Raw genomic sequence first — 72,089 nt, 5'->3', positions numbered from 1 at the left:
CAAAATTAAGAAAATAGATCATATTAACCGCAAGAAAGATGGTATCATATACAAGAAATCCTATGATTCTCAGATACTGCAGCTGTTCAACTCACATAGAACCAGAAGATATCACTTTAAGACATGAAGAACGACTATTAAGGGGAAATATATGTGTTGGCTCCATCATCATTGGCACAAACCAAAGAAACAAGTTAGAAATAAAGCTTACTGTTCGTAAGGAACATCTGCAAGCCCCACAATAAGTCCAACGAACCACTGTACCGGTTCCTCTTTTGATCAGTGAACAACAGGGGAGCAAACATGAGCGTCCACGCGATGACAAAATTGAACAATCCCTCAGACATCTAATGAGAAAGAAAATTCTATCATGACAATGGTGGCATTGAGTGAAGAAAAATGAAGTACTGAGGTCAACAATTTGAAAATAATTCTTACAGGGTGAAGAACAGGAGCATCGATCAGACGAATGCCCACTGTCCTGCCAGAAAGTTTATTGCCAAAAATCACAAAGGAATCAAAATTGTAAAGTGCATTCCCAAGTAAGAACTATATTGAGGCCAAAGGGAGCCTAATTAAGCAGTAATCAACATGCACTCCTTTCCTTAAGATTGGAGGTTCAATCCCCCATCTCCACAATTATTGTACTTAAAAAGAACTATATTAAGGCAAGTATTCTATCAGTGTAAATAGGTTTTGCCAACTTGAGATTTGAGTATAATTAGACAAAAGAAACAGGAGTTTTAAAAGGGGTGTTTGGCCCACTAACTACATAAGTTGGTGTTAAACAAGTTAAACTATTGAAGTTTGCACATTTATCGAGGAACTCTATTCTTTCCTTTTTCTCTATTTTGCATATTTATCGAAAAACTCCATCTTATAACTCGACACCCTAAACACAAATTTCCTAACTCTAACATATTAACTCCAGACCTCAAAATTCAATTCAATGCCCCCAAACACAATCTAAGAATTTAAGATATCGAACTATTAAGTGGGTTCAAACTTGGTATCTTTGAAGATATACCAAATGAACCCATAGCAACCCCCTAGAACCTCTGTACCTTATCTCCTCACCACAGCTCTATCCATTGCTAGAGGAGGGATTCCCTTCCTTCATTTTAGTTTTCAAAAAAAGAAAAGGAATATTTGAGGAGAGACAGTTCCAAATACCAAGACAAGTAACTGTACAAAACATAAGACATACATTTTTTAATCGATTAACAGCGAAGTAATAACAAAAAGAAGTAGTTATAAAGTGAAGGAAACAACAAATCAAGCGTACCAGAGTTCATAGCAGGCAATATAAGGAAGAAATTCAGAGAAAGACCCAGAAGAGAATTCACAGTTTCTGAACTTATTGCCCATACAGGATCTCCCTGTAATTATGAAAAACCAAGAGAAATGAACTTTTTAATCGACGGAAACTGTAATCTACTAGAACAATCTTAATCTACTAGAACAATCTGAGTGTTCGTTTGTCAACAAGAGCTTAACAAAGTAAAACCTCAATACCCAACACAGAATTAAACTTAATTATACATGAAATAGCGATTAAAACAAACCGGGGCATAAGGAAGGATAAACAGCCACAAAATGTAAACGGCCTCAGTAGCCCAGAGCAGAATTCGAAGCAACCGTCGGACATCGGAATCACCCTCGTCGGATAAGCCCGCAGAATCCATCAATGTGGGTTTCCGGCGAGCGGCGGGGCGACTGAGAGAACAAAATCGGCGATTGGGTGAGGGTGAGAAGGGAGTGGGGGTGGAGATTGAAGGAGAGAGCAATGGTTGTTGTGGTCTGCAGAATCGGAAAGGAGAGACGGAGGATGTTAGAGTATAGGGTTTAATCACTGGAAAAGAGTGGTTGCAGAGTAATGCTTGTGATGCAATCATGGCCGTCGCCATTTTCTCTCCGAAGAGCGGTGCGTGGCAAAGTTATGGCTGCTAACTTGGATTTCGAATCTTGAGGCTTTCTTTTTGTAGGGAGGAATATATATATAGATATTATTTGAAAAAAAAATGAAATTTAATCGCCCTTTTCAAAATAGAACTATCTAATTTCTTGCTAGTTGCTACTGAGGTCTCATACTGACATTAAAGGGTTCTTTGGTGCACTTAGATGATATAAAATGTAGGGAGTTTTGATGTCTGAAGAGTTCTGATCGAGTATGTTCAAACACTGAGATGATATACGATACACAGAAAGAAAATGACGTTGACATATGAAAGACATTTCGAAAATGGGTCCATAAACCATTAAAATCGATGAGATAGGATAATGGCTTCCAAACATTAAGATGATATAGAATGTGGGGATATATCATCTCATGTTGGGTCCCCAAACAACCTAAAGAAACAACTCTACTCGTTGTCGTTGCTAAATATGAAATATAGAGAAGAGATCTAGAGGAAGAAGACAAGGTGTTTTAGAGAACGAAATAGAACAAGAGTTGGCAAAACAAACATAACTCAACTGACATATAAAATATGTTAGTGACCAAGAATTTTGTCGTGCAATCCCTCTTCCTCTAATTACCTAGATTCCTAATTGAGTATGAACTTAATGGGTAGAAACTTAGAACCTAGTATATATATAGAGATATTAGGGTTATGGTCACTAATATACCAAAATAATACACACTCAGTCTTTCTCGAATCCTGTCTAGTGAGAGATCGGGCATTTAGAAGACAATAGTCATCTTAAAACTATCCTAATCTCGAAGCCATTACCAATCTCTCAAACAGAATCCGATATGTTATTCATTATTGGCAATTTGACATGAATGATGCTAAGATTAATCTATTCTATATAAATTTAAAGTAATTATGCTAAATTATTTGAAAAGGTTATTTTTCAAATTGATGTTTAAAGAATTTATTAAAAAAAAATTAGTTTTTCTTTTTCAGTTTGCATGCTTCTTCTTCATGCTGCGAAGGTCTCTGCTGGTCGACAAAGGTCGCGGCGAGCCGTTTTAGATGCGTTGGATCTGAGCAGTCGAACGGTTCTTGCGCCGTCCATATAGTCGGTCCATTTCTGGTGTTGTCGGCGGAAGATGGGTGTGATACAGTTGCTGAAGATGAATACAAAACAAATTTTTGGTTCTTTTGTTTTATCATTTTTTTTTTTGATAATTTGATAAAACCAATCTAAATTCAAATTCAAATTTGATTGATAATATGGTAAATTTAAATTTAAGTTTGATTGATATTTTGGTAAATTTAAATTTAAATTCGATTGATGATTTTTTTGGTGATATTAGATTAATCATATTGTGAATTTAGGTTTAAATATGATTAATCATTTGTAGATTAAGTTTAAATTTGATTAATCATGTTGTGGATTAAACTTGAATTTGATTGATAGTTTTTGGTGATATACAAATGTTTATGTTACTTTAATTGTATTCTATGTACTCAATTATTGATTGAATTTTGGTAAAGACTATTTGGTGGTATTCTCCCATTATTTATGTATAATAATATATTCAAGAGTATTATATTATTGTGTCTTATATTTTGAATTGAATTATATTGGTCAAAATAATATGTTACTAAAGTAGCCTATGTTATCTGGATTAATTTAATTCTAAAATATAATATGTGCATATTCATGGGTTTATGCGGATAATTATCAGCCAAAAGAAAGATAGTTATTTGGCCAAATTGTGGTTATGCACGTGCTAATGAGTATGTGACAATTATAAGGATTGCTCATATGAAAAATACTTTGATTATTACGTTGAAAAGTATCATTTACAGTTGCTATTTTTGCCCAAAGGCTAGACGTCAATGTTGTACTAGGTATCACTACAAAAATTTTCACCTTTTCCTGTGCAAAAAAAAAATCAAGGCAAAGTACTTAAAACGTTGGGATAGATTATGTCAACACATTTTTTTTTGCCTCGGCATAATCATCATTGTATCCATGTCGAGAGAAGTGCCTCCCAACAAAACTATTTTTGTCGGCATAAATACAACTTTTGACAACACAATTGTTTCCATCGACAATCGACATATGTATTTTCCTAACAAAATACAATTTGCGTCAGTAAAAGCATATTTTTAAACAACAAAAATTTTCAGTTCAATAGACTGATTTCTGTCATCGTTATTTACATCGACATAAGTTGTTTATAATTTTATATATTTTTTTTGTAACAAACAAATTACCAAATTTTTATTTCCCGAATACTTAATTATGCACAAACAAAAATTAATCTTCAAACAAATCAATTGGGGACAAATATAACAAAAGTAAGCTTATATATTTAAAAATAAGATTAATATTCAATACACAAGTTATAAAATTCTACAAAAAAAAAAAAAAATTGTGTATGTAATTAAATTTGAACTTTTCTAGTTTCTTACAAATCACCTACAAAAAAAAAAATTTAATCTTTCCTAAGCAAAAATACAAACCCAAATAAGTGAGATACTAAACCAAACTAAGTAATCATCCCAAAATCTTCTCACAATTTCCAAAAAATTATCTTTGAGAATTTACATGAACGACCTGAAATAGGAAAAACAAATATTATGAAAGATTTTTTTAAAATCAACAAAGAAAAATACACAAAAAGATCTTAACAATCACACAAAGACTTAAACAAAATGTTTAAAATGGTTATGAGGAATGGATCCTCTCTCAAACTACAAATATGTCGTGAATATAGCAAAAGAATAAAAAAGATTTCTACAAAACTACAAACTTGCCTTAAACACACCTAAAACGTAGAGAATGTTGGAATAAAAGTATCTATTCCATAGCTGCAGGATAGCCACATAACAATGTAACAAGTTCCTAAATCTACTAAAACACACATATTTAACATAAATTTACACATGTATAATATAATACAACATATATATGTATCTTTGGCGGCTTTGCTTACCCACCCATATTTCTTTGAGAAGTGACTTTCGTGAAACAATTCCACGAAGCCGACATCTTTATCATTTTTTGATGTCTATAGTTCAATAAAAAAAATTATTAGTTTGATATAATAAGATAATGAATAAAACAATAATGAATTTGCATCATATTAGTTCATTTTGCACTTATAGAAAGGATTTTGATCCACAACAATGATTGAAGTTGAGACATTTTCTACTCTTCTTTTTCGTCTCCTTTTTTTGGTACACAAATTTAAAATTTATTATTACCTAAGTGAAACTTTGACTCTAAAAAAAACTCAAAAGTTTCTAAAAGTCACTTTAACTCTCAAAGCCAACTAAAAAAGCTTCTAAGGAGTGTCTAAAAAGCATTTTCACTCTTAAAATAATCCAAAAATGGTTAAGTGCCACCTTGATTCTCAAACACAAACTAAAAAGTTCCCAAGTGTCACTTTCACTCTCCAACTAAAACTAAAGGGCTCCTAAAATTTGTCTAAGTGATACTTTGACTCTAAAGAAAAAACATCAAAAGTTCCTTTAAGTCACCTTGACTCTCAAAACTAACTTAAAAGCTCATACATAGTATCTAAGTGGCACTTTCACTCTCAAAACCAAACTAAAAAACTCTTAAAAAGTAGTCAAATGACACTTTGACTCTTAAAGCAACCTAAAAAGTTCCTAAAAAGTATGAATAACAAACATATTACCCAAAGAAACTAGATAACAATTGAAATCTATCTTGTAACTCCATGTCCACAAGAATAGTTTTTGACATACTTTTTATATACGATATTTTTTTACAAGCTTTTTGAACTTACAAATACTCGTGGAGTCCCTCTAGCCACAATCTAAAAACAAATTAAGTTCCAAAACATACACTTTTACATTTAGTTAAATAAGTAATTTAGTTTCTATCTCTAACTTTATAAATCTTACTTTTTATTTTTTCCATCAACATAAATCACATAATAATGGAATGTCAAAATTCTAATCATCATCCATGTAGTTCAAATCTTTTCACTCCATTTTTTTCCAACTATTTGTAGAAAAACAATAATTACAAGACAAGTGTTTAAAATTGATGCTACAAATATAAGTAAGATAGAGAAAAAAGAGTATATTCAACTACAAGTTACAACCTTTAGTTAAAACTCATTAATGTACTGTAAAAAAGTGTGTTCTCTTTTTCATTTCATTTCTAATGCATTCATTTTAATCATTTGAAAATAACATTTGAAAAAGCGGAGAAAAAAGTTGTTGGAAATGATCTAATGTACCATTTAGAAGTTTCAATTAGATCTTTATTTTAGTCAATGACACTTTAATACCTACCATTTAACTTTTTTTTAACAAGAAAAATAAATGTTAATAAAAAAAAAAGCATCGTGTTAACACAATAGGTAACTTACAATGTGCAACTGTCGGAGTTGGAGTAGCGTGTGACGCCAGTGTCGGAGGAGTGTGTGGCTGCCGACACTAGAAGAGCAGCCATCGGACCTCTAAGCTTGTAAGGAAAAAAGTGAATGGGGGAGGTGGAGAAAAAACGTGGGGGGAGGGGAGGAGTGGAAGGAAAAAATGAGGGGAAAGGAAAATGGAGGGAAAAGGAAAAATAATTTTTTTAAAAACTTTGGCCGAATCATTGTGCGTGGGATAAGTGTCTAGTTATGTTGACATAAATATGTTAAAAAAATATAGGTCTTGCTTCATTTTGGCCGACAATTAAAATTATGTCGGGAGAAACCAGTCTATGTCGAAGAAAATTGATGCATCGGGAAAAAAAAGATCGAAATAGGTAAAAATTCTAGTAGTGTATCTTGTTAAAGGGGGCCCATCATATATGTGAAATTATTTTGTCATAATTTAATTTATGACATATTGTATTAATTGTAAGTCTATGCTTTATTGTTTATTGTTTCAATGGTCTTACTCAAATATCTGGAAATCTTAGTTCAATTCCTAAGTTGAATGGATCGAACTTCAAGATTTGGAAGGAAAGCCTGGAGATATTTTTCGGATGTATGGATTTGGACCTTGCATTAAGGATCAATGAACTTACTTCTACTGAGGACTGAGGAACAACCGAATATGGCTAATATTGAGAAGTGGGAATGATCAAATCGCATATATCTGATAATCATTAGACACTCCATTCCGGAGTCTTTTTGGATTCTATCATGGAAAGTGAAAATGCCAATAAGTTTGATCTTGCATTATCAACTGTCAAAGTCATTACCCTTTCAATGCCCCAATCCTTCAAATTCTTTTCAATGGTTTTACCAATAGTATCACCTTTATGATTCTCAGTTGGACAAAAACTAAGTATCATTTTATGTAATCTCCAATCAATTGGCATTTAGTACCATGTAATTTATATTTTGTCACGATGTCAAACAATCCATAGTGAGAGAAACTCTATACTTCTTGTTTGCAAACATGTCTTTCAAATATTTTTTTTCTCATTAACATACAACTTAAGTACATCTCTAGCCATAGTAAACCGAGACAGAACAACAAATCTAGGTTGACTTGCACATGTTAATCTATCGAAAAATTTCAACAATTACCATTTCAACCAACGCTTCCCGAAAACTCTCTAAACTATATGACTCACATATAAGTTGTGAAGTATTATCCCCAACATTGTCTTTGTCTTTAGTTTTGAAAACTAATATTATTTGGGTTGGATCTCTCTTTTTCTGGTAAGGGTACTTTTTACAATTTTCCAAATGATTCTTCATAGTCCTAGTAGAATTATGTTTAGAAACATGCATAGACAACTCCACATTATTTACATTGAGCATGAGGGTCTTTAGGATCACCTTTTAGTCTCTCAAAATGATCCCAAAACATGGATTTTTTTCACAACCTTCCTTCTTTTCGGTGGATCTGGAATATCTGATGTCTCATTTGATGAATCAACCTCAACGATATTTGTATTGGCATTCGTTTCTACATCTTGTTCATTTTTTGAAGTATCAGTTACAGTTCCATCAAACTCCATATTTGTTGAATCCATGTAAGTCAACAGAATAAAAACTTATTTGAAAGTTTATTGTTATCAACTGATAGGAAAGCAACTGCATTAACTAAAGGCAACTTCTCCCCAGAAAGAGTATTAGCTTAAAAGTTTGAAGCTGAACCACACCATGTCAGTATCACACAATAATTTTCTTCTCAAGTTAATAAAAGCTATGTTAAATATTGATTCTTTTTCATATACAGAGTATTGTTGAAACCAATGAGGCAAAACTAGACCCAACAAGATCTTCATAATTGGTTCCCTTCAAATTTTTGGATCATCTTCTTCTAAAAACATTTGAATGATGGAAGTAATAATACATGTAATTCGTAAATGTAATCTCTAAGATACCTATTTTTCTAGAAATCAATAATCCAGAACATAAAATCTTCCATAATAGAAATTTTCTTGCTTAATTAGTATTTCAGTCAACCTTGATTCCAATCTTACAGAAAATTGATTACGTAAACCCAAAATAAGAAGAGATTATCAAAAGACCGAACAAGGGATTGCCTAGAAAAATCCATAATATATAATCCATGAACGAATGATTTGATTGTATCAGCTCAGAATTAAAAATAGAAAAAAACCCAAACAAATTCCTATTGCTCTAATAATATTCATTTTTGCAACCATAACAACTCTTTTAATTAAAAAATAGCATGAATAAGTTCCCCCAACTACTAATAAAACCAATCCGTTGACTATCACAGAGAGGAAAAAAACTCAAAGTAATAAAACGAGGGAGAAAAAAAATTATCAAGTTCTTCAAGTTCAATGGACGGATCAATGGAGGGGAGGCCGACAGTGACCGAGGGTAGGCTGATGGTGAACAGATGGTGAACGAGGGGAGATGACGGTGAACAGGCTGAAGATGAACGAGGGTAGGTGGACAGATCATTAGGGCTGGGCTGCAACGATGGACGCTGGACGGATCGATGGATGGAGTCACTGTGGCTGAAGACCCTACACGGACAGATCGATGGTCTTCACGGCTCATGTTGTCGCTGGCTGAAGAGTCGAAGACGAAGAGTCTAAGAAGTAAGAAAAAACCTTACGCACGTGTGAACTCCAATTCAAAAATCCTACGCGTGAAGAATTTCATTTTAAAAATTATATCAGTTGGGTCGGTTGAGACCCAACTGACCATCTTCACCAACCTACGTGAAGGTTGGTTCAAAAAACTCTAAACCGCCTCCGATAAAAGTTTATTAATTATCGATTGTTCGACTTAATTTCGGCTGGTTTGGGTCAGCTGGATCGGTTTTTCGGTTTACCATGCTCACCCCTAATCTTAGCAGAATAAGAGCAAGAAACATGTTACTGAAAATCTTTGTTTTTTCTGCAAAAAGGAAGGCCACTTCAAGAAAGATTGTCCCAAGTACGCCAAGTGGCATGAAAAGAAGGGTAAACTTCTTGCTTTGTTTTGTTCTGAAATTAATTTAGTTTTATACCTATAGATACTTGGTGGATAAATTATGGTGCTACTACTCACATAAGTATATATATCTATGTAGGGTTGCATGTGGAGCCGAACGCTAAATGGTACTGAAAGATTCATCTATATGGGCAATAACAAAGCAGTTCATGTTGAAGCTATTGAGAATTTTAGATTACTTTTAAAATCTGGTTGTTATTTGGATTTGAAAGATACTTTTGTTGTACCGTCTTTAGACGAAATTTAGTTTCTATTTCTAGTTTGGACAAATTTGGTTTTTCTTATTCTTTTGGAAATAATAAAGTTAGTCTCTTTCTAAATTCCAAGCTTATCGGCATTGGTTCTTTAATTGATAATCCATGTATGCTTGATTCCTTTGCTTCATCTAATAAGATCCTATTATTTAGTTCATGTAGTACAAAGCATAAATTAAATGAGAATTTTGCTATTTTATGCCACAAGTGTTTAGGTTACATTTCTAACTAGAGAATTCAGATACTTGTGTCAAATGGAATTCTTTATTCCCTTGATTTAGGTAACTTTGAAGTTTGCGTGGAATATATTAAGGAAAAACAAACAAACATAAGAAAATCAGGTGTCAGATGCTCATACGTATTAGAACTGATATATATAGACATTTGTGGTCCATTCCCTATAGCTTCTTGGAATAGACAACAATATTTTATTACGTTTATAGATGATTATTCAAGATATGAATACACTGAGAATACATTATCGTCATGGAAATCGCCACAAAAGACAATTTAGCTGATTCGTTTACAAAGACCCTCATGGCTAAAGTGTTGGAGGGTTACTTAGTTAGGCTAGCACTATGAGACTTATAAATCTAGGGCAAGTGGGAGAATTTATGGGTATCTGATGCCCTAGTTTATTGTATTTATATTTTATTCTCTCAAACTCAACACTGTATATATATGTAAACTCATTGGAGTTTTAGTCCAAGTGGGAGTTTGGTGGGTTGTATGTCCTAAAACTTGTAGTTGGTAAACATTAAATATATTTTATTTGCAATAAAGATGTTATTAAGGTTTGTTCGGTAAAATTATTATTGAATATGTAAATTGCACATGTTAAAGCCTAAATCCAATAAACTAATGAACCCCTAGCTACAACATGAATACTTGAACTTTTTGTGGAGACATAAAAGTTGATCAAATTTAAGTATATAGCCAAAACAGTCTATAAGTATAAGGATAGGGTTTGGTACTTTATCCTAGGGATACTATGGATGCGTCACGCTTTGTATTTGATACAAATGATGTGATCCTGAAATTGTTCATGTAGAGACATGCGAGTGGGGACATCTTATGCAAAAGATGTTTGCATAAAACCGGACCACGAAATAGTCACTTTTCTTTATAATACCGTTTACTGTTAAAACTGACTGTTTCACTTCGATGACCTAAGGTAACTCGATCTTAATCTTGAGCTAATTATGAACTCCTGTTTATTTAGGATTATCCTTTAATCTGCATGGGTGAAAGTGGCTCAACAATGCCGACTCAATAAGCCTCACATTTTAGTGGTAAGACCGGGTAGATAGCTAGGGACATAGTCATGCAAGATGGAATTCACTCCTACATGATTTCAAGGTTAGTAGATAGGTTGTACTCTTAAGTATTAACTCTTAGTCTTGAGCAAGGGGCCCTGCCCTCTCTATGATTGAGAGGGACTCAGTTTAGTGGCAGGACAAATATAACTAATGGTCATGACAAATATATGTTTTTGCTAAATTGATTGGATTATTAAGTAATAGTTTAATTAGGGTTCTATGGTTACATTTGTTTTTGCTAAATTGATTGGATTATTAGGTTATGACAAATTTTTCTCATTCAAGATTATGCCAATTTGTCGGTTACCCTAAGGAAACGAGAGGTGGTCTGTTCTATGACCCTTAAGAATATAAGGTGTTTGTATCGATAAATGCTATATTTTTGGAGGAAGACCACATAAGAGATCATAACCATGAAGCAAAATAGTATTAAGTGAAGCTACTGAAGAATCAATAAGAGTTGTTGATGTAGCTGGTTCTTCATCAAGAATTAATGAAGATGCCAACATTTTAGGTTAGTATCATTCTTCTCAATTGTTAAGATGCCTTGACGCAGTGGGAGGGTTGTGATACAACCTGACCGTTACTTAGGTTTAACTGAAACTCAGGTTGCCAAACTAGATGAAGGTGTTGAGGATCCATTGTCCTAGAAACAGGCAATAAATGACGTAGACAAGAACCAATAGGTCAAAGACATGGACCTGAAAATGGAGTCTATATATTTTAGTTCAGTATGGGATCTTGTAGATCCACCTGCAGGGATAAAACCCATAGGGTGCAAATAGATCTATAAAAGAAAGAGAGATAAAGGTACAAACTTTTAAAAATAGACTTGTAGCAAAGGGTTATACTCAGAGGGAAGGGGTTGACTATGAGGAAACTTTTTCCCTTGTTGCTATGCTTAAGTCTATAAGAATTTTCTTGTCCAGCCATATATTATAACTATGAGATATGGTAGATGGATGTCAAAACTGCTTTTCTAAATGACAATCTTGAAAAGAACATCTTTATATCTCAGCCCGAGGGGTTCATAACCCGAGGTTAAGAGAAAAATTTTTGTAAGTTGAATCGATCCATTTATGGGTTAAAATAGGCATCCAAATCTTAGAACATTAAATTTGATACAATGATCAAATCTTTTGGTTTTTATTAAAACGTTGATGAATCTTGTATCTACAAGAAAATCATCAACAATAAAGTAGCTTTTCTAGTAATTTATGTGGATGATATTCTACTTATTGGGAATGATGTAGAGTACCTTACTGACATTATAGTTAGTAGGTACCGATCGAATCTAAGGTTAGACTACTGGACTACGGTTAAGAACATCCTCAAATATCTTAAGAGAACAAGGGACTATAAGCTGGTTTATAGACCAAAGGATTTGATCCTTACAGGATATACTGACTCTGATTTCTAAATAAAATGGATTCTAGGAAATCCACGTCAGGATCAGTGTTTTCTCTAACAGGGGAGCTGTAGTGTGGAATAGCATCAAACAAGGATGTATTGCAGATTTCACTATGGAAGTTGAGTGGAGGAACTCTTATCCAAGAGAACCCATGAGCGGAAGCAAGATCTTTCCAAGTCCATTGTGAAAGAATTAAATGCATTCACAATCATACAGAATAGTTATGCATCTTTGAACAAATTACAACATGATTTAATAATTAAATACATAAGGAATGAGAGACATACCTTTGAAGAACTCTTCTTCTGTGAATCTCTTGCTCTATTGAAGAACTGGACAACAATCTCTCGCTCTCGCTCAGATCGCCTAGCTAATCGCCTAGCAATCACGAATAATCTTCTCCTTGAACAAGCACCCTTCGACACTACCACTTGGCAACCTTGGTATTATTGGAGTGAGAATCCAAGAGGTGTGGATAAGTTGAATCCATTGAGCTACCAAGAGGACCTTATGGACCTGTAGTTTGAAGCTCCAACGGTACGTGAATAACTGATTAAACTCTTTAATCACGAAATCCACCATCCATTAACTGTCGGGCACTCCATGAAAGACCGACAACTGCACTCTTCTAACTACATATATATTTCTGTGTCCATTGGATATAACCAATCAATAGTATGATAACCCTTCACAGATCGTTCGTAAGTACAGTTGGACCAATTTACCGTTTTTCCCTTGTAGTTACATCTAACTTCTTAAGTACCACTGATTCCTCTAATGAACAATACATCATAGTTCTACTATGAGTGAACACCTCTCAAGCCATGAGAAAGTGTGTGGCTCCACATCGTTCAAGTCCCGGAATCAGCCTTTAAAGGAGCAATCTATCTACTTATCCCTGCTTCAAGGAAAGAGTGAATTCCATCTTGTGTAGCTGAGTTCCCAGCTCCCTAATCAGGCAAATCCCTAAAGTGGTACATTTAAGTCGGCAATCTGACCACTTGCACCCATGCAAATCAAAGGACTACCTTAATAGGCAAGAGTTCCCAACTCACTCAGGATTAAGGTCATGTTACATATGGTCATCTTAGTGAAATGAAAGTCTCTGTCATGAACGACATTATATAATGAGACTAAATATTTTGTGGTCCGATCTTATACAAACTTCTTTGTATAGGACACCCCGCTTGCATGTCTCCACAAGAATGATCAGGATCAGACCAGTTGTAGTACTTTATAACACTTGTAACATCTATAGAGCGGGTCGTATCCGTATGTCACTAGGAGAAGGTTTCCCTCCTTTATCCATATACTACAGGCCATTTAGGTTATCATTTAAGGCATGATCCACTTGTATGTCTCCATATACGTGCTTAAGTTACAATGATAACCAGGGATCTTAGTTTATTGGTTTGTGGTTAATACAAATAAAATATCTCATATTTTATAGACAACAATGAAGAAAATATCTCATGTTATTACATCACAATCGTTTTTTCATACAGGTGTTTAAAAGCTATAGGACCCTACGAGATTTAGGGCATCAACCCAAACATTGAGTATGTAGCTATTTGTAAATCAACAAAGGAAGCAGTTTGGCTCAGGAAGTTCCTAAGTGATTTGGAAGTGGTTCCAAATCTGGACTTGCCCGTCACCCTATATTGTAACAATAATGGGGCAGTAGTCATTGCTGATCTATTTACGAAGGGTCTCTCTCGGCTAGAGTGTTTGAGAGTCATCTAGAGAGTCCAGGTCTCATTGTATAATTTAAGGGCAAGTGGGAGATATGTAATGGGTATATGGATTGCCTAGTTTATTGTATTTTAGCATTATTTCGCCTTTTGGATTATGATATTATGTACAACCCACTGACAAGAGTTTTAGTCGAGTGAAATTTTTTTGGGTTTTATGTCCTAAAACTTGTAGATAGTAAATGCTATTAATTGACCATCATCAATAAAGAGTTATAGATGTTAATTCAATAAATGTTATTGTTTATGTTGTTTGTCTATTTTTGTCTTAATAACCCTAAATTCAATAAACTAACATCCAAGGATGCGTTATGAGTTTTGAACTGTATGTGGAGACATACATGGATCAATGTTCAAGATACAGCCTGAACGGTTTATAGTATATGGATAAGGCTGGGTATCATATCCTGGTAAAACTATGGATACAACTCACTTTGTATTTGATACAAACACAATGATCCAATGTGTTCGTGTAGTTGACATGCGAGTGGAGGTATTCTATGCAATGAGTTTGCATAAGACTGGACTGCGAAATACTAATCACTAGATGTAACATCGTTAACTAGTTAGGTTCCTATGTCAATAGGATGACCTAAGCAACTTAGTCCTAATCCTGAGTATTATAAACTCCTGTTGACGAGGGATTGTCCTTTGATTTGTATGAGTGAGAGTGGCCAGTTCACCGACCCAATATATCTACCATTTTGGGGACAAGACTGAGTGAGGAGTTGGGAACATAATAGTACAAGATGGCTTGAGAGGATAATAGTATAAGGGTAAGTAGATGAGTGTTCTCTTAAGTAGTGTCTCCAGGACTTGAACAAAAGGCTCTACCCTCTTATTGGCTTGAGAGGATTTCTATTTATTGGTTGGACCATAAACATGTTGTTCATTAGAGAAGCACCAATAGTTTAGGAACCAGAGGTAACCCAAGAGTAAAACGGTAATTTGAACCAATAGAGTTACGAACACTCGTGAAGGACTAACTTGCTGTTATTGGTTTATATCTATGGACACAAAAATATATCTATAGTGGGAAGAGTATAGTTGTGGGTCTTTAGTGGAGTGTACCCATAATTAAATATTGATTAACTTAGTTAATGAGTTTAGCCAATTAATCTCATATCGTTGAAACTTCTTATCTACAGGTCCACAAGGTCCCCTTGTTAGCTCACTAGAAGATAATTAAGAGGGATGATTTGAATTGTTCAAATTTATTTGAGGAAACCATATATTAATATGATTAATATATAATTGATTATAGATATAATCTATAATTCAAATTAAATTGAAAAAGTAATATTTGAATAAGATTCAATTAATTAATTCAAGTGAATTAGATTTACAAGAAATTAATTAATAGAGAGGTATTGCACATATACATACGATGTTTATGATAATTATATATACACACATTAAATTGGATTTAATATATAAATAGTTATTTAATTAATGTGCAAATTAAATTAAATAAATATTATTTAATTGTGCTAATTAATTAAATAAGTGTTATTTAATTAGTTGGGCTAATTAATTAAATAAATGTTATTTAATTAATTAACTGTGGAAAAAGGAATTAGGAAAAATATTAGGAAATGGGCTTGGCCCTTCTCTATATAAAGACCTCCTTATGGTCCCTTTGGGAGACACTGATACGACACTGACAATACACAACATACAAGTGTTATTGTGTAAAATTTTCCCTAAGCCACAAAGAGAATTCTTTCTACTCTCCAAAACTCTTTTCTCTTCTCCCTTTCCCAATAGTTTGATACCACCTATCCCGCTATGGGAATCCTAAAGAATGACGAGGTTACTCTTGTGATAATGTTCGAGATTGTTCAAGAAATCGTTCGTGATCAAGATTGTTGGAGGTCCCATTCGTTGAAACTTCGAGAGGATTATTCGTAAAGCTTGGGAATCTATAAAGGTAAGAATAGTTCTAATCTTTTCCTAAAGCATGCTAATTTACATGTTTATATTCTGTTTTAGTATAATGAATTTGTTTATGTAAAAATCGAATTGCGGGATGCAAGGCATTCAAACAAAACGCTTCCAATGTAGGATTTGATCCCTTCAATGTACTAAGTTGGATATTTGCTTTGCAGTGGGAATAGTCAGTAGATATCAATCCAATCCAAGATTTTATCACTAGACGATAGTTAAAACTATTCTCAAGTATCTTAGGAGAACGAGAAACTATATGCTTATGTATGGTGCTAAGGATTTTATCCTTACAGGATATATTGGCTCTGATTTTCAGATTGCTAAAGAATCCAAGAAGTCCACATCAGGTTCATTGTTCACTCTTAAGGGAAGGGCTATAGTATGATGTAGCATCAAGCAAGACTGTATTGTTGACTCTATCATGGAGGCAAAGTATGTAGCTGCTACAGAAGCTGTTTGGTATAGGAAGTTTTTGACAGATTTGGAAGTTGTTCCAAATATTTCAATGCCCATCACCCTATATTATGATAATAGTGGTGATATGGCAAACTCCAAGGAGCCTCAAAGCCACAAACGAAGAAAGTACATCGAGTGCAAGTATCATCTCATTAGAGAGATTGTGCAACAGGGAGATGTGATCATACAAAGATCGCTTCGGAGTATAACATTGCTAATCCTTTTACAAAGACTCTCATGGGTAAGGTTTTGAGGGTCACCTAGAGAGTCTAGGTCTACGGGATATGCGTCATCTTGTCTAGAGCAAGTAGAAGATTTTAGGGTATAGAGGATGCCCTAGTTTATTATATTGTACTTTACATTGTATCTTGTATTATACTCCTCACTCGCTTCAGCACAAGTGGGAGATTGTTGGATTTAGTGTCTTAAATCTCATTCATCTTGTTGTTTTTACTTTTGTAAATATAAATTATTTATTTTATTAAATAAGAAGTATTTTTTGAATTTTAGATAACATTAACTCAATCCAATAAACTAAGATCGAAGGTAGTTTTATGAAACTTGAGTTGTATGTGGTAGACATACGAGTGGATCGTGTTCAAGTAATGACCTACAAGATCTCTAGTATATGGTTTAGGTTGGGTGTTTTATCCTGGTGACATTGTGGATACAACCCAAATTATTTATGGGAATTTAAGTAATTAGTTATATTAATATGATTACTATAATGTATAATGTATATTGATGCATTATAATATACAGTTAATTATAAATATGATTTATATTTAAAACTATATGAAATGTGCGAGAAATATTTGAATAAGATTCAAATATTTTAAATAGATTCATAATTAAAACTATAGGTTAAAAGAGGAGATTGCATTTTAATATGATTATAAATGCATATAAGATAGTTATTAATGATTATTTAACCATATTGTAAAAATTATATTAATATTATTTATTATAGTTAATATAATATTAACATATAAGTAAATAACTCCCAATTAGGGGAGTTATTTCCGTAAAAACGTGGGCAGTGGGGAGTTAAAGTAACTCTCTCCTATTCCCTTTCTTATTCCTTCTCTATGTAAAACACAGTACATAAGATAAAAAAGAACATCTCTCTATAATTGGTTCTCTCTCAGACTCTCACATTCTTGCTCTAAAATTCCAGATAAGAAAAATTCCCTCTCTTAAAATCTGTTTGAAGCCCACACTTCAATTCCTTGTGTCCTGAGAATAACAAGGACTCTAATGTGGTGTTTTTATTGATGAAAGATTTCTTGGGATTTCACAGTAACTTCGTTCGTTACCTTGGAGGAATTTCTTAAAGCTTTTGGTTCTACAAAGATATATTTTTTTAATTCTCTGATTTTTCTAGATTGAAAAATCTCTATGCTTAGCCTAATTTATGTTTTGTAAAAATCATTTTTGATCTTCCCAATTGATGTGAATTCAACCATTGAACCACTGCATGTACCTAAAGGACCAATTACAAGAAGCAAGGAAAAGAAGCTTCAAGAACCATTCACATTACATTTTAAAAAACTAGCAAATTCACTAGAACCGACAAATAATTTTGAGACCAAAGTTTTATATAACGTTAGTTCAATGAGTCAAGAAGAGAATGGTATAAAGATGACACGGGAAAAGTCCTATAGTTTGAAGATGACACGACAGGAAAAAAAAATGTGTAGATTTTGTGAAGAAAAGGCTATCAAGTGTGCACTGCAGGGAAAATGTAATGTTAAACTTTGTCAAACGTGTACATCTACTTTGTCGCCTTCTAGAGGAGATATTTAAGGAAATTTGAAGACTTTCTACATTTCTAGTTTTGCATTTTGACTTATAATTTAGTATGCAATTAAGTTTCAAGTTTCTAGGTGTTATTTTCTACAATTTGCAATTAATTGTATTTGAATGACTTTTGAGTTTCTTGGTCTATCCACGACCATTTGGCCTATAAAATGGCTTATAATGATCTTCAAAACTTAGATTATCCATAGTAAAACAACTTGTGCTAAACTCTTTGGTGTTGTTTTTTTCTTTCAAATCTTGCTTTAGATTTGATAATTAAATCAATTCATTGGATTAGTCTTGATCAAGCTAATTCTGGAGTGAGTTGTCATAGGATCTAAAAGTGACCATCATAGATTCTAAGGTGTGAGTGTTTGCAAGGATCGTGGAAGGACCTCTAGCTTTCCATCAAACAAACATCATGGGCGCTTATCACCAATCCCAATTTAAAGATAGAACGATCAATTGCTTCTGCATTGGGATTCAGTCTCTGCAGATATTAGTGTGATGGAGGATGATCCGATCAATTTTCAACAAGCTTTACAAAATTATAACTCTCAAAAGTGGATAAATGCTGTGGAAGAAGAAATAAAATTCATGAAAGACAATGACGTTTAGGAACTTGTCAAATTACCATAAGGAGTGAAACTTATAGGTTGTAAATGGATATATAAATAAAAAAGGGATTTACATGACAATACTAAAAAGATATAAGGCTCGTCTTGTTGCAAAGAGTTTTACTCAAAAGGAAGGCATTGATTACGAAGAGACTCTCTCTCCCGTTTCATCAAAAGACTCTTCTAGGGTAATCAAGGCATTGGTAGCTCATTTTGATTTAGAGCTACACCAGATGGATATAAAAACTGATTTTCTCAATAGGAACATTAATGAGACGATTTATATGGTGTAACTAGAAAACTTTGTGTCTGGTAATTCAAAGTCTATAGTGTTGAAATAAAAGAAATCCATCTACGGTCTCAAGTAAGCCTAATTGTATCACAAATTCTATGAAGTAATAACCTCATTTGATTTTGAGGTGAATATAATGGAAGATTGTGTATGTCACAAGTTCAATGGGAGTAAATCAATCTTTCTGGTGTTATATGTCGATGACATACTCATAGCAAGTAATGATGTAGGTTTATTGCATGACACTAAGAGGTATCTTAAAAATAATTTTTAGATGAACGATCTTGGTTACGAATTGAAATATTGCAAAAATGTTCTCAAGGTATTTTGGGATTATAAAAAAAAAAACTACATTGAAAATATTTTGAATAGATTGGGCATGAAAGATTGTGCACCAGGGATGCTCCTATTTCTAGAGGTGATAAATTTCATTTATGTCAATGCCCAAAAACCATACACGAGACTAAGAAAATGCAAAAGGTTCCCTATGTATCGGCTGTTGGAAGTAATGTACACTCAAGTATGTACGCATCCAGATATTGCTTTCATAGTTGAAGTGTTAGGCAAATATTTGAGCAATCCGGGGATGAATCATTGAAAAGTAGCCAAATGGGTTATGAAGTATTTACAGAGAATAAAAGATTATATGCTTACTTATCGGAGATAAGAAATTTTAGCGATCATTGGGTATTCTGATTCCGATTATGCTGGATGCCAAGGCACTTTACGATTCACTTTAGGCTATAAGAAATGTTGGTTATTGAAGTTGTATCCTGGAAAAGTGTTAAACAAAACTTATGATTTCTTCTACCATGGTTGTAGAATTTATAACATGTTATGAGGCATCCAATAATGAAACATGGTTGCGAACTTTTGTCACAGGGCTGCGGATAGTAGTTGGCATAGAAAGACCATTAAAATTATTTTATGACAATAAGTCGACAGTGATGTATTCCAACAATAGCAGAAGTAATATGAAGGCAAAACATGTAGACTTGAAGTTTCTAGTTGTGGAAGAAAGAGTTTAAAATGGTCAAATTTTGATAAAACATATAGAAATAAACTCTATGGTGGCAAACCCATTGACTAAAGGATTACTATCTAAAGTATTTCATGAGCATGATGCTCACATAGGTGTTAGTCACTTTTTTGATTCCATGGTTTAGTGGGAGTTTTTTATTGAGGATATTCTTTAACTTTAATTTGTTTATTTTCTATATAGAATAAAGTTAACGGTTTATGTTTATTATCTGAACTTGTTTATCATGCATGTGGTTTAGCAGAAAGTTTATTTATTTTTTCTTTTTTCCTTTTAATGAGCGATCTCACTAAAGAATTTGGATAAGTTGGAAATAGACATAATCTAGATCACTTTGCATGTAGTTTTCATGTTATCCATCCGTACTTGATCTACGTTATTGAATGTGTTGGAATTGGTGATCAAGGAAGCTTTAGTTATAAGGATAGTGACAAAAGCCGCTTTGATTCCATGTTGATACAGGAGATTAACCAAATTAAATTAAAGGGGAATTTTATTATTGAAATATCCTGATTATGCGCGCTTAAGACTTATGTGATTTAGTTACATCAGGCATACATACATAACTAAAATGGGAGATTATTAGACGTATTTTAAATAATAATATGTATAATTAATATGTGGGCTATGTTTGTAAATTAATATTTTATCACATTGGGTTATTTTATTAGATTGAGCCCTATGTGATCTAATTAATTAATACCCTAGATTCCTAATTGAGTTTGAACTTAATGGATAGAAGCTCATTCCTAGTTAATTAGGGTTTAGTGAAGACCTTAAGACTATGATCTCCAATATACCAAAACTATATACACTGTCTTTCTTGAATCTCATTTAGAGAGAGATCCCACTAAGAGCATTTAAGATTTTGGTTGAGGAAGACAATAGCTATCTTAAAACTATCATCAATCTCTCAATGGAATATCATATGTTATTTATTCTTGACAATTTGACATGAATGATCCTAGGGCTAATCTATTCTATATAGATTTAAAGTAATTATGCTAACATTATACACTACAATTGAGTTCATTTGCCCTCTCTAGTTTCTCTCTTCTACTTTTCTCTTTAGTTGTTTTTTTTTTTGTTTGCGTATTGTCTTTATTATTCTTGTGTTATAACAAGAAAAATATTTTTGGATACATTTGATCTTTGTTTAATTTACTAATTTAAAAATGTCATTAAAAGTTAATTATAAATATTATTAATTAATGAATAATTAAATATTAATAATAAATGTATATGATTTTCTGAAAGGTAAGTTTTCTTACATTTTTCTTTCGATTTAATTTTAGAAATTATAGAACTCAAAAGATTTTGTAACTTTTATATTATTATACTATTTAAAATGAGCAATTTATCACCATTTTCTTCACCAATATTTGGAGTTTCATCTTTTATTTATCTTTTATCTTTTTGTGTTTTCTTCTCTCTTAAAGTTTTTCAATCTTCAAAACATCTCAAAATGTTGGTACTATATTAAAAATTCAAGAGTTACACGTATTTTAATAGTATATTAAAATTACATGAGATGCATGTGTAAAATCTATAACCTGAATATTAGACTTATGACACTACAATAGTCTACTTTTAAATATGAAGTTGATCAATAATGAGATTTTTCTATAAATATTTCTTAAGTAAGCATATCTATTTTGGATTTTTATTTTGTTATTGTTCGTTTATAATTAGCACATTTTTTTTGTATTTTTGAAAACAATAAAAAATTATTGATCCATTACAAGCTTAAACTTGTGTTTTCTTTGTTGAGTAAAATAAATCATATCCAATTTAATACCTCATAAATTTTCAATTAATTATAGATATTAAATTAATTGATTAATGACATATATCAATAATAGATTATAAATAAATTATAAATTGTAAATTAAAAAAAAATTAATTATCAACAATAAATTTTATGCCATCTAAAGAGTTGGAATGCAAAGAGATACGTTATTTCATTTCGGAGAAGTTAAATAATTTTCCTTTAATTATAATATGAAATCAAACCAGCTTTTAATTTCATTAAGAGACATAATGGTTAATTTAATATTTATTAAGGTTGAACATACTGTACATATAATAAAAGGTTAGGTTCAAAATATTAATTAGTTTATTAATTAATTATTAAATAGAGAAATTTTCATAGATAGAAAAAATGCTAAACTATTTATAAAAGTAAGAAAAAAATATTGACTGACACTGATACTTCTATCAACCTCTATGAATGATAGACTTGTATCAATTTCTATGACTGACAGTATTAATGATAGACTTCTATCAGTTTCTATCACTGATAAACACTGATAGACTTCTATTAACCTTTATTAATGATAGACTTCTATTAATTTTATCGCTGATAGATTTCTATCGGCGTCTATCTGTGTCTATCACAATTATAATTAAATTTTATTATTTGTGTAAATATTTTCTTTTATTTTTCTATTTTTGAAAATTCTCCTATTAAATAAACAATATTAAATTATTCACTAACAAATAAAAATCCAAGGTTATTATATGTAATGTTGAATAGTAGGTAGTTGACATACATGTGGATGAGGTTGAGTGTCTTATCTTGGTGACACTATGGATACGACTCACTTTGTAATAATTACAAATGCTTTGATCCAAATCGTTCATGTAGAGATATGCGAGTGGAGTATCCTATACAAAGAGTTTGTATAAGAACCAAACCGCAAAATAATTAATCTCTTTTTATAAATTTGTTAACTGTAGAAATTTATATTTCATAGGATGATCATGTGTGATTCAATCTTAAGCTTGAGTGAATTATGAACTCTTGTTTGTGAGAGCTTGCCCTTTGATTTGCCTAGGTTAGAGTGGCCTGAGTCGACGACTCATTACGCCTACTATTTTGGGACTTGACCAAATAGGGATCTGGAAATATAACTTCAAAGATGGACTTCACTCCTTCCTATGGAGGGTAATCTGTAGGTTCATTAAAACCCTTTGCTAATCTGTACGTCCATTAGAGCCCCTTGCTAATCCAACACGGACCAACAAGGATAAAATATGTTAAAAGAAAATTTAAAGCATTAAAATTTATGAGGAAAATTATTAGTTGTATTAGATACAATTTAAACATATTTTATTATAAAATTTATTTGAATGTGATTCAAACCACAACTATATAATATGGAAAAGTAATTTATTTGAATGAGATTAAAATAATTAAATTATTTAATTTGTGTTACAAAAAGACTCAAAATCAAGAAGAACATCATTGCAGGTAGTTGAACCATTGTCGACATCTTTCTGTTATGTGTTATAACCACCAGAGCTTCATCGTTGACCATTGCGCTTGTAATAAAGAAAAACAAATATAAGAATCATATAGAGGGAAATCAAGAGAGGGCAAGACATTCGTTCTGTAATACTTTGAAGAAGAAGTAATAAAAGAGACCCTCCTGATTTGCACAGTGGACGTAGGCCTTCGGTCGAACTACTTAAACTCCTGTGTTCTTTCTTTCTAACTCTACAATCGTTTAACATTTACTAAAGTATCGTTTACACGATCGTGTAGTTCCTATCGCATCGTGTACTCGATCATTTAGCTCTGCATCCAATCGTTTATACAATTGTTTAGCTCTTCAGCTATCGTCTACACGATCACCTAGCTCCAGTCAACTATCATCTACACGATCATCTAGCACAACAACCTATCGTTTACATAATTGAACTATCGTTTAGTTCTTGGAGCTTCGTCTACATGATTGAGCTGTCATTTGGTAAACGACGGAAGAATTTCAAGCCTTAGCATACTACCTCCCTGACTCTTGAGTTGTATTTGACCGTTAAATCTAAGTAATTTGTGATTGTGAACATGAAGATCATAGTTATCTGGGACAACAAGTGGTATCAGAGTTCAGTGAACAGTTCAAGACAGATCCAAGATTTGAATTCTTGCATACTTCGAATCAGATTATTCAATCTTGAAGAAGAAGAATGGCAACTACCAGATGTGAAATTGAGAAGTTCGATGGTAAGACAAGCTTCAAACTATGGAAAGTGAAGATTAAAGCAGTCTTGGGATAGCAGAAGACTTTATTGGCCATTACGGACCCTGCAAAGTACCCTAAAACACCCACTGAGGCAAAGAAAGATACAATTGAGGTAAACGCGTATGGAACCATTGTCTTAAATGTCACAGACAGTGTTTTAAAGCAGATTGTAGACCAGCCTACTGCCTATGTCCTATGGAATAAACTAAATGAGATATATCTCAACAAAGACCTGCCTAACAAAGCTTTCTTGAGGGAAAGATTCTTCACCTACAAGATAGATGCAACAAAGTTCCTCACGGATAATTTGAACGAGTTCAAGAGATTGTCTTCTGAATTCAGATCAATAGGAGACAATATTGGGGAAGAGAATGAGGCGTTCATATTACTAAACTCTCTACTAGAATCTTTTAAAGATGTCAAGACAGCCATGAAGTACGGTAGAGAAAGAATAACCACATAAGTAATTATATCAGCTGTGAGAGTCAGAGAACTTGAGTTACAAATGAGTAAGAAGGATCAACAAGGAGGTGAGGGCTTATTTTCAAAGGGGAAAAACAAGAACACGGGAAGGGAAAACATAATGGAGTAGATAAGTCCAAGATTAAGTGCCATTTTTGTCACAAAATAGAGCACATGAAAAAGGACTGCTATGCCTTGAAAAGGAAATTAAACCAATAGAACAAGGGTAGAAAACAGATTGAGGTTGCTGTAGGGGAAAATTCTCTTGTCTATTCAGATGCATTGGCTGCTACTGAAGAAGGCGGAGACCAGAATACTATGAAGACTCAGGATTGAATGTTAGATTTTGGTTGTTCAGTCCATATGACACCATCCAAGGGATGGTTTTGCACCTACAAGAAGTGGGATGGTGGACTGATCTATATGGAAAACAATAACACCTACAGAGCTGTTGGAATAGGGTCTGTGTCCTTGAAAATGCAAGATGGTTTAGTGAATTGATTAGGAATGTGAGACATGTTCCTACTTTGAAGAGAAATCTCCTATTTTTTGGGATGTTCGATACTATTGGCTGTGAGTATAGGGGTGTGGGGGCACCTTTGAAATAATTAAAGACTCTAAGCTAGTATTGGTGGCAACCAAGGTGAATGGATTATATGTCATCAAAGATGTGCAAATAGCACACTCGGCCTTAATGGCAATTGATGAAGAACCTACAGAAGATGAGTTATGGCACAAAAGGCTTTCTCATATTAGTGTGAGGGGGTTGCAAGTACTCTCTAAATAGGGGATTCTTCCAAGGGGTGTTAGAGACAGCTTAAAATTCTGTGAACACTGCATATTAGGCAAAGCAACAAGACAAGGGTTCCCCAAAGGACAACACACTTTAAAAGAAATCTTAGAATATGTGCATTCAGACTTGTAGGGGCTATCTCACTCTCCATCTCTAAGTGGAGCAAGGTTCTTTCTTTCCTTTCTAGATGATTACTCAAGAAAGAGTTGGGTTTAGTTTTTAAAATCCAAAGATGAAATGTTTAGTAGATTCAAAGAATGGAAGACCTTGATTGAAAAGCATACCTCTAAGTAAATTAAACATTTGAGAACTGATAATAGTTTAGAGTTTTGTGGAGAAGAGTTCAACTTGTTTTGCAGGGAGCATGGCATAGTAAGGCATAGAATAGTGAGGTATACACCTCAACAAAATGGAGTAGCTGAAAGATTGAATAGAACATGTTAGAAAGAGTTAGATGTCAGCTGTCCAATGCCTTATTGTCTGAAAAATATTGGGTTGAAGCTGTTTCCTACACAATATATACTCTCAATAGGTGCCCACATCAATCCATAGAGCTGAAAACTCTTGAAGAGAGGTGGATAGGGCAGCCACCTAAGTTGGAACACTTGAAAGTGTTTGGATGTGTAGGCTATGCGCATTAAAGCCAAGGGAAGTTGAAACCTAGGGCTGTAAAATGCATGTTCTTAGGCTTTACACTGGGAGTGAAGGATTATAGTTTGTGGCATCCTGTTGAAAAGAGATGTGTGAATAGTAGAGATGTGATTTTTATAGAGAATGAGATGTTTATGATGTTTGAACAACCAACTACTTCAATGACAAAGACAAGTAGCACAAGATTTAAGGTGGAGCCTCAAAATGATCATAAAGCTTCTACTTCTTCTCAAAATCTAGAGTTAGAAGGTGATGAGACTATTGAAACCAGTGAACATGTGTCAAGTGAACAAGTTGAGACATATGGAGACTTACACAATTATTCATTAGTAAGAGACAGACCTAGAAGAACTATTGTGCCACTGGGTAGATACCAAGAGCCTGATTTTGCTAGTGTAGCATTAAGTGCTGCCATTTCGCTGAGTAACAATGAACCTACCAGCTTTGAAGAAGCAACAAATAGCCCGGATGTTAGACAATGGATTGAGTCAATGAATGATGAAATGAAGTCCTTCAACCAAAATGACACTTGGAGACTAGTACCTTTGCTTAAAGGGTACAAGTCTATCTCATGTAAGTGGATTTACAAATTTAAAGAACAGATTCCAGGTGTGCAAAAGTTTAGGTTCAAGGCAAGGTTATATTTGCTAAGGGTTTCACTAAAAAAGAAGGTATTGACTACACTGAGGTATTTTCTCCAGTAGTGAAGCATACATCCATTAGGCTACTCATTTTCTTAGTTGTGCAAAAGGACTTGGAGCTAGACCAATTGGATGTAAAGACAACCTTTCTACATGGGCTGTTGAATGAGACCATTTACATGAGGCAACCTCAAGGTTATGTGAAAAAGAGAGAAGAAGAATTAGTATGTTTGCTAAATAGGTCTATATATGGCCTCAAACAGTCATCGACATGTTGGTATGAGAGGTTTGATGAAGTGATCTCCAAGATGGGGTTCAAGAGAAGCTCATATGATTGGTGTGTCTACACAAACTCTAGTAACTTCAAGGAACCAATCTATCTACTTCTCTATGTAGATAACATGCTGTTGGTCGGGAGTTCCAAAGAAGAATTAAGGCAAGTTAAAATTCTTCTTAAGAGAGAGTTTGATATGAAAGACCTATGTGAGTCAAGAAGAATCTTAGGCATTGAGATTGAAAGAGACAGAAAACAGGGCAGATTGCAAGTTAGTCAGTTTGAATACTGTTCCAAGATATTGCAGAGATTCAAAATGGAGAGTGCTAAACTAGTTGGCACTCCTCTTGCACCTCACTTCTGAAGGAATGATATATCATGCAACGGAAGACTTCAAAATCAATAAGCACTTAAACTATATTTAATTTGAGTTTTAAGCATGTTGTTCATATGATATTCATAAGAGGGTTTGAAACACATATTACCTTTGAAGATTTCCTTCACGAATTTAGTTGAAATCCACCAAGATAGAGTTTGAATCTTCAAGAGGACTACCACCGAGATCTTCTCCACTATGCTCAAGCTGGAACGTGTGGTGGAAACACTTAAATCAAGTTGAATTGATGAAGAACAAGTGAGGGATGTGTAAGGTTTTCAGGTTTTCACTTCAGCAAGTAAAACTCAGATTTCTTAATGATTTTCATGCATGAAGCTTATATATATAGGTAGAATTCATGCAAATATACAGGGTTGCATGGTTGGTAGCTCCAGCTTGAAGATCATTACAATATAAAATTGAAATTTGGTGATAATTCATCAACTATGTTAGTGGGTTTTTCCCAAAATGGAAAAACCCATTAACTTAAAATGATTTAAAAAATCATTTTATTTTTTGTAATTTAAATTAGTTTTATAAAATTAATTCAAATATAATTATTTTAAATAAAATCTAATTTTAATTAATTAATTTTTTAGTTAAACTTTTTAATTAAAATAATATTAATTTAATATCTAAATATTAAATTAATAAAGTATCAATATAAAAAATAAATAAATTTTATATTTAAATCATAATTTAAATATTAATTGATTTTTCAATTTCATTTAATTTCGATTAAACGTTTTTAATTGTATCCCATATAATCAATCGAAAACCCTAAAATTGAATTTGAACATTTCAAATTCATAACCCTAATTTCATACATCAATACTCGATTTGTTATTCCAATTTAATGAGCTAGTAGAGGGACCTATGGACCTATAGATCATGAGCTCCAACGATATGTAGTTAATTCGTTAAACTCTTTAATCGAATTAATTATATTCGTTAAATATCAAGACACAACTATAGCTCGATAATTGCACTCTTCTCACTGTAGACATATTTCTGTCCATATAAGCAATAATCAGTAAGTCGATCCTTCACAAATCGTTCATAATTACAGCTAGGTCAAAATTACCGTTTTATCTCTGTAAATACATTTTGTTCCTTAAGTTCCCACTGACCCTCCAATGAATAATTTGATTCATAATACTACCTATGAATCATGTTCTTCTCTATCTTGAGAAGGCGGGGCCACGATTGTTTAAGACCTAGAATCAGCACTTAAGAGAACAACCTATCTGCTAACCCTAAAATGGGTAAGAGTGAATTCCATCTTGCAAGGCTATGTCCCCAGCTATCCATCCGGTCTTATCGCTAAAATGGAAGGCTTATTGAGCAGTGCTATTGGACTACTTTCACCCGTGCAGATTAAAGGATAATCTCGAATAAACAGGAGTTCATAAGTAGCTTGGCATTAAAATCGAGTTATCCTAGGTTACTATAATATGAAAGAGTCAGTTTTAAAAATAAACGTTATAAAGAAAAGTGATTATTTCATTGTCTAGTCTATATGCAAACTCATTGCATAGGATGCCCCCACTCACATGTCTCTACATGAATGATCCATGGATCACATCATTTTTTTTACCTATACAAAATGGGCCACATCTAATTGTGTTAACAGGATGAGATATCCAATTTCATCTATATACTTATAGACCATTTAGGCTATATACTATTAATTTGATCTTGTTTATGTCACCACATAAAGTTAAAGTATTCATACTATAGTCATGGATATGTTTATTGGATTTTCATGATAGAGTGAAAAATCAACAACTTTATTGAATAATGTACTCAACAATATTTTATTGATAAATAGAATGTTTAACACAAAATTTACGAACTGCGAGTTCTTGGACATTCCCAACAACTCCAAGCTTTCAACTACAAATAGTCCACAAAGTATAGATGAAGAGCATTTAAACCATATAAAGGTTGTTCCCTATTCCCAAGCAGTGGGTTCTCTGATGTATTTTATGACTTCTACCAAACCAGACCCGTTCCCTATTCTCAAGTAGGTACATGGCAAACCCTGGTAAAAGACATTGGGAGGCGGTCAAGTGGATAATGAGGTATCTATGTTCATTCAAGGATGCAAGAGTCTTATATAGACAAAATGAGCCATCTAATGGTGAAGTATATGGTTATGTAGATGTAGATTATGCAGGGGACTTGGAAAAAAGACGTTCTCTATCAGGCAATATTTTCCTATGGGGGAACAATTTGATAAGCTGGAAAGCAAGTTTGTAGCTTGTTGTGGCCCTTTCCACAACAGAGGTTGAGTTCATCGCACTGTCTGAGGCTGTGAAGGAAAGTTTGTAGCTGAAAGGTTTACTAAACGATTTCGGCATAACACAAACAAAGGTCAGAATCTATTGTGATAACCAGAGCATAATTTACCAATTTAAAAACCAACAACTTCACAACAGAACCAAGCACATTGACATTAAATATCATTTCATCAGACAGGAGATTGAGAAAGAGGAAGTCGAGGTAGTGAAGATTCATACCTCAGACAATGCAGCTGATATGCTAACCAAATCTGTTCCATTAAACAAGCTTGGTCGATGCTTGGACCTTCTCGGGTTTGAGTTACCTGAAAAAAGTTAGCTCAAGTCAGCTTAATAAGCAAAGAGGGAAAGGTAATTTGGATGCTTACAAAGGTGGAGATTGTTACAGAAAGACTCGAAATCAAGAAGAACATCGTTGTAGGCAGTTGAACCATTGTTGACATCTTTCTATTATGTGTTGTAACCACCAGAGCTTCATTGTTGACCATTGTGCCTGTGTATATAAAGAAACATGAATGTAAGAATAATATAGAGTGAAATCAAGAGAGAGCAAGGCATTTGTTTTGTAATACTTTGAAGAAGAAGTAATAAAAGAGACCCTCCCGATTTGCATAGTGGACGTAGGCCTTTAGCTGAACCATTTAAACTTCTGTGTTCTTTCTTTCTAACTGTAGATCATTTAGCATTTATTAAAGTATCGTTTACACAATCATGTAGTTCCTCGCATCGTGTACTCGATCGTTTAGCTCTGTGTCCAATTGTTTATACGATCATTTAACTCTTCCCCTGTTGTCTACACAATCGTCTAGCTCCAGTCAATTGTCGTCTACATGATTGTCTAGTGCTTCATCCTATCGTTTACATAATTGAACTATCGTTTAGTTTTTGGAGCTTTGTGTACACGATTGAGCTGCCATTTGGTAAACGACAGAAGAATTTCAAACCTCAGCATATTACCTCTCCTGACTCTTGAGTTGTACTTGACTGTTAAATCTGAGTAATTTGTGATTGTGAACGTGAAAATCATAGTCATCTAGGACAACAATTTGAGTGAGATTGAAATCAAATGGATAATGAGAGAACTAATGCGTATTGGAATATGATTCAAATATTTAAATCATTTTAATATGAGATATTAAAATGGATAATTATGATTATATTTTTAATATGGGATATTAAAATGAGATAATTATAATTAAATAGGCTATTCTAATAGGATTAGGATTAACCTATTAGAGTCATATATCAAGGCCCATAGGGAGTCCTCATAGGAGAAACTACAAACATAATATCTACAATTATTCTGTAGAGATTTTCTCTAGAAAACCTTATCCCAAACTTAAAGAAAGGTTCTCTAACATTCTCATTCCCTATTCCCTTCGTATCTTTCAAGAGAGCTTCCCATAAATTGGATCCTCACTAGAGTCATAGCAAGGAAGAGCTAATGGAAAAGAAAGATCTCAAAGAGGAGAACGACGATTCAAGAGAAGTTTTGCTCCAGTTACGTATCGAAAAAGGTATGGTGCTTAACCTCTTTTATATTTATTTTATTTTTAATTCTTTTAAGAAATCAAACAACGCGATTCTATCGCTTCCCCTATGGGATGAACACTAGGATTATCATTCGTCACACACTCAATGTTACAACAAGACCAATAATAAGTAATAAAACAAACAGTAAAAATAATTAATAAAAAGAGTTACAAGGTTTGGTGACCCAGTTCAATGTAATATCATCTACATCTGGATAGTGGTGTGCTCAAGGAAAGATAATTTCACTAATACATAGTTACGAAATTGTATTATTGTACTTATAAGTTCATTTACAGTGACAAAAGAACAACCTATTTTAGAAATTTTAGGCTCTCCTTAAATGCAAGACTCCATCTCAATTGTAATTTTGATCTTTTCTTATTTCATACGAAGTATTCTTCACTTGAGAAATTAACACTCCTTTAGTATGAATCCAAAGTAACAAATAAGGACTAAAACAACCCAACACCTATAGAAGGAAAGAATCCATAAAAATAAGATTCACAGACAAAACTTTACAAAAGAAAAAGTATTTCTAGACATAAATGGCATCGAGAGAGACAACTTATGTAACATCATAGAGGACAATCTGAAAGATATGGTCACCAACGTTCAAGCTAGTAGAAACAAAACATATGGCCAACGCCAAAACACTAATAAGTATTAATATAAAATACATTGTATTAACAATTCAATTTATAAATAACGCAACACTAAGTAACACATTAGTATTGATTGAGCCCCTTGAGAAATTCATAGAGCGTTAAACCTCAAAATAGATAGACTATTAATATTACAAAAATATAGTAATTCCATAAATATATCAACGTCTGTGTTTGCGACTTGAGCTGCGGGTTTGATAGGAGTTTGTGGCCAAAGTCTCACTTCGGTTTTGTTGCCTGCTTCGCTTTCTAGTTTGAATCGAACTACATAGTGCATCCTGTTTCAAGAAAAAAAGATGGAAAAGAATGATTTAAGTAATACTGATAGATGTTTATCAGAATCTATCACTGTCTATCAATGATAAACAATTATATTTTACTATATTTGAAAATTTTTCAACAGTTTTATCAGATTTTGAAGAACAATGATTAGGTACAATCTAAATTGTAGATTGTACCTACTATATGTTCCTTTTCTATTTACCATACACAAAAAAAAAAAATAATAAATAAAAAAAGTGATTAAAAAATATATATATTATCACATGGCAATATTTCATTGGATGCAGCTTGAACTACACACAAGATAAGTATAGCACAACACCTAAGTTTTTTTCCTATTTAAAATTAAAAACGAATATCGAGGAGCTTTAGAATTTATTGGCTCAATTTCTAGATAAGAATATTTGTTCTTTAATTATCCTTAAAAAGTGGTTTACCTCTTCGTTGAGTTGCAAAGTAATACCATTATCAGAAGCAATGACTTTAAGAAGATTCATTTTACTATCCATATTTGGCTTCCTTGTAGATAACTTTTGCATTATCTATCCAATAAAAATTGAATATATTAGTACAACAAACTAGAAAGAAGACATTTTTTTTACGGATAATTAAAAACGAAATTATTACTAAACAGAATTAAACTATTGTCAAACGAGTCTTACCGAATCATTTACACTATTGTTGTTGCGTAATTCAACAGCACGACCAGTAAATTCTTTGCCAAATTGAGACGTCAATATTGATTTAATGTCTTCAAGTTCGGAAAAATCCTTCCATCTTGAAGATGCAAATACTACACTTGACACTGCCTCCTTCAATTCATCTGGACATTCTCTTTATAAAATAAAAATAGAAACCTTTGTCAAACGCTATGGAAGTTCAAATTTCTGACTTTTATGATTGAAAACTTTAATTCAATTTTGTTTCAAAAATAGTTTTTATTTTCTAATTTGGTTTTAATCGATATAATTGATTTGGGGAACTTAGTATTATCTCGAAAATTGAAATCATTATTAACAAAATATGTGATAAAAGGTGAAAAACAATTTTTTGTTTTTTTACCACATAATGTTGAAATTGTATTTTGAAAAAGAGAAATTTGATTATGAAAATTGTCGTGGGTGAATTTTAGCCTGACATAATAAAACAAATAATCAAGATAAGATAGAATCAAAATTAAGATAAAATAAGATAGGACAAGATTTGATCCTAGCTTATCTAGGATTAGAAAATTCATATCTAAATCCTAGTAGGGCTAAGATAAACCCTAGAACAAATCTCCTCTAAATACATCCTTATAGCTCCATAGAGGTATTTAAGAACTTATGACTTCCATTTTCTTTGTTTTGTAGACCCTCTTTTTCCTAAATTACAAATTTACTGTTGTTGTCACATGTAAGTCAAGTGCGTTTTTTCTTAGCTAAAATTTGACATCTACAGTTGGCACCATTGTAGGAATGATCAATAGTTGGTACCTTTTGTGGGGATGAGAGTGATCTACCTTTACAAAATTTGAAATCTTTGCAAAATTAAGAAAATCAAGGCCACAATGACTCACAATGACTCTGTTCTCGTGATCTTAGGAAGAAGTTTTAGTAGTAGAAGTCATAGGCAAATTGGATTCCTGTGACAAAAATAGTAAGGAAGCCATGGGCACATTAGATCCCCACGTCTCTAGTCCAAGTAAAAGAGTGCAAATTATGACAAAGGAATAAGATTCTATGAAGAATGGGGGCTTTATCATTAAGGAAAAAAATAGGAAAAAGAACAAAAGATGAAAACCCTAAATTTCATCTTCATCTTCTTCCCCATGTTACAGCCGCTAAAAGGAAAAAAAATTCTCTTTTTAGGTTTGGCTTCTTCATGCGATCTCCCTCTCATCATTCTACAACTCTCATGCCGACAGTCATCCACACTAGTAGCCACGTGTCAGCCTCAACCCAGAAGCCACCATGATCGCCGCAGTTCATACCATCCAGTCGTGGATTTGTTCCTTTTGTTCGTGCAACTCTCTTTATCTAAGCATTCTCTCTCCATTTGTGGATCCAGCGCTGTCATCCACCTTCGACGGGTCATCTGAGCGTGTCACCGGTGAGTTGTTCTTTTTTTTTTTTTTGGTCTCTCTTATAAATCTTATCTTTAGATCTGTTTGCTGGCACCCATCAGTCCACTGTTCAACAACCATCCCATTGCTAGAATCTGTTGCAACTGTCGAAATAGTTGCCACCAACATGATCCATCCAATTGTGATCAGTGCAGGTTTACGATATTTCAGATATGCGTAGTGGATTTTAGATCTGGTCCATTTTCCGCTCAAGTTCTAGATCTGTGTTTGTTTATGCTTTCGCCGTTGATAGTTAGATCCGCTATCGTTCATCAGCCACCATCTCTACCCGCACATCCAATTCTTGCAGCAGGTCCACCATCGTCTTGCCACTTATCTGCTGTTGGCCGCTACGATCGCTCACCACTATCGCTGTTAGAAGCCGCTAGAAATACCACTCGTCCACTGTTGTCTAGATTCGTCGTTGCTTTCTTAGATCAGAGTTCAGTCCCATATGCTTCAGATTAGATCTGCTCGTTCATCCAGATCATCCATACAAATTCGTTCTTGATTGCTCTTCATCACTGTCCATATCCGTCGTGATGCCTAGATCTATCGTTGTTGCTTAGATCCGCCTCCATTGGTGATGGCTTCTCGTTACCTTTCACTCAGATCCATTCGTAATTGTTCACGAGGGATCTTTTCTTTGATGTTCTTGTTGAATAGGGGTCTATGAATTCATGGGTTCACCGTTTGTACAGATCTTTTCTTACCACTTCAAGATAGTTACTACAATTGAAAAAAAACGGCAGCAAATTTCAACGATTTTCATCTAAACTTGTAGTTGGAAAGCTCACACAAACTCATGCAAGATCTTAAGTGAAAGACTCATCCAACGATGAAAATGTGTGGCATGACTACTACTGCACGTGGATAACAACAACTATCACGAGTGGCAAATTCTTCTTCAGACTCAATTTATGGGCACAAATGCCAGAAAGTTCATCTTCCCCTTTATACTTATTGTTGTATCAATGAGTGATTAGGAATGGGATATGATGAATGTGTTAAGTGTACGTCAACCTAAAATATATTGATGCACTCACTGACCCACACCATAAAAATGGGGGGTGGGGGGAAATAGTTCACCTTCTCCTTTGTGCTTATTGTTATATTAAAGAGTGATTGGGAGTGGAATATGATGAGGATGCTAAGTGTGTGTCAACATAGTTAAGATATACTGGTGCACCTGTTGACCCAAACCATACAAAAAAAGAGGCAAAGAGTTTGTTAGAAGGATGAGGTTCTCTAGTCCTCAACCTATTAATTTCTACCCTAAATGGTTTAACATAATCACAATGTGGATTAAGGGTCTTACCCATGAGCATCAACAAAGTCTGTTTTGACTTGGAGGTTCTTAATGTAGCATGGAGATTATCCTAAAATTGTCCTCGAGGAAAAATAAATTGAAAGGGAAAATCAGTACCTCAGAACTCTTCCTTGATAAAGCTTGAGGCCATAACAAGTATGACACAAGATTCAAATATAGGAGAGAATGAAAACTCCTTTAGAGCTCCTAACCACAATTAAAATCTAAGACGATTGGATCGCAAAGAATTTAGAGTCTAGATGAAGCACCAACTATGATGTGAAGATAAAGTTTGTCATCATGTAAAAAAAGCTACATAGAATTAGAGCAAATTTAAAATCTCAACCTATAAAGATACAAAATACAATATAAGTTTTACATTGATGCCACTTTACAAATATCTTAAGTTATTATTTGAAGTGTCACAAAAAATTTGCAAATGAATATTTGTGAAGAATTTTGGAAGCAATGCAACTATTTATAATTATTTGGATGTATAATTTTATGAAACTAGTTAAAGAACCTCAATAGAAGATTTAAGAACTCACAAAATAAGAAAATTTTCATGAGAAACCTAATTGGGACTCAAATAATTTTCTGAGTATAGTTATTTGGTGAAAAATGGGGCTGGCCACCCCACAGTCAACTAACTAAATTCAAAGTCCAAAATCTGAGGACCTCGGACGGACTAAAGTTTATCACAAAAGATAGACAAATTAACCTCACTTAAGCAAAGATAAGCAAATAAGCGACGGGACGGATAATTAAGCTACATGATTATTGAAGATAAGCAAAGAAGCTACGAAACTGATGATCAAGCTACAGGATTATTGAAGATAAGTAAAAGTGACAACCCATAAGGGGAAATGATGGGTGAAGTAACCATAACTTCACCCACAGGGCAGAGAAGGATATCAAGAAGCTGGTCGAGCTTAATAGGTTTGGTAAAGTAATATTCCAGATCAGCTCATGATCCAAGGCCTACCTTAGATTAGGAGAGCAATGTTTTGTTGCCTTAGCCTATCCTTGGGGTGAGTCTAACATAATTTGGCGCATTAACTTCGCTCTGAGATGAAGAAGCACGTTGAAAAATCGATTGAACCTCAAAAGGTTTGGCTTGATAAGCTCAATACCCCCAATGTTGGAGATAAGTCTCGTGATGGGACATACGATAATAGAAGGAAGATTGTACTCCCAAGTTGATTTCTCAAAAGATTGACCCCATAGAAACACAGTCAACCACGAACCCCAACTTAGGGAGTGGAGGCTAATTTTGTGGCTGAATTTTAGCGCAATAGAACAAACCCAAAAATCAAGATAAGATAGAATCAAGATTAAGATAAAATAGGATAGGATAAGATTCGATCCTAGCTTATCTGAGATTAAGAATCCCTAGATCGAATCTCCTATAAATACATCCTTATGGCTCCATATGAGGTATCTAAGAACTTTTGATTTCTTATTTATTATTTAATTCTCTTACTAATTTAGACATCAAAGCCTTTTTTCTTTATTTCGTAGGTACTCTCTTCTCTAAATTACAAATTTACTATTTTTATCACGTGAAGGTCAAATGCATTTTCTCTTTGCCAAAATTTGATATCAACAAAAATGGGTATAAACTAATAATGCAAAGAATCAAAACCTTCCACGTCCAAGGAGGTAGATGCTTTCCATCAAGAGATTGAGATATCCTTCAATCATACCATAAGCATCCAAAAGATTTTGATGTTCAATCATTTCCTCGCACTGCAAACATCATAAAAAAGTGAAAAAAATTCCTCCTGAAAACAAAACTTGGAATTTCTAAAAATTCAAATTGTGAAAATTTCAACCTTCTGAAAGTTGACATGTGTGTAAATATTAGTGGTGATCTTTGAAACAGTATAAAATATCATAGTTATGACTTATTTCTGTAAAAAATTATTTTTTTATTTAAAAATTTAAAATAAATAATTGGATGCATTTATTTATTTATTTATTGTATATAACTAACAAAAATATAGTCCGTAGAAAATTTGTTGAATTTTTTCTCTCTATTTAACTCTAGATTTTCGATTTCATTAATTTAAACTTTAATTAAGTTTTCAAATTAATCATCATTAGAAAGAGTTTGCACACATACACAAAGTCCCATATGTTACTTTATAATGGGTACTTCTTTTATTTTATTTTTTTTTTTTGTGAAAAGAGTATTTGTTATCCAAAGAAAATAAAATTGTTGAAGAAATTTATAGTAAAACAGCTCGAGTGTGTTTTTAAATTTTAGAGTAGGGCTTTAGTTTTTTTTTTTTTTTTTTTTTCTTTCTTTTTTTTTTTCATTTCTCATCTTCCATGTTCCTTTTCTCATTTCATTAATGAAGTGCAAAGTTCCTCAATGAAGTATTTCCCTTTCCCGAATCGCTTGCGTGGGAGTATAGGTTTGTTGCTCTTTTTTATTTCTAAGTTTTGTGTTTTGTCTTCTTAGAAATCTTTATTTAGACAGAGAATGGAAAAAGGAGTGGGAAAGTAAATTTCCCGCGAGTTAGAACGGGGATGGAAAACACATTCTCCATCCTCATTCTTTGCCCCATTTAATTATTTTCACTATCATTTTTTTAAAAAAAAAATTACACAAGCACAAAGGAGTGTGGGATGAAAATTTTTCAAGAGCTAAACAAAGATGGATACGGGGAGTGCATGTGTGCACGTGCACGTACACAACTGCACACACATACACATATAATATGAACTGAATAGAGAATTTTGCTCTGATCTCCCAAATACACCCAAAAACACTCTAAATATGAGATTGAACTAAACAAAGATTATTTTTCTCGATCTTCACAAACTCAAATAGAGAATTATGTGAGGATGGATGATGAAATGGGGGTCGGGATGGGAACGGAAAAGCCCCCATCCTTACCCCCATGGACATCTTTAGTGGTAAGTGGAAGACTAAGAATCGCCATCACCTAAATCTCTATCCCCTTCCTCTCTGGCATTGATGTCACTTTCATCTTTCGTTTTTATTGTATTTTTTAATTATCATACATCAAATTTATGTAAAAAAAAAAAAAAAAAAAAAAAAAAAAAAAAGTTAGTAAACACAACACAAATTATTGATATCCGGAAGTAAACGGGAAAAAGAAAAGGGATGAGAGGCGTACACGAGAGAGAGCAAGGCCGGAAAGGCCATCTTGAAGGAGACGAACGACGTCGTCACGACCTTCGGAGTATCTCCGATGGTGATGGTTTTTCAGCGCTCGGAGGCGAGTAAAAGCGGATTGGACCAGACGTCTGAAATCAGAGGACTTGAAGCTTCTTCCCACAAGAGGATTCAAAATTCTTCTCATAATTCTTTTGAACCAGAAGCTCCACACACAGAAGAAAGAAGGAGAAGAAGCTCCTTAATTGGAGAGAAAAAAAGAAGATTCAAGAAGAAGATTATCTATACACACAAAACCAAGGTTGACTTCTTTTTAGGTAGTGTTTCTCTTTTCTTTTAAAAATTTAAAGTTTTGGGATTCTTTTATTTTTCTCTATAAATTTTTATATTTATATTATTTTGGTTGTTAAACCTTCAAATCTTTGCGTATGACCCTGAAAAAAATATATATATTTTTGTTATTCATTGTATAATGGATAGATAATGCGGCTTTAAATTTATATAATAATATTTATGTTTCTGAAATTAATGTATTTGATAACTATTTCGATTTTTTTATGAAACAAAAAGAAACAACATAATCTTTTTTGGTAATGGTTTATTGTTTCTAGTTTCTTATATTTTTTTTCCTTATTTTTCTTTTTATTTTATAGTTTAAAAATAATTTAATTATGTAACTCCCTCTCCTCTACTCTCCCACTCCTCTTTATAAAGGCTAGTGATTTTATTTAATTAAATTAAATTAAATTAAATTAAATTGTTAAGATATTTAATATTTAATTAAATATTTGCATTATATTTAAATATATATTTCTCTCATAACTTATAGTTTAATTATGAGTCTTATTAATATTAACTTTTAATCTATAGTTTTAATATCAATCTCATTCAAATCTTCCATATTGTATAGTTTAATTAAAACATATATAATTAACATATATTCCTAAAATTAATTTGAACAACAAATTATTCTTTCGAAACATTGGTCCTTGTTAATTCATTGTGAGCTAGCAGGGGACCTAATGAACCTACATATTATAAGCTCTAATGATCCAAAATTAATTAATTAATGAATATTTATTAACTATGGGACAGATTACTATAGACCTGTAGTTGCACTCTTATATACTGTAAAACATGTTGCATCCATGGATATAACCATTATACATAAGTCGATCATTTACAAGTTATTTGTAATTAAAGCTCGATCAAATGTCTATTTTACCTCTGTAATTACCTCTTTATCCTTAAGTATCATTGATCCTCTAATGAACAATTTGTTTATGGAAGGAAATGGCTCATCTACTTACGTAGGATGAGAAGAAGTGAATTCCATCTTGTGAAGTTATGTTCATAGTTTTCCACTCGACCAAGTCTCCAAAATGGTAGACTTATTTAGTCGGAGACTCAGGCCACTCTCATTCATACAAATCAAAAGACGAGGTCTCACAGACACGAGTTAATAACTCACTTAGGATTGAGATCAAGTTACATATGATCATCCTATGAAATATTAATCTCTTCAGTCAATGACATTACAAAGAGAAACTAATAATTTTGCAGTCTTATACGAACTCTTTGTATAAGATATCCCCACTTGCATGTCTTTGCAAGAACAATTTGAATCATGTCATTTGTAACAACTATAAAGTAGGTCATATTCATAGTGTCACAAGGATAAGGCACCCAACCTTCTCCATATACTATAAACCATTTTGATTGTTACTTGAACCTGATCTACCTGAATGTCAACTATATACTGTTAAGTTTCATTTAAATAACCTTGGATTTTCATTATTGGATTTGAGTTATGAAATTCTAAGAAAACTAAATAAAATAACAAAAATTTATTAATAAATAAATCGTTTACCAAATTAAAAACCACGAGTTTAGGGCATAAAACCCAATAGAAAATACATATTCATTCATGAAACAATACAACTCTACACGAATGATCACATACCATTTATTCTAACAATCTCCCTATAAATGAGAATCTGGATCAGGATAGGTAGTAAAAAAATTTAACTTTCCCTTGTGAACATTAATTGAGTTTATTTGGTTAATCAGTAGACTTGATGTCTTGAACTGTTAACAATTTTAGAGTAAGCTAAGACAATAGAAGTCACACAGTTTTTCATTCTAATAAAGTCAATTCTCATAATTGTGTTTATTTTGGCCTTGAATATCATCTGGTCTTATGAGTGTTTTAGAGAAATCGCCTTAAAATTCTCATAGAAGCGACCCCTTCATACTCACATAAGTGATTTCTATAAAGAACATGGTATATGCTTTTTTCATAAATAATTATTCAATAACTTATAGACATCATTAAAGTATAGTGTTTGCCTTAAAAACTAAACTTGAACTGTCTCATCATTCTAGCACTACAAGAAATTTTCCCTTTTTCGATGGCCAAAACCGTCGGAAAAAGCCACAAAACCATCAAGAAAGGCTTTCTTGATTTTTTTTTTTTTTGTTTTTATTGTTGGCAAGGGGAAATCCTTACCTTGACGAAAAATAGTGACATTTCGTCGAGAATAAAAGATTTTGCGATAGCAAAAGTGGAGAGGCTTTCTCCTGACGCCTATAGATTGGCGTCAAGAGAAATTACTTCCCCCGATCCCAAAAACCAAATTTTTGGCATTGGGCAAAGTGACTTCTCTCGATGGCCATATGATGGCAGTGGGAGAAGTGTCTTCTCTTGATGCGAATATATGGGCATCGAGAGAAATTGAAATTATGTGCATGATATTTATCCCAACACTAAAATCCTTAAGTTTTCATCGGGAAAGGCCATATTTCCCAATGCAAATAAATTTGGGTATTGGGAGAGGTTATGTTTCCCGACGATATAAAATAATTTATGCTAATGTTGTTTTTCCCGATGCCCTTGAATCTGGGGTCGGGAGAGGTTTTTTTCAAATTAAATTTTTTATAATTTTCTAAATATCAAACCTATTAAAAATGTAGTCAAATAAACTAAAATCTTCAATATTTAATTAATTTTCTTCCATAATTGACATTGAAATAGCATCACATATTATCTTCAATATTACAATATAATTAAGACATTAATACCAAAATAACATTGTAGATTATTTTCAACATTACATAATATACATAAAACATTAACACCACAATAATATTATATATCTAGAAAACACAAATCTACAAACTAACTTTACTCGTTCAGAGATGCATCTTGAAACTAGTCCTTCAAGCTACCTACAAAATACAAATTTAAATAATTTTAATGTCACCCAAACTTAAACATAACTATGCATTTATCTATATACTAATCTCAAACTAAATATAAAATTGAAACTTAAGTTTAATAACATTATTTCATATACCAATCACAAACTCAATGCATTAATGTTTCGAGAGGTGCACAACATCTTCTTTTTTAAATAGTATTCCTTATTCATTTTTTTACGTTCATGGAATCATAAAAATATTGGCCAAAGTTTGATATAATTACTCAAACTCGTGTTCTTCAGTGTTCAGCCCCCATCGATGGAAAATTAAAATCCAATCATAATTTAATAGAAAAACATCCACCCAAGTATCACAAAATCAATAATTCTCTATAACGATGGTGATTAAGAAGGGGCATTATTTGGCTTTTCAATTGTTGAAAGAATCATACTCCCAAAGCTTCCATTATGTAAAGCAATTAATCTAGTTGGATGATAATTAACCAAAATGAAAATCAACGAGAATGAATTACAAAATCATTAAAATGTTGTCTAAATGAAATGTCAATCATGACAGCAAAAAGTTTTTGTGTACGGTAAAATCCCAAATGGCAGCCTCTCAATCAGAAAAAGAAACACAGTTGATGGAGCTTTGAGCAAAATTAAGAGAAAATCAAGTTACATAAAATCACAAAATTAGGGCTTTTAAAAAAATCTAAGAACTAAACAAGAGACTACAATAACCATGGAAAGAAAACAAGAAAACACCATCACAAAGGCTGAAAAGGAAGATAAATATAGAGAAATATAGAGTGTAGGATCTTCTTGTTTTACCTTAGAAAGATCTGAAGAGAGAAATCGTTGCAGAGGTGGAGGACTGGGCGGCGACATCCAATAAAGAAGAATACGATCGCGGCATCCAAAACACGCAAGAGAGGGTGCATGGACGGGGATGTGGCGCAACCGACAACGACGAAAGATAACGGTGGTCAGTAATGAAAGTGGGCGGCTGGCCTCAGGAGAGAGTAGCACCATCGTCTGGCGAAAAATTAGGGAGAGAGGCACGAAGAAGAAGATTAGAGCTGCAACAAAAAATCAGGGAGGGGAAATAGGGCCGCAAGCTGATGTCTTTCGCACATGGGAAAGGTGATCGTGCGACACTTGCTCTAATCCGACGAATAAGTCAGTCGTGTAAAAATCGAAAGTTGTGGATAGCGTCAGTATATGAAGTAGCCTCCACTCACATTTTGAGAGAAAATTGTTTTATAAAACATGAGAGAGGAAAAATATTAAAAACATTATTAAATAGTGCATTGAAGATTGACACTTGCAAGAAAGTTTTGATTGCAAAAAGTACATCAACACATCGGCACTACTACAAAATCTACATTACTTGACATTTGTAGTTTTAACTACTTGATGTTTCTTTGGAACAAAAAGTCAAGTAATGACCTTTTAGAAAAGAAAATGTCAAGTAAAAGAGTTACAAAAACGGAGATTGATGGAATATTTAGGATATTTTTACGCGATCCATTACTTACATTTTTTTGTGTCATATAATATAAGATCTTACTTGACATGTTTTTCGTGTCAAGTATAAGAAGCTCTTACTTGACACATTTTTCATGTCAAGTAAAATATAAAAAATAATTGACTTATTATTTTAAAGAAATAAAAGAGTTAAATGCATTAGATTTAGTTGATCGAACTTCAACCTCTTACGCGCGACCGATGCGTCCATTTGACCTTTCGTCCCTTTATTGAAAAGAAAAAAGAAAAAAGTAAAAAGTAAAAAGGGAGAGAAAAGAAGAAACCCTAATCCCCAAATCCCTTTATTTTCCTTTTATTTTCTCTCCATTTTTACTTTATTCTTGTTATAAGGGAGATTTGTAGAAAATAACAAGTTATTTAAGTGGCATTTTATTAGAAAATTGGTGGAATTAAAGGACCAAAGGCAAACTTGTAAATATGGACTGCTGGCATTTTTTTTGTAATTAATCTCATCTTCTTTTTATTAGGGCACCCATCGTGTACCACATAAAATAAGAGATTGGGCTGTCAATTTTGAGCAAGAGAGAACACACGAAGCCGCCCGAAGCCATCTGAAGTCGTTCATCGTTGATGTTGGCGTTCGAGGCGGGTAAATCGTGTACCACCCACCTGAAGTCCTCCGTCGTCGATGTTGGTGTTCGAGGCGTGGAGTTTCCAGTCGCTTTAGTGCAGCCACGTGGGTTCTGGTTCGCGTCCGGCGAGTGGGTTTCTAATGTGGGTGTTTTACGGGCAGATTGATTCCAGTTTCAGGGGCTGTCTTCCGTGGGTATGTCTCGCTTTTAGAGGCACTATTGTCCGTGGATTTCTCGGTATCAGTAGGTGTTTTTAGCCGGCGGTAGGGTTTGGTTTACCTCGTTTTTTTTTATCTTAAACATCATTTTATTCCCTATAATTTAGGATTTTTCCAATTCTAGTTCCGTACTTTCAAATATTTAATTTGTGATTTGGGCTACAATGTAACATCTTTTGTAATGATTTGCTTGTTTAAATGTTTGATGATGAGAATGATTTTGAAGCGTTGGAAGGAGTTGAGTTTCTGTCCAATAGTTTTGAGACCGATCTTCGCAATGTTTTGGTAAGTTTGGAGGTTAGTATTAATAGTTCTTTGTTACCTATTGAAGTATTGGTTTAATAATTGAGTTATTTATTGAGTTATTTTCAATTTTTTATTTTCAATTCAAAGATTTCAAGGGATTGGAGCCACTGTCTAGCAAAGTTAACAATGTTTGGACGTTTTTTTAAACTCTTTTGGAATTGTTACATAGTTGCTGGAATTTGCGTTTTGTAACCATTATTATTGAACTTTTCGTAGGTTGGATTATTTTGTTGTAGTTTTGAAGTGACATTCCGAATCAAGCCATACTTTGAGTAATCTATTTGGAGTTAATTGGTTATTTTGGTAAATGAAATTTTGAAGAAATTTTTTATTGCTTGTAGATAAGATTGGGCTTCCAATATTTTCTCATACTCATGATTCCTGTATTAGTTTTCCATTAAATATGCACCAAGCAAGATTTCACACCATACTTGACAGTCAAATACTCACGCTTTTATAAGCGTCAAGTATACCCTTTACTTGCATTGGAAAAACGTCAAGTACGTCAAGTAATCTAATTTCTGTAATAGTGTGATCGGGGGGGTTGACTAGTGGGTATCCCCTATAATGCATTCTGAGCAATTTTTGAAATGTCTAGCTTGCATATCAAAAGTGGCGAGTGGTCACTCGTTGAAAAACAACTTGAAATAAAAAAAAAAAAAAAGAAACAACTTACTAAACTAATTACAAGACTCAAAGATAGGATGGTTTGGACATGCAACCATAAGCTAACATTACCCTAGATGAGCATGCCCAAGACATTCTCCCCCACTTACAGGAGACTCAAAGGGTCTCTTGACGCCCTTAAGGCATAAGTGTAACGATCCGACCCCTTAGGATTCAAGCTAGGTCGTTACTAACGTATGCATGCATGTAAGTTAAAATGACATTAATTTATAATGAAATGAATGCTAAATAAATGAGATAACTAAAAAGATTTGCATTAATTTCAAATACTTAAAGTTAAAGGATAGGGTACCCATAAATCATGAAAAGAAACAAATAAGTCTAAAAACAAAACTGAAGCGGTAGTCTTGAATCTTAAAACTGAAAATTTAAAACATAATATAAATATTAAAATATGAGCGGAATCATGTAAACTAGTCCCTGGTGGCTCGATCAATGATTCCTTTTGTCAGTCGTCGGAGCATCTCTACCTTTACCTGAAACAACAACATGAGAAAAAATGAATATAAAAATACTCAGTAAGTAACCCCACTACTGGGGTTAAGCTAGGTATCTATGTCCTCTAGATGCCTATCTCTTAGATGTCTACCTCTGGTGGAACATAAATACTCCTCTAGTCCTCATGAAACTCATACATGAAAAATTGATTCTTTATCCTACTGTTGTTAAGTATGCCCACTATCTCTAGTAAGTCTCGTAGGACCCACAACCTCTGGTGAATCCCGAAGGAAAGCACTATCTTTAGTGAATCCCAAAGGAAACACGACCTCTAGTGGACCCCAAAGGAAGCCATCACCTCTAGTGATTCCCGAAGGAAACACAACCTCTGGTGAATCCCGAAGGATAACACCACCTCTAATGAATCTCGATGAAAACACAATATCTGGTAGATCCCGAAAGAAACACAACATCTGTTGGATCCCATCTCTAGTGAATCCCAAAGGAAGCACAACATCTAGTGGACATCTAACTAATCAGTGAGGACACTATCACAAGTATCACAACATGGTTCTATAATATACATATACATCTCAACATCATAGTTTTACGACATATATATACATCTCAACATCATGGCTCTACAACATACATATACTTCTCAACATCCTTAGATCAAATACAATTTCATGGAATCAAATATTATCTCATGCTAGCATTCAAGTATCTATGTGCACAGTTAATCTTTCATATCCTCATACAAAAACATACATCGGTTATACTAATACTATCAGTCTATCATGTTATCGTTTTGTCAAAATATCAATCTATCATGCTAGCATAACCCGTGGACAGTTTCCAGTAGTAAGATTATTTACCTGAAATTCTCGAACCCTTAATCAAGCCTAAACATAAACCAAGCTTTAAAATTAATAACTCAATCCTAATTCCAAACACCCCAAGATTACCAAATATTTCCAAACAAACTTACCTAAGGTGTGGTCCAATTCGAATTCACCTTCAAAAGCCCAAACAATTATTCGAGTAACCAACACCCTTCTAATCTTCACAATCTTGGAATTTAATCCTAGTATATAAACATAAATAAATTTTAACCTTTAGGTTCACACTCCTAAGAGTAAAATCCCGCCAAAATCAACAACAAAACTTAATAACTTAATTTGTATAAATTATAAATTACACTCGAACCAAACAAGTAACAAAGCCTCAAATCATATCAAAATCCTTGCCGAAATCACCTTTAACTTTGCTTGCCAACAAGCCAAAAGTCTCTTAAACTCCTTCAAACTATCATGTCCAACCTCCAAAATCCGATTGAAGGGATAATTAAACACATTATTTATTGGATATTCAAGATTCTCGATAAATCCATGAAAATCATTTAGATCTTACCCAAAACTCAAGATCCAGCGAAACGGGAACGGCGGTGACGGTTGATGGCAGGGCTGGAACCGACAGAGGCGAAGTCGGAAAAATCGCGATTGGAACGAGCCGATCTGAAACTCAGCTACAGTGCGATCGGACCTCGACAGCGGCGGGGCGGCTGTACGAGCAGAAGGCACAGCGCGGAGAAAAGTTGGGCGAGCGGCTCACACGGCGGACATTCGGCATCCGATTCATGTGGCGCTCGGCTTCAGCCGCGGGTCATGGACGAGCTGGGAGGGTGCACGAAGGAGATCGGCTTCACAGCTGGCGAGGCACGCAACGACTAAGAGCGGCTGAGGTGGCGGTGCGAAGGGGGACGACAGCGAGGGTTTTCGGGGGAGGGGGGGGGGGGGGGTTCTGCACGAGAAAGAAGAAGGGAAGGGAAGGAGAAAAAGAAAGAGAAAAAGAAGGAAAGAATAAAAATAAAAATAAAAATAAAAAATATTTTATTTTATTTTATTCTTTTCTTAATCCACATAAATTCTTTAAATTTCAAAAAGAATTAACTCCTATTTCAACCTAAATAATTTCCAATGTGAATAATTAAATTCTTGCAATTACACTTTCCAAAATTCTAAAAATGTCCCCAATTAAAAGAAATTACTGAAATTACAAAATTTGGGGTGTTACATCAAGAGATGAAACCTTTCTCGACGTTCCTCTTAATAGGATCGGGAATTCCCGAGGAGATTCTCTAACCTTGATACCTATGCCTACGACAATTCAAATTAGTGTTGGGAAAATTGTCTATGTCGATGGTTTTTCAACGTAGCATCAGGAAAGTGTATTTTTCCCGAAGATTTTTTTATGTGTCAGAAATCCTACTTATGCCAATGAACTTTTTGGTGTCATGAAATATTTCATTGAGAGGCCAAAATTCTTGTAGTGTAGAATGAGAAAGAGACCAAAATTTTAATACAGTGCTCATTTTCCAAAGGTCTTTTTGCCCATTGAACCTAGATCTTGGGATCTCTAGTCAACTAAGTTGGCCCATTGAACCTAGATCTTGGGATCTCTAGTCAACTAAGTTGGGTTGCTTCTCTTGTTAACTGTTTAAAACTATAGGCTATAATCTCATTCTCCTTGGTGAACTTTCAACCAACTCTCTAGTTTGGGCCTTTTGTGAGAGGATCCACAATATTATCTTTTGACTTTACAAAGTTAATTGTGAAAATTGCACTAGAAAGCAGTTGTTTGATTGTATTAAGTCGTTGTCATATATATCGAGATTTATTATTATTCATTAAAGAGATATAGGTTGTATTCACACTTTAGGAATACCGTACAAAAATTTTGTAGTCAACTCAAACATATCTCAACCTCTTTTTAAATTGTTATCCAATATTCTAAAACTTGGATTATCAATTGAAAATAGTCACTTTTTATAAATACCTCCAAAATAACATAAAAACTTTCGAAAAGTTTTTTACTTTTCCATAATTCCCAAGGAATTTTCTATGTAATATATAAAATTTTATATAAAATCATAATTAACCTTCAAATATGATGAGACATATAACGGACTGTGTCTTATCAAGGTATTGGAATCAATCATTTTATAGATAAAAAAAATTTCACCAAATCCACCACTATAATCATTATATAATGTGTTTTTTAATCCATTCAAAATGTAGTTTTTTCATAAATACTTTGCAAGTTTCTATGCCTCAAGTGTAAGCAACTTCTCTTTGTCTGCTTCTTCTTCAACATTACAATGTTACGTTTTTTAAAAATCTTGCCAAAAACCAAAGAATTGCATTTTTTTCTTGCCATCTTTAAAATATTGACATTAAATTTCTCATAAATTTCTCCATGATTTCCACCAATAATATGTGGTATAACAATTTGATATTGTTTATGATATCTATGTGAAATCGATTATCAAATATTTGCGAAACAAAGTAAATAATCTTTTTGAACAAGTTCTCACAAAATAAAACCAATAAGTCAAGAAGTAAACTTGAGACACAATTCATTAAACTTGAAACGTAAAACAATATGGGAGCGTTATGCTTGATATCTATTGTTCATAATAATGAAAGCATACCAAAATAAACCAACAAAAAAATAATAACAAAAAAAGTGCAATACTCAAATCATTATTATCATACATATAACTATAGAATGACATTAGTGCGGAATAGAAAAATAGCCCAATGCACATATACCAAACAGTGAACTTTATGCCAATAGAGTATGGTTTTCAATCTAAGAAAAAATACGATAAAAAGATGATCATTTCTTCTAAAACAGAAAATGAAATATCACACTCTCAATACCAAAAAAATTGTGTAAAAAAATCAACAAAAAATTATACATACATATGATGGAAAGAAAAGATCATACATACATATATATTGGTTCATTGTTCATATCAATGATTATCATTGGCAGACTTTCATTAATAACGATCAATTTTGAAAGATTGATATTTTAAGCTATCAATGATAGAAAGATGTTGGAAATGCGACCAAAGTCCCACATTGGTTAAATAAGAGGAGAATCATGGGTATATAAGTAAGAATGATTTTCTCCATTGGCATGAGTCCTTTTGGGGTGAAACCAAAAACAAAGGAGATAATTTGAGGGTCATTGTAACTATCAAGTGGGATGTTAAGGTATTGAACAGTTTTAGTTTTGAAAAAAAAAAAAAGAAGAAGAAATATGACGGGTCTTTAAAATGTAAACTTATGAGCCCATAGATTTTTTTTAGTAGTTTGTTTTTTCAATATTATAAGAAAAATTTTATGAAAAGTAATAAGTATATTATTTTATATTTTAAATTTAATTTCATTAAAAACTAAATTAATACATACCAATATTATAATATATTATAAAAATCAATGTATTGAGAAAGAAAAAACTTTCACAAAGAAAACACATAAAACCAGATGCACTAAAATCATGTTCACCAATTTAATGAAAATTGGTGTAATCGTTATGGAATTTCATTGATAGCCCAATCTTAATGGACCACAATTACAAAGGTAATTGGGTTGCTGTTTACTTAAAATTATGAATTTTGTCAAATTTACTGTTACCATTATTGTTACCTTTATCTTTGAGGGTGAAACGGTAATGGTAATAATAGAAGTATCAAAATTCATAATTTTTTCCTTGGAACAATAAGAATAATGGTCACCATAATAGTAGCTGTTACGATAATGGTATCGATGCGACGTAACTTCAGACGAAATTAGATTGACCACCCTTTGTTCATTAATCAATTTGCATTATGTTTATTATAGATTTGGAAATGGACCCATGTATTAGTACGAATGTAGAACACAAGTGAACAACACCAAAAGTAATTAAATAGGACCTACTTTTTACATTACCATTGGTTTATTACAATTTCAATGGAGTAAATGTGGTCGGCCTAAATTTCAGCTTACTTTCATGCATATAGAACAACTACTTGATTCCAATAGTTTTATGGACTTACATGCATGATAGGACAACCATGAATATGTATAGTAAAAAGAAATCATTAGGATAAATAGGAAATCAAATCTAAAATTGTTTTAAGATTGTTATATGAATAGTATCACAAAATATCATAAAATATATAACCTCATATGCGATTCGAAGAAGAGACATTATATACTACTAGTGGCTATTTGAATAGACATGTCACTTTTTATTTGTCGGTGTGTGATTGGGGTGGATTGCACAAGAAAAGACGCAATCTAAGATGCATCCCAATATTGCTCAAGGCGGTATATTAGCTTTTGTGGCTTGAACTACGAGTTGGATAACGCCTTGTGGTCAAAGGCACTTGTTTAGTTTGTGGAACAAAGTTGGTTGGAGTAGGGCTTGTATATAAAGGCACAACTTTGTTCCTTTGTATTTTTGGCTTTGAACTCAATAGATTGCTAACACCAGTTGGTTTAGGGGTGATCTTGTTGTTTTGTGTAGTGTGAGTAGGACTTGATGGCTTCTTAACATTAGTTTGTGCAAAACTAAATGAGTCAAAGCTGGTTCCAATAGGATTTGAGCTCAAACCCACAAGACCTTTGCTCTTTCTTGTGGTTTGCAATATAGAAGTAGATGGTTCAAAGTTGGTTTCATAAGGGTTTGTGTTCAAAGCCACACCTTTGTTTTTCCTTTTTCTACTACTTGTAGAATTGGATGAGTCTTCTGATCCAAAAATGGCAGTTGAATTCTCTATCATTTCACTTCCTCTCTTGCTCCACCTTTTTGATCTTTTCTTTCCAATCATTTCTTCCTATATATTTTGTAACAAAAAATAAAGAGTCAAGTGTCAGCACATATTACAACAAAACAAAAGTAATATTTTGAGAAAAAATATGTATGATTTTGTTAGATTTATTTGAATCTCCAGAGCAGATTGATGAAATAAAAATACAATACATAAAAATAAAACCGAAAATTGTGATATTTATGATTAATTTTAGGTTTTTAATACTTTTGGACCCTAAGTTTCATAAATCTTAACAATTTAATTGGTAAATGAGGCTGAGGCAGTCCCTATACTTTTAAAATTCAGAGACTTGTAATTTATTAAAAAAAAAAAAAAAAAATAACAATAAGAAGAAAACAGAAAAAGGAAAAAGAAAAAACGGGATTTTCAGAAATAGAAAAATAAGAAAAAATATTTACACAAATAGTAAAATTTAACTTATAGTTGTAATAGATATTGTTATTAATGTTTATCACAGATACAAGCTAAAAAAGTCTGTCAGCGTCTATCAATGATAAAAATTGATACAAGTTTATCATCGATAGAGGTTGATGGAAGTCTATCAATGTTTATCAGTGATAGAAACAGATACAAGTCTATCATAGATAGACGCTGATAGATGTCTATTAGTGATAGAAACAGATACAAGTCTATCACAGATAGACGCTGATAGATGTCTATTAGTGATAGAAACTTATACATTTTATCATCGATAGAGATTGATAGAAGTCTATCAGTGTCTATCAATGATAGAAACTGATACAAGTTTATCATTGATAGACGTTGATAGAAGTCTGTCATTGATAGAGATTGATAGAAGTCTATTAGTGTCTATCAGAGATAGAAACGAATACAAGTCTATCACTTATAGATGCTAATAAAAGTTTATTAATGTCTATCAGTGATGAAAACTGATACAAGTTTATCATCGATAGAGATTGATAGAAATCTATTAATATTTATTGGTGATAGAAACTAATACAAGTCTATCATTGATAGTATCGGGGATAGAAACTAACACAAGTCTATCATTGAGAAAGGTTGATAGAAGTCTATCAATATCTATTAATATTTCTTTTTACTATTTATATATTTAGTTTGACATTTTTCCTATGAAAAATTAAAAAAAGAAAAAAGAAAAACATGTTTTCTCAAACATATTTTTTGTTATCAAGGGTCCATACCTGGTTAGGAAGAGGAGGTTCTTGGGTTTTCTGAGAAGCAATAGCATTCAAAAGATTCATTTTACTCTCTGGACTTGGTTTCATTTCTGACAATTTTTCCCCTAGCTATCAAATTAAAACACAAGATCAAGGATTTTAAAACAACTATAATGCTACTTCAAAAGGGAAAAAAATGAATCAACCATACTGCAAGTAAAGTAAAAATAGAGAGAGATTTAAATTACACTTCTAGTGTTTTGGTTGTGCATAAAATTTGAATTTTTCTTGGGGCTTGGCCCATGTTCCCAGCCCAACTAGCCCAAGTAGCCAAAAAACTGGGTTCCTCATAACCAAGAGTTCAATTTGGTTTTATTTTTGGGTGGGTTGTACAAATAATAATCACGCCCAAAATAATAAAAGGTGTAACACAAGAACATTTTAGGGACATGACCCAAATTAGCACCATATATCACTGATAGTAGCTACCAGTGATAGCCATATTGGTAAATGGCTAAAAAGTTCACATGCAGCCTACCGTTTCGCGCTTCTTCTTTCGATCTTTTTAAATCGAAAGCTATCACTGATAGCAGCTATGGGTGATAGCAACTTAGCTAAAGTTGCTATGACCGATAGTTGCTATCAATGATAGCTTTCAATTTGATAAATATTTAATACAACCTTGAAATAATAACACTTGAAATATTAGCTTTCGATTTTCTATAGTTTTCATTGGCTATTATTGATACAATTTTATCAAATGGAATCAAACTTGAAATATTAACACTTAATGCTATCAGTGACTATCAATGATAGATTTTTATAAATAATTATCAACTTTGAAAGGAAACAATCAATTGTAAAAAAATGAACATTTAAAGCTATAAGTGATAGAAGTCTATCAATGAGAAGTCTACAAGTGACTATCACAGATGTCTACCTAAGTCATATTACCAATATCATTACTGATATATACCTAAGTCATATCACTGAAATACATATATCATTGTAACTTTTATTAGTGTATATCACTAATAGCCTTTATCAGTGGCTATCATCGATAGCTTTTAGCAGTGGTTATCAATGATAGACTTTTGTCAAATGGAATCAACATTTTATATTATTGATATTATCAATATATGGATATCATCTAAGTTCTATTACTGATATCACTTATATCATGATTATCGGTGATAGATTATATCACTAATAATATACCATTAGAGATAACTTTTGTCATTCCTTTTTATCATCAAATATCATGTTGACGTTGATGCCTTTTATCACTGATAATATGCTATTATTGATAACTTTTAGGAATCCCACTTATGCTTTAGTTCAAGAATTCTCAACTTTATTAATTAATTAAATTCATTAAGTTAACTATCAATGATAGAATTCTATAAGTGGCGATTAATTGTGAAAGCAAATCATAAAAAATTAAGCTATCAATGATAGAAAATATTAGTGGTTATCACTGATAGACTTTTTATTGGTCCATTTGATAACGTTCTCATTTCTCATTTCTTGAGAAATGAACTGGTTTAATAACTATGCAAATTTCAGGGCTAAAAAAAGTAGCTTCTTTCAAATCCTTTTTCATTTGCTATTTATATTTAATATTTCGTCTTAATAATCAAACTCGTTGATTGGTTTGTTGGTGTTAAGTTACTTATGAATTAGGCATTTTTAAGTCTTGGTTTTGAAACTCAGTCTCGTATATATATATATATTTAATGTTTCTAGTGGGGAATGGGAAGATGAGGGTAACAGAGAATATTTGGATAGATGGGAGATTGAAGAGATGAAAAAAAAATCGGAAAAAGGAAATAAAATAAAAAAACTAAGAAAGAAAAGAAAAATAAAATAGAGAAAGGAAAGAAAATAAAAAAGAAACGAAAGGGAAATAAGGAAAGAAAAAATAGAAGAAAAGGACTGAAAATAAAAAAAGAAAGAGAAGAAGAAGACACTCAACATAACAAGGGAGGACAAAATTGAAGATTAAAAAAATTTAAAGGTTGATTGGTCAACATTTTCATATTTGCAAATATTTTAAAGATGTGCTATATTTTTAGATTTTTTTTCTTATTTTACTATATATTACAAATATCCTTTATTTTTTAGTACGATAATCGTGGGGTTGCAGATTGAACTTCCGACCTCTAGATATAAAGATCATGTCAATATGATTGAACTAAGCTCACTTTGACATTCAATTTGGTTCTTAAATGATGCCTCATTTAATTAAGTAGTTAATGAACATGCTAACGTTTAGAAGAATTTTTGTAAGTAAAACTTTTATAGTCATATTAACGAAACCTCCGACCTCGAGAGAAGACATACCCGCTGTTGTGGAGCATTATTGTTGTGCAATTCAACAGCTTGACCAATAAATTGTCTACCAAAATGAGAAGTCAAAATTGACTTAATATCTTCAAGTTCTCGAATTTCCTTACATCTTGTTGCTGCAAATACTACACCTGATGCTGCCTCCTTCAGTTCATCTGGACAATCTCTTCATTACCCAAGAAAAAATAAAATAAATTAAAATAAACTCTTGTTTTTAAAAATTAAAGTAATAATTAACATCCGTTCAATAACCATTTATTTATTTATTTTTAAATTAAGGATATGGACATTGCTTTCACTTCTAAATTTCTTCATTTCTTAATTAGTTTTCACCAATGATTTAAAATTCAAAAAGTTGTTTTTGTTTTTGGAATTTGACTAAGAATTTAACCATTGTATAGACACGAATTAGAGGCGTTCATGGATTGGGTTGGGTTAGGTTGGGTTGGGAGACTTTTTAGACCCAACACAATTGTTTGGGTTGTAAACTTTTCAATCCAAATAACCCTTATTAAAAAATGAACCCAACCCAACCCAACCATGAAATATTTGAGTTTGATTGGTTCGGGTTAATTGGATCATCTATTTAAAATTTTATTCTAAAAAGAAGCAAAACGTAAATATGTAAAAATTTAATTTAATTATTTTTATATATTGAATTAAGATTATCAATTCAATTTCAATTTATATAGTGAAATTTTTGTTTCTAAAGTGTAAAGAAACTACTCTTAAGAAATAAATTATTAAAAAAACATATTGGAATGAAATAAAATTAAAATCAATATATGTATAAATAATTGTGTTATAAGTAATAAAAAATATATATTTTAAAGTTAATAATAAATTTGTGTTGGTTTGGGTTATTTTAGGTGAACCCATGAACCAACTTAAAAGAGTTATAAACTAACCAAAACCACACGGGTTGGATTGGGTTGATTGGCTCGGGTCATCGGGTTTTTTGATAGAAAATGTGCATAGAATAGACTTAATTTTCAAAAATAAAAACAAAAAATCAAATAATTACCAAACGGGGCTAACATATTGGGAAAATTTCAATCAACTTTTAACAAATATATATATATATATATGCCAAATTAGAGTACAAATTGAATAATCATTATTAACATATATATCTCAAGAAATTAAACATGTTTTATCTTGAAATTTTCCTTCCTTTTTTTTAACCATTGACCATTATGAAGCAAACCTTCCATGTCCAAAGAGGTGGATCCTTTCCAACAAGAGATTAAGATATCCTTCAATAATAATATAAGCATCCAAACGATTTTGATTCTTAATCAAGTCCCCACACTGCAAACATCAGTACAAAAAATGAAATAACAATATTGCAAATTAGATCCAATTTGTATCTATTTAATAATATAAATAATTTCTATCAAATTATTCACCTAATTCTATAATATTTATATATATATTATATTTTCTAGTATTTAATTTAAAAAATAAGCCATTTCGGAACAAATTTGAATATTTGGCAACCACTCAAAATAGCTTTTGAAATTATATTTTAAACATTTTTTTTATAAAAAAATGTTTAAATAAAAATGAACCTTTCAAAATTTATCATTGGTTTCTCAAGTATATTATTTTATACGTTCAAAATCAATATTTTAACCTGTTCAAGGTTTTGAGTCCAAATTCCATTTCATCGCCGAGTTTCAAAATGTTGCACTTTTACTCATAAATCGTGAGTTTTAATTTTCATTTGCTCTCCAGATTTTCAAATGTCACGTTTTTTACTTGAATTTTGAGTTAGGTTTTCATTGAGTCCCTTAAATTTTTGTATTTTAAACCTTTATTCTTAAGTTTTTATAAAGAGATGGTAGCAATCAAATTCAAAATATTTGTAGATATAGTACAATAAAAAAAAATTGTAGATATGACAAAATTTAGATCAAGTTCTTGAAATCAACGAGCTGTAATAGACTATATCACAAATAGTACTCTACTAGTGCTAGACAATATCACTAGCTAGAAGACATCAACGATAGAGTCTATCACAGATAGATTTTACTATAAAATAAAATACACCGATCGTATTTTATCGGTGAAAAATAAATCAATAAATAAGAGAGAAAGATTAGAAGTATACTCGACGGAGGGCAGGTTTAATGAAGGGTTTTCCATATGGAATGAACAATTGGATGGCTCGGAGATTGGCGGAGCAGTTGTTAGAGCGTTCCTCCTTTAGGGTTGCGATGCGAGAAAGCCCCAAATTCACTGCTTCTCTAAATTTTGATGCTGCAAACCTTCTTCCACTTCCCTTCTTCACACCTTTCAGAACTGTCCTCATTCTGAGTCTTCGATTTTAATTCGAACAAATTAAACAACCACCTAACAATGAGAGCTTTCTATATATTATATGTATCTATGATTAGAGTTGACTCTCTCCATGTCCTCCTCCTTCTTCGTCTTCTTCTGGTCTTTCTATACTGCTTTAAGCCAGCAGAGAGATGAGGTAACCCGAACTATACGACAAACATTTTGTATAAACAAACCTATTAACTGTTCACACAACTTGACTCTCTTCTACCCATTTTTGTTGACTTTACTTACAACCCTTCGTTGTTCCTAATCTAACTGTATCCAAAGAAAAATATCTTGTTTTTAATAATTGTTTGTGATCCATGAAATGAAATAGTATTGTGTTGTCATTTAATGACGTCTCAGATTATGTATATGTACCATGTTGTATTATTGGAATAAATGGTATGTGACCATATTCGTGTAGAGTTCGTTGCATTATTTTGTGAATGAATGTATTTTCGTAATTAACCAACTTGAAGAAAAAAACATGACTATTTGAATGGTTACGAAGAGTCTATAAATATGTCTCTTCTTCAAATTGCAAAAAGAAGAATTTTTTCATTAGCACTTTTCTTCCATAAAACTTTTCTCCCTTTTATAAAAGTTTGTTCAAGTTCAATTTATTTCTACAAAATATATATAGTTCGTCGGGTCTTGTGAATAAGATGTCTGCTTCAATAAAAATGGTAATCAGTTCAATCTTATGAGATAATTACTCATGAAACTTAAATACTAGAGTGAGTAAAATTATCTTAAAGAGACAACATGAAGTTATTGGACTTAAATTCTTTCATGTATGCAAGGTTATGTATTTTGTTGTAGTACTAAAAACTTTTTCAACCAAACCTCAACGTGTAAAAGCATTACTTGTTATATCATTGATAATATTCGGTCACTTGTACTTCTTGTTGAACTTTGAGTGTATATATATATATATCTTAAGTTCGAAAAATCTTCTTCTTAGAGTAAAGGATATTTTACAGAACTATAATTTTCAAAATTATAATGATTAACCCATTATTTAAAGTCATAATTAATCTTCAATAATATATAACTACACGATAGCACCGAGTTTACTATACGATAGTGCTCTTATCTAAACGATCGAGTATCCAGTCTATGCGATAGACTTTCATCTCCTACACAATACTGTCATCGTCTACTCGATCGTCTCCTCCTCCTCTCTAAATCTTCCTCATTCCCTCAAACCAAAATAAGTCAGAGCACACAACTCCTGGATTCTCACACTGAGAATACCAAGGCAATCTAGTGGTAGTGTTCGTATTTGTTCGAGGATCAAGTTGATACTCGTTGTTGTTCGAGGAAGTTCAAGTTTCTTGTTGCGTTCGAGTTTGATCGAGGGATACACTTGAAAAAAGGTTCTTCAAAGGTATTGTTTCTTGATCCCTTGTATTTCATTCAAAGCATGTTGTAATTTATGATTTAATGTATAATCTGTTTAGTATGACTGTGAATGTATGAGTTCTTTCACAATGGAGTTTGGATGATCCGCTTCCGCTCATAGGTCCTCTATAATTCAAGTTTCTTCAAGAGTTGCATGCAAACCTTAGGCTATAATCATTGTTTAAAATTGTTTTAAAATATGATTGAGATAGACCTAAGATCACATTTCTAATGAGATTAGAAATCTAAGTTTAATTTTTTAATCGATTTAATAGGATTAAATTGATTCTTAAAAAATGATTAAATATGTACAAATGTATCTATAAGGGACCTTTACCTGGGAACTTAAGTCGATAGAAACGTCGTACCTCTGTCTAGGAACCTATCTGGAAAGGTGAATTAGATAAATTTGTTACATGCATGCAACTTTGATCAAAGTCTATTAAAGAGTTTAAAGAGACTTCAATCAAAATTATTTAATCATCAAAGACAAGAATTGTTTTGTAGCAAATTAAACAAACACTTAGATAAAATCAGTGACCGAATTTTTCCTAAATTAATTAACCCTAGGTAGAATACTCAGTGGGAGGAAAATGGGGTATATAATACTCCATTTTAGCCTCCACACGTTTCTCCCTATAAGTTCACACAATGAGATCTACTCTCGACCTCGAGGCACCATGGGTGTCCCCCCTATGGGTGACATTTGGGTAGGTCAATAACAAGGTGAATGGAGAGAGTGTTTATAGTAAGTGGGAGTGAGACATGTGACAACACATCCCTCAGTCTCTCTCATTAGGTTAAATAAAGTTTCATGTATCGCCTCGTGGCATCGTGGGTGTCCCCCTAAAAGATGTCTGTATTTCATGATGCTTTATTTGATCTCCAGAAATGGATAGGGTTGTTTTAGTTTCATGTCCAAATCGATTTTTCCCTACGGTTTGCTCATTGGGGCGGAACTCTAGAACCTATAATAAGGGGTTACACTTATACAAAATTGTTAAGGATGTTAACAAATTCTGGACCGAACAATGATGATTATTAGTTACAGTGACAATGAGTTGTTTCTGTCTAATGGTTGAGAATGTTTCATTTCAACGAAGGAATACTTGATCACCCTACGGTGACTTTTGTCTTGCCTCACTGAAACATCGTTGCAAAATAGATGTCACTTAGGGTAGACTATTTTGCTAAAATATAATTGGTCTTTTTAAGTGGTTTAATGTAAGTAGACTAAAATAATTTGTTCTTTTTCAGTAAAATCATTAAAATGGCTACTGCAACTTTAAGTTTACTAGCTCTCGATAAGTTAATGGGAGAAAACTACGCTAGTTGGAAAAACACAATCAATACTATTCTGATCATCGGTTATCTTCTATTTTTCCTGATGGAGGATCGTCCTCCCATTCCATTTGCCAATGCTCCTTGAAATGTTCGAAAAGCATATGAGCGTTGGACACAGACAAATGAAAAGGCCCGAGCATACATCTTGGCAAGCCTTAATGAAGTCTTGGCCAAGAAGTATGAGCCCATACTCACAACTCGAGAGATCGTGGAGTCCCTAAGGGGAATGTTCGGACAACCGTCTGTACAGCTCAGGCATGACGCTCTTAAATACATCTTCAATGCTTATATGTAAGAAGGGGCATCTATTCGAGAACATGTTCTCAACATGATGATCCACTTCAATGTGGCAGAGATGAATGGGTCAAGCATCGATAAAGCCAGCCAGGTTAGTATAATACTAGAATCTTTACCTGAAAGTTTCCTGCATTTCCGTAGTAATGCTGTTTTGAATAGAATTGACTACAACCTGACCACCCTGCTCAACGAGCTATAGACCTTCCAATCCTTGTTGAAAGAAAGGAGAAGAAAGGTGAAGCAAATGTTGCTTCATCTTCCAAAAAGTTGCATAAAGTTCGACCTCTGAAACAAAGTCTATACCTTCTTCCTCCGATACCAAAAAGTGAAGAGAAGAAGAAGAATGGTGGAAAAGGGAAGGCTAATCCGGTAGTTACTACTCAAAGGGGTAGACGACCCATCAAAGCTAACAAAGAAAAATGTTTCTATTGCAACCAAGATGGGCACTAGAAGAGGAACTGCCCCAAATATTTGGCAGAAAAGAAGAAGGCCAAACAAGGGAATTAGTTCCTGGCGGCAACTAGATGCTGGTGAGATGACAATGCAAGTTTGAAACCAGGCACGCCGTCTCAGTTGTGGTAGTGAGGTCTCTGGTTGACTTTACGGAACAGATTTCTTGTTTTAAAAGATATATATGTAGTTCCTGACGTATAAAGAAACTTAATTTTTGTAAAGTATTTGCTATAACAATTTTATAATATCAACTTTCTTTCCAATAAAGTGTTTATTACTAAGAATGGTGTTGATATTTATTCTGCAAAACTGGAAAATAATTTGTATGTGCTAAGACTGTTAGCAACTAACGCTCTCCATAACACTGAGTTGTTTAAAACTACTGTAACTCAACATAAAAGACATAAAATGTCTCTTAAAGAAAATGCCCACCTTTGGCACCTAAAACTAGGACACATCAATCTCGATGGGATTGAGAGGTCAATGAAGAATGAATTTCTAAGCGAGTTAGAAGAAAATTCTTTACCTGTGTGTGAGTCATGTCTTGAAGGCAAGATTGATAAGAGACCTTTTACTAGAAAAGGTCATGGGGCCAAAGAACCTTTAAAGCTAGTACATTCAGACCTCTGTAGACCGATGAATGTAAAAGATAGGGGAGGTTATGAATATTTCGTCACTTTTACTGATGATTAGTCAAGATATGGGTACTTTTATTTAATGCAACATAAGTCTAAATCTTTTGAAAAGTTCAAAGAATTCAATGCTAAAGTTGAAAATGCACTAAATAGACGATTAAAACATTTCAATCTGATCGAGGTAGAGAGTTTATGGATTTAACATTCCAGAACTATATGAGAGATCGTAGAATAGTATCCCAACTTTTAGCACCCGGTACACCTCAGCGTGTATCAGAAAGAAGGAATCGAACCCTACTAGACATGGTTCGGTCTATAATGAGTTATGCTTCCTTACCTGACTTGTTTTCGGGTTATGCAGTAGAGACTGCAACGTACATCCTGAACTGCATTTCATCCAAAAGTGTTGCTAGAACACCTTTGGAGTTATGAAATGGTCGTAAAACTAGTTTACATCATTTCAGAATCTGGAGTTACCCAGCATATGTGCTTGAGGCTAATCCTAAGAAATTGGAACCATGTTCAATGTTGTGCCTATTTGTAGGCTACCTCAAAGGAACGAAAGGTGGTTACTTTGATTCTAAAGAAAACAAAGTATTTGAATCGACATATGCTACTTTTCTTGAAGAAAACCACATAAAGAAGCACAGGACCAGAAGTAATATTGTGTTGAATGAGATTTCCAAAGAAACTACTGAATCTTTAACAAGAGTTGTTGAAGAACCTAATACCTCAACAAGAGTTGTTGAAGTAGGATCATCTAGTAGATCAACTCCACCTTAAGTGTTGAGGGAACCTCAACGTAGTGGGAGGGTTGCAAACCCACCTATTCACTATATGGGTTTAACTGAAATCCTGACTATGGTAGCTGATGGCGAAGTTGAGGATCCATTGTATTACAAAAAGGCAATGGTGGATTTTGAGAAAGATGAATGGATCAAAGCGATGGATCTTGAAATGGAGCTATGTACTTCAATTTCGTATGGGATCTTGTAGATCAACTTGATGAGGTTAAACCTAAAGGTTGTAAATGGATCTACAAAAGGAAATGGGGTGTTGATAGGAATGTGCAAACCTTCAAAGCTAGATTGATGAAAAAGGGTTATACCCAGGTTGAGGGAGTTGACTATGAGGAAACTTTCTCACCTGTTGCCATGCTTAAGTCTATTCGGATCCTTCTATCTATTGTCTCATATTATGACTATGAGATTTGACAAGTTGATGTCAAGACTGCTTTTTCTGAATGGCAATCTTGAGGAAACCATTTACATGGTGCAACTCGAGGGATTCATAAACCAAGGTCAAGAGAAAAAGGTTTGCAACCTTAATCGGTCCATTCATGGACTGAAGCAAGCTTCTTGATCTTGGAACATAAGGTTTGAACTATGATAAAATCTTATAGCTTTGATCAAAACATTGATGAGCCTTGTGTATACAAGAAGATCATTAATAGTTCAGTAGTTTTTGTAGTGTTATATGTAGATTATATCCTATTCATTAGAAGTGATGTAGGTTTACTGACTACAGTTAAGAACTGGCTAGCGACCCAATTTCAAATGAAAGATTTGGGAGAGAGTCAGTTTATTTTGGGTATTCAGATCTTTAGAGATCGAAAGAAAAAAATGCGTGCATTATCTCAAGCATCTTATATTGACAAGATGCTTGTCAAATATTCGATACAGAACTCTAAGAGGGGCTTATTGCCTTTCAGACACGAACTTACATTGTCTAAAGAATAGTGTCCTAAGATACCTTAAGAGGTTGAGGAGATGAAACGGATCTCTTATGCATCTGTTGTGGGCAGCTTGATGTATGTGATGTTATGTACTAGACCTGAAATTTGCTATATAGTGGGGATAGTCAGTAGATATCAATCTAATCCAGGATTAGTTCACTAACTGCCATTAAAACATCCTCAAGTATCTATGGAGAACGAGGGACTACATGCTTATGTATGAACTAAGGATTTAATCCCTACAGAATACATGGACTCTGATTTTCAGACTGATAAGGATTCTAGGAAATCCAAATTAGGATCAGCGTTCACTCTTATGGAGGAGCAATAGTATAGCGAAGAACCAAGCAAGAGTGCATTGTTGACTCCACCATGGAGACTGAGTATGTAACAGCTTGTGAAGCTGCTAAGGAAGCCGTTTGGCTCAGGAAATTCTTTATTGATCTAGAAGTTGTTCCACATGTCAAAGCTCATCACACTTTATTGTGATAATAGTGGTGTTGTGGCTAATTCCCGAGAGCCTAGAAGTCACAAGCGCGACAAACATATAGAGCGGAAGTATCATCTCATCTGAGAAATTGTGCATCGAAGGGATGTGATTGTCAAGCAGATAGCTTCGACGCACAGCGTTGCTGATCCGTTTACAAAGGCCCTTACGGCTATAGTGTTTGAGGGTTACCGGTAGAGTATGGGTCTATGGAACAAGCCACATCTGGACTAGGACAAGTGGGAGATTTTTACTGGGCACATCTTATGCCCTAGTTTATTTTTTGTGTACTTTGTATTTTGACTATATTGTACACCCCACTAGCTTTAGGTCAAATGAGAGATTGTTGGGGTTGATGCCTTAAACCTCGTAGGGTCCTATAATTTGTAAACATTGTTGAACAAACTCATTATGTTTTAATAAAATATATGATATTTTATTCATTGTCTATAAAATATATGATATTTTAGTTGCATTAACCACAAACCAATAAACTAACATCCAAGGTTATCTTTGTAACTTAAACATGTATGTAGAGACATACGGGCGGATCATGTTTAAGTGATAACCTAAATGGTCTATTGTAAAACCCAACCTTAATTACCTTAAGTAAGTAAGTGTAAGTTATGTGATGTCTTCCAATGAGTTGTAATGAGATATGTTTTGGTTAGGACTGATGGAGAAAGAAAGTAAACTAAAGAACAAGAGAACTCTCGGATGACTATGTAGGAAAGAATGGTCAAATTTTAGCTAAGTATGGGAAACCAAGAGGAGACCATGCTATCCTATGAGATTTAATGCTGAATTGTGCTGTGATAGAGTGGGAAGAAAATGGCTTAATCAAATCTCAGCCATTAATCTTCATTAGTGGTCTAAGTGACCCAAGGAGATTTCATGCAGGATTTTTTGCGGTGGTAAGCAAGAAGGCCGACTTCATTTAATTGGTTTGAACAAATTACTTTGGCTATTCATATAATTCCAGTGGCATTCAAAATCTCCATGTGTCTATTTTCTGTGGTTGTGCTGCTGGAGGGAAAACTCGTTGAAATAGGGTCGGAGGAGTAAAATAAATACGAAGGTTTTGTTTCTCGGGTGAATCTAGGCCATCAGTGAAGAATTGAAGCTCTAGGACGAATTAAGAAGATTTTTTAGCTAAACTTTTGAGGTAATATTGTAACTCAGTTATAAAAAACTTTGTAGAACGAAAATTTTTAAGATGAGGCCTGGAAATCGAGTTATCTATTTTTGAAATTTGAATTGGAAATTGTTGAACAAGCAAGTAGCTGCTTGAATTGGGGTCAGTGATGAAGTTTTGAATCTCCAGATAAAACGACGAGGTATTTCGAGCTGAAATTTTTAAGGTAATGTTTCTAACTTGATTTTAAGCAAGTTTGTAGAAGGAATTTCTTTGAGATAAGTTCTGGAAATTTAGTTATGAATTGTTGGAATTGAATCTGCAGTTTGATGCTCCAAAAATTTTCTAAGTGTGGGGAGTGTGGGCGATCAAAGGGTGCATTCTTTTGACACCCAATCCCTCCAAATTGGCTAAATGTTCGACTTCCAAAGTGACTGGTAGGAGGCACAATGTGATGGTTTGGCATGTGAGCTTGATTTATTGAGTAGGCCTAAAAGGAAGGCTAATGTAAACATTAAGTAGTATGCTTATATGTGTAGGTTCAACTTTCATTGGAAAAGCCTATCAAGCCTTAAGGAAGCAAATTTGAAGGACCTGTGAGTGACTATAAATGATTTATAAATATTTTAATAATCCATACTTTATTGATAGTTACTTTTATGTTGGTTATTTTACAAGAAGTTCCAAGCAATGCATTTCTCTAAAGTTTATAAACACATGCTAGTTACAAAGTTTATGAAATATGCTTTGGTACAATGGTTGAACCACGGTTTCAGGTGTCGGGAGTTCCCCAGGAACTCTCGATAGGCATTTATATCATCGGGAGAGACCGTCTCTCTCGACGACCTAACTCCCGACGCTCTATTTAGGCATCGGGAGAATTCCTTTTTCTTGTAGTGAAGCATATGTGCTCTTAATGTTGTTGAGCATGAGTTAGCAAATGATGTTCTTTTGAAAACTATGATTTATAAGATCAAGATTGCAGTAAGCATGTTTTATGAAAATGAATGTTTTCCTATCAGGTATTTTTAGCTCAATACTGAAGTACAAGGAGAAGATATTCAAGCTGTACTACCTAGTTTTAATTATGTTATGATTTTGGTACTGAAGTACGTAAAGAAGCTATTAGAATAATTCACTCAGTTCATTGATAAGCAGTGGTACTCTGCTTCAGTTATGATCCTTGCCATCGGGATGCAGTTTGCTCTACCTGCACGTATGACAGTTAATCAGTTCAGTAGGATTGAACAAAAGGGTTCTTTTCTAGCATTGGCTGTAAGGTGTTGAACAAAAGGGTGCTCACCCCAGCGTAGGCTTATGTTTGAGAGATTGAACAAAAGGGTTCTCTCTTAAACATGATACCCGACGATAAGATTGAACCACGAGGTTTCTTTCTTAGCATTGGCTAGAAGGTATTGAACAAAAGGGTTCTCACCCCAGGCCAGGCTATGTTTGAGAGCTTGAACAAAAAGGTTCTCTCTCAGGTGCTGTCTCTTATACACATCTAGATGTGTATAAGAGACAGGGCTAGGCTAATGTTTGAGAGATTGAACAAAAAGGTTCTCTCTCAGGTGTTAAACAAAAGGGTTCTCACCTCTGCCCAGGCTTATGTTTGAGAGATCGAATAGATCCTGTCTCTTATACACATCTAGATGTGTATAAGAGACAGCCTCTGCCCAGGCTTATGTTTAAGAGATCGAACAAAAGGGTTCTCTCTTAAACATGATACCCGACATTGAGAGATCGAGCAAAAGAGTTTTCTTTCAATCGGGAATCAGTTTAGCTATTTTTTCAGATACAATGGTTTTAAAAGTTTTATGTACACGTTGCTTGGCATGTTTTAGTTCTAGTATTATGTTTTCTAGCTTTCAGTTTAAGCATGATATTTATGTTTTATTAAGTCACTCATTGGGCGAGTAGCTCATTCTTTCAAATGTTTTTCTTTTTCCAGGTAGTGGTCATCTCCCCAGAGGTTAGCTGTCATTCTGCTCTGCCACTTAAGGACTCCAGTTAAAAGTCCAAAGTCTAGAAAGAAGTTTTAGGTGTTTACTCTGTAAATGTCTGTACATATGTATTGCTCATATTTGGGACTAGTAAAGTATATTGGGACTCTTGAACTCTGTATGCGTTATTATGGTGTAATTATGTTGTTGTTGATCCCTGGTGTTCTGAGGTTATTTTTAAAGTTTCATTAGTTGGTGAATGTTATATATGTATTCCAGGGATCTAAGCAGGTTAAGAATGTTAGTTAGGCAATAAGTGCCACAAAAGGATTGGTAACTACTGTCGTCACATTCACTTCTGGATTAAGAAGGGTAATCTGGGAAGGCTTGTGACATCTATAGTAGATGGATAAGGCTGGGTACCTTATCTTGGTGACACTACGAGTATGGCCCACTTTGTAGGTGTTACAATTATTGTAAAGTGCTACAAATGATCTGATCCTAATCATTCATGTATAGACATGTGAGGGAGGATATTCTATACAAAAGAGTTTGTATAAGACTGAACCATGAAATGTTTAGTCTCATTATATAATGTCGTTCATAATAGAGACTTACATTTCATTAGGATGACCATAGGTAACATGACCTGAATCTTGAGTTACTTGTGAACTCCTACCTATGAGGGCGGTTCTTTGATTTGTATGGGTGAGTGGCTAAATCGCCGACTCAACAAGTCTACCATTTTGGGGATTCGTCTGATTGGGGAGCTGGGAACATAGCTACACAAGATGGAATTCACTCCTTCCCCAAGGCAGAGGTAAGTAGATAAATTGCTCCCTTAAAGGCATCATGCCCTCTCCTTACTGGAGAGGGGTTTAGTCATAGTTGGACTATGATCTATTGTTCATTAGAGGGATCAATGGTACTTAAGGAATTAGATGTAACTACAGGGGCAAAATAGTAATTTGGCCTAGCTGTACTTACGAGCAATTTATGAAGGGTCGTCATACTGTTGATTGGTTATATCCAATGAACACAGAAATATATCTACAGTGTGAAGAGTGCAGCTATCGGTCTTTAGTGGAGTGTTCGACAGTTAATGGATGGTGAATAATGTAATATTAAATTTAATTAATTATTCATGTACCGTTTGAGCTTCAAGCTACAGGTTCATGAGGTCCCCTTGGTAGCTCAATAGGATTAATTGAGAATCAGTTTTTAGATTAATTTGAATTGTTCAAATTAATAGAGGGATTTAATCATATATGATATAATTAAGTTGATTCAATTATATGTGATATAATTGTTATAATATATTTGATACATTATAGCTTAATGGGAGGAAATAAATATTTGAATGAGATTCAAATATATCTTCTATGAATTGGATTCATAGTTGTTAAATTTAATATAAATATGATTTATATTAAATATCATATAATAGAGATAGAAACTATAGCTTATATTGTATGTGATACAATATTAAAACTATAGGTTATATGTTATATTTGATATAACATATAATTTTATATATATATACAAAATATGATAAGTTAGTTATCATATTTATATTTATATGATTATTATTTTAATAATAAAGGAGGGAGTTACAACTCCCTTCTCTTTCTTTTCTCTCCATCCACGTAAGTGGGCGGTGGTTATTTTTGGCAAGTAGAAAAGAAAAAGTCTCTTCTTTTACTTGCAAGGTTATTGAACGATTGAGATAGTGAAGAGAAAACAACAGAAGTGTTCTGGTGATTTTGAGTTTCTTTTTAGAGAGTTCTCAATCTTTCCTCCCTTTCCATTAAGTTTTTCCTCAACCAAAATAGCCAAAGGCCATCGCTATTGGGTTCTCACCTTGAGAATATCGAGGAAATATTTGTGGTAGTGTTCAATCTTATTCGAGGTTAATCTTGAAGAAAGTCTTCAAGTTGTTCATGGTCTGTTCGAGGGAAAATGTGAAGAAAGGTCTTCAAAGGTGAGGTTTCTTGAAATCTTTTTTTAAAGCATGTTATAATTCATAATTAAATACATATCTTATTTATTGTTTACTGTAAAATTTTATATTCAATGAAAATGGAGTTTGGTCGATCCGCTTCCGATCAAGGTTCTCTTCCTCATAGAGTTCCTTCAATGTCTCCACAAGAAAGATTAGGATCACATCATTTGTAACATTTTACAACTGTTATAACAATTACGAAGTGGATCATATCCGTAGTGTCATCAAGATAACGCACCCAAACTTATCCATATACTATAGACCATGTAGGTTATTATTTAAATATGATCCACTTGTATGTCAACCACATACATGTTTAAGTTACATAAAATAACCTTAAAACTTAGTTTATTGGATTGAGTTAATGCACAAACAAAATAAATTTTATTTTATTAATAACAACTCATTTATACAAGTTTACAAACTAATATAACCATAAGATTTAGGACACCAATCCCAAAAATCTCTCACTTGCCCTAAAGCTAGTGGGGTGTACAATACAAAGTATATTACAAGTAAAGTACACAATACAATAAACTAGGGATACATTATACCCAGTGACATTTTGTTTGTCAATTATCTTGTTAGAAATATCGTGTTTGACTTTTGTATTTTGTGTTAGATCTACATTAATTTCTCAAGGAGCGTTCCCGTTTGCACTCATTGTCGGCTAAATGGATTTCTTTGGCATTATAATAAAAAGGGAATCTACTCTGTGAAAAGTAGGTATATGCTGGCCTAGCTTGTCCTTGGAAGTTTCGTCTTCCTCAAATCAAGACACGGGAAAATTCTACAAGATGTTATAGGCTCTTTCTATTCCTCAAAAGACAAAAATATTTTGGTGGTGTGCTCTTCCAACATGTAATGCTTTAGCTAATCGTTCGATCATTGCATGTAGAGGTTGTGCTTTATGTCACTAAACTCCTGAATCAAGCATCCATGTCTTGTGGTCCTATAATGGAAGTAAACATATACTGTCTCTTTGGCCCCTTAATCATGTTTTATCTGATATTTGTTTCTCTAATGTCACTTTTCTTTTTTGTAAGGCTTGTGAAATTTTGAACCTAAGGGAGATTTGAATTTGCTCTCTCATTACTTCTAAAATATGACATAGGTGCAATATTCTTTTCTTCAACAAGTACATCTTCTTCAAATTATGATCCTATTGCATGAGCGTTAAACATGGTGGACTTTATTGATTGTCAGTAGCTCCCTCATGATGCTTTGCGTGCTCATCTTTAGCGTTCTCGTCCTTTTCAGGCTACCGAGGACGTCCATCGTTGGTTTGTCCCCTCATGGATCCTTTAAGTTGAATTATGATGTGGTTGTTTTGAATGGTGAGATGAGTGTTGGGGCTATATAAGACTAGTGTAAAATCCTCTTTCGTCCTACCAAATAAATTTATAACTTCAGAACCAAAATAAGATAATAATAATACTTGGTCGGATCGATCTACAAGAAACTCTTGTGTTTCTCTTTGATTATAAGTCAAATTTCTTATGTAACCAATGGGAGTGGAGGATTGATGTGATTGAGATGAAAATTAACTTGTAAGTAACTCTACCAATTCAATTGGCTAATCATAGAACACATGAGGTAATTGCTTGCAATTATTAGGCTTAGCCTACTTGTCTAGACAACCAAGTCTAACCATAATTAATTAGCTAATCTCTCAATTAAACTAAATGCTCGATTGATTGGGTTCATTAGTGTCCATAAAAATCTTACATCCGATAAAGCCTAGGGGATTTCACTAAGTCAATTAATTTCTTGGATAGCCTAAGTTATTAATTGATTTTGTTTTGAATTAAATCAATCATGCAATTGTTGCAAAAGGGTTATTCTAAATAACCAATCAATTTAGCACAATCTTGCTTTTGACCTTTGCTACTTTTAAGTTTAACACATAAATTATATATGACATATCATATCTAGCAATGAAAGGATGAAGATTGGCTAAATCGTTCATAAATTCAAAGCATAGAAATTAAATTGCGTTAAGAAACCTAATAAAACAGCAAGCAAAGTTAGTAAAACAAGTTCTCACATCCAATTCAATGGGTTTCTAACCTAACTAGATACTAGAAAGAATACCTTAGCCACTCATGATGTTGACTAATCTTCCCATGGCCAAGAATAATCTCCAAAGATGAAATACATAGTGAAAAGTAAAAGAAAGTGGAAGAAAAGTGTAGAGGATGCTGGAATTCGATGAATCTTTGGCCTAGAAATCGTATCTCATACTTATCAGGATTATCACAATACTGTAGACAGCGCTGCAATGCTACATCTTCAATTGTCCATGCATATAAGTGATAGCGCCACAGGGGAGCATCGCAACATTGTACGTTTTTTGTGTCTTCTATGGGAAGAGCTGTGTGGCAGCGTCGAAGGGAATTGCAGCGCTCTTGCCTTGGCATCGTGCGCCAGCACTACGTGACGCCCTGCCTCAAGGGCCTTTTCATAATTTTGTCAATCTTTTTCCAGTTGATGCTTTGAGGCTCTGTTTTGTTCCATTTTAGCCCAATTTTCGTTTTGATAGTCAATTCTACCTCTTTGATGCTCAAGACTTATAAAATCACGAAATAAAAAAGTAAAATCACAAATGAGTCCGAATTAAGTAGAGATAGATAGCACCTTTCGGGCGCTATCATGTTCCTTGTGAGAATTTGCCTACTTTGGAGAACTATTTTTCATTGTTAGGATCCGTTGACCTCGCCAAGGCTATGGCCATGTTTAAGGAAATTACTAGATCCATTGAAGTTGGTATTCTTCCTTTTTAGACCAAAGTAAACTCTTTATTCCTTTGGAATCTCTTGGTTGAGAAAGCTAGATATGCTAATGAGAGTAAAGCTTTCATGAATTCCATTCGTGATTTCCATTATAGTGGTTCTATCCTTGGATTCCTTATAGTCAACTATAGACAAAACTTTATCATTCATGTTTTAGCTTCTCATGCCCGTCAACTTGGCTTTCCTGCAATTTGGATTGATGCTCATCCTTCTTGGGTGGATTCGACTCTCCTTGCTGATTTGTCTTCCCTTTCAGTTTCTTTGTTTTTCTTTGTTGTTCTAAAGGAAAAAAAAAGAAGATAAAACTCCTAAACTTCCATAAAAATAATTAATTTAAACACTCCATTATAATTTATTTTCAAAATCATTAAGCCATAATTTTATATAAAACTATTTAAATTGAATGATTAATGTATTTAGAGAGAAAAATGAGAATCAAATAGATAGTAATAATTTTTATCTACTCGTCTTCTAACCACTCAGGCTGCACCTGAGATTGATTCTGGATTCTTCCTATATTTTATTTTAACTTTAATTTTATCATTAAAAGTAAGATTTATTTTATATATTTACTCTAAACAATTATTTAATAATTATAAATT

The 72,089-nt window shown here is 33.3% G+C and overlaps 3 protein-coding genes across 6 annotated transcripts in view; all 3 read right to left on the bottom strand.

Annotated features, from left to right (window-relative positions):
- LOC120075963 overlaps positions 1-1,978 on the bottom strand; it is a 6,780-nt gene extending 4,802 nt beyond the window's left edge. For both annotated transcript variants that reach the window (XM_039029727.1, XM_039029726.1), the window contains exons 1-4: positions 1,566-1,978; positions 1,286-1,379; positions 439-476; positions 212-347 (exon numbers count right to left, since the gene is read on the bottom strand). In XM_039029727.1, coding sequence (XP_038885655.1) covers positions 212-347; positions 439-476; positions 1,286-1,379; positions 1,566-1,907 — 610 coding nt within the window. In that variant the 5' untranslated portion in view covers positions 1,908-1,978. The remainder of the gene's footprint in view (positions 1-211; positions 348-438; positions 477-1,285; positions 1,380-1,565) is intronic.
- A 30,062-nt stretch (positions 1,979-32,040) lies between these two features.
- On the bottom strand, positions 32,041-39,230 carry LOC120075284. 2 transcript variants are annotated; one of them, XM_039028508.1, is made up of 5 exons: positions 38,803-39,230; positions 37,299-37,402; positions 32,903-33,074; positions 32,678-32,782; positions 32,041-32,236 (listed from the first exon to the last, which is right to left on the bottom strand). In XM_039028508.1, exons 1-5 carry the CDS (start codon positions 38,986-38,988, stop codon positions 32,120-32,122), a joined length of 684 nt encoding a protein of 227 aa, XP_038884436.1. In that variant the 5' UTR covers positions 38,989-39,230; the 3' UTR covers positions 32,041-32,119. The 2 variants fall into 2 exon arrangements, with proteins under 2 accessions (XP_038884436.1, XP_038884437.1); XM_039028509.1 differs by lacking the exon at positions 32,678-32,782.
- Positions 39,231-50,712: 11,482 nt separating this feature from the next.
- LOC120076425 lies at positions 50,713-57,420 on the bottom strand. Of its 2 annotated transcripts, XM_039030246.1 has the most exons (5): positions 57,046-57,420; positions 56,140-56,243; positions 54,927-55,098; positions 52,608-52,712; positions 50,717-51,447 (listed from the first exon to the last, which is right to left on the bottom strand). In XM_039030246.1, exons 1-5 carry the CDS (start codon positions 57,244-57,246, stop codon positions 50,944-50,946), a joined length of 1,086 nt encoding a protein of 361 aa, XP_038886174.1. In that variant the 5' UTR covers positions 57,247-57,420; the 3' UTR covers positions 50,717-50,943. The 2 variants fall into 2 exon arrangements, with proteins under 2 accessions (XP_038886175.1, XP_038886174.1); XM_039030247.1 differs by lacking the exon at positions 52,608-52,712 and having other exon boundaries at positions 50,713-51,447.
- Between the last annotated feature and the right edge of the window lie 14,669 nt (positions 57,421-72,089).

Source organism: Benincasa hispida, chromosome 4 (assembly GCF_009727055.1).
Source record: "Benincasa hispida cultivar B227 chromosome 4, ASM972705v1, whole genome shotgun sequence".
NCBI lineage: Eukaryota > Viridiplantae > Streptophyta > Magnoliopsida > Cucurbitales > Cucurbitaceae > Benincasa > Benincasa hispida.
Note: the sequence above shows the minus strand (reverse complement) of the source record. Positions and strands in the feature narration are given on the sequence as shown.

Coding starts and splice junctions, on each gene's coding strand:
- LOC120075284 (XM_039028508.1), bottom strand. CDS start 38,988: ATGAGAAGAATTTTGAATCCTCTTGTGGGAAGAAGCTTCAAGTCCTCT. Junction 37,403..38,802: donor CCGGCCTTGCTCTCTCTCGT/GTACGCCTCTCA, acceptor TGATGTTTGCAG/TGCGAGGAAATGATTGAACA. Junction 32,237..32,677: donor CTTTGCAACTCAACGAAGAG/GTAAACCACTTT, acceptor TTCTTGAAACAG/GATGCACTATGTAGTTCGAT.
- LOC120076425 (XM_039030246.1), bottom strand. CDS start 57,246: ATGAGGACAGTTCTGAAAGGTGTGAAGAAGGGAAGTGGAAGAAGGTTT. Junction 55,099..56,139: donor CACCTCTTTGGACATGGAAG/GTTTGCTTCATA, acceptor TGGGTAATGAAG/AGATTGTCCAGATGAACTGA. Junction 52,713..54,926: donor ATAATGCTCCACAACAGCGG/GTATGTCTTCTC, acceptor TTAATTTGATAG/CTAGGGGAAAAATTGTCAGA.